The following is a 72,089-nucleotide window of genomic DNA, read 5'->3' as shown; positions in this document are numbered from 1 at the left end:
CCTTCTACTTGTATTCCGGGGGAGCAGCCATGGACTCCTCAATACCTCCCCTGGGACGCTTGGTGGCAGCCTCCCTGGTTAATGATGATGCCTCAGTTTCCCACAGGGTTTCATGTGAGATGGAGTTCTTCCCAACCCTGTGGGGACATGGGATGTCCGCCAGGGGGCGAGGTGGAGATAATTAAGCCCAGCTGGTCTAATCATTGGGCCCACACGGGAGTGCAATTGGGAACAGGTGAGCAAGCAACAGGAGCACTCCCAGGAGGGCCATAAAAGAAGCCAGCAACCACCACTCAGGGCCAGAATCGGGAGGAAGAGGACGAGGTGCCTGAGAGGAGTGGTGGTGCTAACGGAAGGATTGCTGTCATTATAAAGAGGTACGTTGGGACTGTGTTATACTTGTGGGGTTCATGGGGAAGACGTGCCCCACAGGTGAAGAAAAAGATTTATTTGTGTTGATTGTGTTAAGTGCTTGTGGGACTGTATTGGGCCTGTGGGACACGGGGAAGACGTGCCCCATGGCTGAAGAGAAAATAAAAAGATTTGTGTACAATTTATACGTGCCTCAGTGTGAATCTGTGCCGGGTTGGACGCTTATATAGCGCCTTATTCACAATATATTATTCTATTTAATGAACAATAACAAAAACAGTATAGAATATTTCAACTTTTGCAATGTTTAAAAAAAACTAGCATCATAACTTAACGTAAAATAGCAGCATCAACTTACATTCATAAAGTACAGTAAACCAAACATGTCAAACAGTCAATCAAACAACTGTGGAGCACAGAATTATTGCACTATTTAAGGAACATTTATAAAAACAATTTAGAAAATGCGCATTTTTTGCAGCATTTAAAAAATAACATCATAACTTTACTGTCTAGTTTTCAAAGACCAACATCACATTAATTTACCTCAGTTCTTTTGGTGTTCAGTGAGAGAAATCTAGCCTGTTTTGGGCTTGAACAAGTTCACTGAAGTCAGGTTGAATATCTGAGGTGGATATGCGAAGGACAGCACGCAAGTGATCATCACTGAGAGAGGTTCTATATCTGGATTTGTTAAATTTCATCACTGAGAATGTTTGTTCACAAATGTAGGTAGATCTAAAGAGAACCAACATCCTCTGAGCATGCCTCCTCAGGAGACCTGTTCTGCTTTCTTATTATCAGCCATGATCAGACTGGTAATTCTTTAAACAAAAATAGAAACCTTTATTCCCTCTAAGTGAATAAGACATTCAGAGTTACAGACCAACAACAGGCAAATCAATCATGACTCATCTGTCTTGTACATTGTGTAATTCTCTCTCTTCTTGGCTAAATTAAGAACTCAGTCAGAAGGCAAATTACAAAACAGGCAATTGTCACTAACCACCTCAAGGATCTTTCTATGTAATAAAAAATACATAATGAAAGGTGAGAGACATGGTAGAACATTCAGTGAATGTTGTATGCCTTAATTACTTTAGAGAAACTCATGATGAAGTGGGAAAATAACACAAAAATTTCTTTAGTATCACTGGCCAAATAGTTAATCCATAAACATACAGCTGTAATCAGGCTATCATTCTAGTTGACCCAGTTCTGGACTGTGTGTGTATGGAGACTTAGTAACAATCAAGAAATGAAATTGAAATTGCAATGACATATATTTAGTGGACTTGCAATGGACTGATACCTTGTCCAGAGCTATTTAACGCTATGTGCCCAGTGCTGGGTTTATGCCCGCAAGCCCCCCCACTACCATAGACTGGATTAAGAAGGTTTTAGAATGTTATATTTTCTCAATGTAATACATATCAGGTTTTTGGAGTTGTTAGAGCTTGAGCCTATCATGAAAGCACTGGCAACATGACAGGAAACAGCGCTGCATATACTTTCAGCCCTGATAGTATTTATTTTGCAACAAGAGGTATAAATCGTAAACAACACACAGACACCCTGTGCACCTCTTTACATTGCCTAGAGAAAGTTTTGTCCCTCTTGAAATTTTCACATTTTATTGCTGTACAATTATGAGTCAATGTGGACAGTCCTCTGTCTCTCTCTCTCGATGAGCTTTGCACAGTGCAGTTGTGCACTGCAGGACACTGCAGTTTTTCTTTGTTCTTCTTTGAAAAACTGCTGAAGTTTTCTCAGGTTGTATGGGGATCATGAGTGAACAGGCATTTTTAGGTCCAGCCATACATTCTCAATTGCACTGTGATCTGAACTCTGACTCCAGTACATTAGCATTGTTGTTTATAAGCCATTCCTATGTAGCTTAGGCATTATACTTGGGTTCATTGTCTAGCCCCAAAACAAATCTCCCAAGCTGCAGATTTCTGTTTCTTCCAGGATTTCTCTGGATTTTGTTTAATTTATTTTAACCTATGCAATTACAAGCTTTCTAGGACCAGCTGCAGAGAAGCATTTTTACAGCATGATGCTTCCACCACCATGCTGCATGGTGGGGATAGTTTGTTTCTGAAAATTTGCAGTGTTTAGCTTAGGCTAGATGTGGGACATCATGTATAAATGGAATGTATGCACAAAAATGTTGCATATGCCTGTTTCCATGCACACTTCGAGATGCATAAAAACTAAATTTGGCATAAAGCCACACACAATTTCACAGCAGCCTCCTACCTTGTGTAAGCAAGGTTTTGCTTGGTTTTGCAAACCCAATGTTAAAGAAGTGCTGTTTCTTTTGTTTACATTTCTTTTTCATATTTTCAGCCATTACAATGGCTTTATCAGATGCACCAAAATTACTGTATTTGCATGATGCGGCCAAAGTCAAGCAGTCCTTTTCAGGATAGTGAGTCACCTCAAAGAGCCATGTAAAGAGCAGAGAATCGATCCATTGTGGTGCTCGGAACTGACGCTATGCTATAAAGGCACCTTCAGAGAGTGAATCTGGTTATGTAAATAGAAAGCATTTCCACTCTATTAATGTGCTGCCCTATAGTGCACAGAAAGTGTGTTGCAATATGCTAGCATGTAGCGTACTGCATAATGTGGGACACAATTGTAGCTTGCCCATACCTGAAGAGATGCAATATGATGAACCAAATGATCAGCCAAGTTGGACAGCGTTACAACTTCATTTGAATTTAATTAGCAGAATGTAAAAACAGGTAAGCAGATGCAGCAATTATTTTTTTTAACCAATTCATTTAATTTGTGGTCAATATCACATAGTACAGGCCTTATATTCTTTAGTTCATTGGCCACATCTCTTACACTGTCCACTATTGCATTATGTGAGTCCAGAACAGCGACTGTCAGCCAGACTGGTTGCCCAGAGGTTTCCGAGATGTGCAGCCAGGGTCTGAAAATGTGCTGGGCACAGCAGCACCATCACCACCTGGAGTTGGCATGAGGGGCAGCTTTTGAAATATTGTCTGAAACAGTATAAAGAGAGGGTGGGCTGCGACTCACTTTTCACATCGACTTTGATATCTGACCACTTCTTTTTTATTTTGGGCACTGTGTGACTTTCTGAACTTGAACTTTCAAGTGTCTCCACCACGTTGTATTACTCCATCAGCTTCATTTTGCTGCTTATACCACTGCTTAATCCAACAAATAGTACATTTTTCCTTGCCTCCACTTCGCATTCACTGAAATTATTTTTTTCCCATGTGCTTTTACAAAGCATTAAACAGAAGGGAGCTATTTATATTGATTTGCATATTCAAATAGACAAAATTATGAGAGGAGTTGGAGTGGGGCTGCAGGCGTGTGCACGTGCATTACATTTCACACTCATTCAGATTTATAAAGGGAAATTGTATGGATTTTTTTGTGCATGTGCACATTTCCAGTTTTGTCCATGTGCCTTCTGGCAAACTCTAGCTGAGATGCCATTTTTGTTTTAACAGTGGCTTTCCCTTTGCCACTCTTCCACAATGTTGCAACCAGGCAACAGTTGTTGTACAGGTATACACAGCCTCTCCAATCATCTTCAGTAGCTTGTAACTCCTTGTTAGGTCTGTGTATGGCCTCTGTTACTAGTCTTACTGCACAATCACTCAATTTGTATGGATGGCCAACTCTAGAGCAGATTTACAGCTGTGCCATACTCTTTCCATTTCTTACTATTGACTTAACTGGACTTCGAGGGATATTCAGTGACTTGGACATTTTATTGACGCCATCCCCTTTTCAATCACCTTTTCACAGAGTTGCGTGGAGTGTTTTATTGTGTTCCCTGTGTAGATTAGGCCATGATACTTACTCACGACATGTTGAACCCTTTAAATAAGGTGCATTTATACTTCAATCAACTGAAACCCTTTGAACACAGACAAGTGATTTCCATTTAGCTAATTCAATGACTGCAACAAAATGGGTTGCACCTGTGATAATCTGGGTGTATCATATTAATTATGCAATTCATTTATTTGTGTTTTATATTTGTAATTTGTATTAATTTAAACCACATTACAGAGAAATGTTTTTATTTAGACATTAAAGAGTCTTGTTTTGTGGTTCAATTACAACAAAAACATCAAATTAAATTCATTATGATTCAATAGTGAATCAAAACATTTCCAAATCATTTTTACTGTACATCGATGTAGGAATTCACTGACACCTTGGGCACCACTTTACTTGGCTATTCTTTTAAATATATTGGCATGATGTGAAGAGGATGCAAGAGGCCATTTTTTAGTCATGAGGAAGAAATACTTTAATTAACACTGTTTAGAAATTAGATCTACAGTATGTTTTTTGCAGGGCACACTCATACACACACCCAAACTCACTCACAATGGATAATTTAGAGTTGTTTTTGGAAATCTGGTGTACACTAGAGATCTCCATACTGACGCAGGGTGAATAATCATATTTCATAGTGGAATAGGATTTGAACACGAACCTGGAAATCAGGGTCTGCATCACCTTTGAAAAAGTGTCAAACACTGAATAATCTACTAATATGATTGAATGTCTCAATCCAGTCAATCATTTAGAACAGGAGGACCAGAACACTGTGTCAGGGAAAGCACAATGCAATTGATGAACAAATAAAAGATTTGCATAGCTACACAGTAGGGAAACGGCCGCAGGAGACGAAGAATTAGACAGTCTTAAACATAAAGGACAACTCAAACTAAGCTGAGATGAGCCATGGCATAAAGACACAGGAATGGACTGGCTGCTGATTATCGGGATGGTACAAAGAGAAAACATGAACAAAGACTGCAGCCACCAGGAAGGAGGAGTGATCAACATCATAAACATGATGTACTGGATTCAGACACACACGCCCCTAAGAATATGATGTTTCAATTAAAAAAAAAACAAGTCAAACAGATGTAATGTGCAAATGATAAAAGAGTTGTAAATTACAAACTGTAATGTGTAAATATTTTAGATACAAAGTTAAACATCATGCTGTTTGAAATTTCAAGTTGGTTTTTAGAATGTTTTTCTTTATTTTTGTCATTTTCCCCCACTCCTATGATTTTGGCTTATCTTTTCTTTTCTGTCTTGTCTTTTTAGACCCACTCCCTTATCCTTAACTTTGTCAGTTAAGAATGTCAGGTGCTGCATTATTTCAACCTGCAGTACCTCAGAGTGGTATATGAGTCACCTCTCCTGTCTTGGCAGGAAACAGCTAACTAATTTTTTGAGACGAACCAGGAAATGTGCGCAAAAGACAAAACAAAACAAATAAAATATTAAGAAAGTGACCGAAAACCAGACGTGAGGCAACTATCAAAGTCAAAAATCAGGCAAAATTTCAAAACTAGGCAAGACGCACAGATCAATTTTGCAAAGAGAGCATTTTTTATGTTTTAAGGATTTATCCGCAGATTAGACAAAACTTGGTGCAATCACTGATCATTTATCCCGTTGTGCCAATGAACTCGAGGTCACAACCCCTTAGACCACACCCCTAAAACACAGGACGCGAGCCTAACAATAGTTAGGCAAAATGGCATCTAATATGGAAAAAGCAATTGGACCCTAAAATCCAGCCCTGATCTTGACATTGTCTTCTGCCGTGTCTACTTTGGTGTGATATTAGTTTGCCTTTTATAACTGTGTTCTCTTTTGTTCTTCTCCAAATTGTAAAGATTGTTGTCATTTGACCAGGAAGACTTTTTTTATATTTACCGGTTTTTGATATAAAGTTTTGATTGGAGGATTTCAAAACTGTTGCTAAAATGTTAATTTTGCTACAAATTTAATTAACTTATTTAAAATAAATCCTTCTTTCCTTAATGTTGAATTTTGACTTTTCTGATAAGTATTTGAATTCTTTTTTAATTCATAAATCTAAAAATAAATCTAAATGTTTTGTGTTGGATGAAATTTTGGCAGTGTTTGCCCTCCTATTTTGGGAAAAATTATAGCACCGAGTCATGTAACACTTATAGCACTTGCACCGAGTCATGTAACAGCCAACATGCAACATCGAGATGACTAAAATTATAAGGTAGACACTATTTTAGCCTTCATGAGAATATGAGATTTTAATGATTCCATTAAGAAATGAAAACAGGAAAAACATAACACATTCATTTAATGTTGTGAACATATTTAAAGCATTAGGACAGTCCAAGTACAGAGAACTTACACAATCGACAAAAGAGCTCACCATGTTTAAATACCCTGGGTGGTAAACTGGAGAAATGACATTTCTCTCAACACTTCTTATTCTTTAAATGTAAGATTTAAGTTTAAATATTTTAACTCCTGATAATTTTAATCTTTATAAAAACAGCAGGATCATGTTTTTGACAAATGAATTGAACAAATTGTGCAAATAGCTTTTTTTTCTATTTTTGAAAAGCAAATTTCATGTCAGCCAATTCTTTTGGTATTATGTATTTAACCTTGCTGAAAACAGTGTGTCAGATTTACATCTGGGACTGAGAGTCAACTCCCTGTGCCTGTTATGTATGTTGATACAGATGAACAAAATCAACTGGCACAGTTTTTTTGAGTGGCATCTGTTTGGGAGTGAGGATATTGTAGCCCATGACACTTGGTGACCCTCAGTGTTTACTACAAATTGATTAGAGACTCTTGATTGCAGCCAAATACATGCATGACAGCAACTTTGGGGCTTGGCAGATGGAAAAGTATATTTGATAGTCAAATATCTACCTGAGGTATATGACCTTTGTTGAGTGGAGGGATGCATTAATTCTCTAACCTGTTGTCAACAGGAAAAGAAAATGCACTGTAATTATCATATGAGGAATCCAAATGTTACTTTAAAATCCCCACTTAAATAAAACAAATCAAGGAGAACATAATACGTCTAGACATGACATTACATAAGTTCACCTTTAGTAAAGTAATTTTTAATATTTTGTTAAATCATTTTGATACTGTATTATTGCATTTGATATCAATTTGAGATGTGGTCCTTCTGTGTGTTTGAGGGGGTTGTTTGCATATATTGCGTGTGTGTATGTATGTATATATATTATATATATATATATATATATATATATATATATATATATATAGTCACAGACAACTGGGGTTCTGACCCGGCTTGGACGCCTAAAAGGACTGGAAGGTCTCATGAGTAGCTTCCGGGCCACGATGGGGCAACCGCCCTGGAGCAGGAGAGGACCACGGGAAAAGAGAGAAAAGGTTCTAACTCGTTGGGACCTGTGGCCACCGCCAGAGGACGCCTTAAACATCGTGGGAACCTGGAAATAGTTACTTCTGCCACACTCGGCATGATGGCGGAGGAACCTGCCCGAGACGCCCGGAGTGCTTCCAGTGCAAAGGGCAGCACTTCTGCCACACCACGTTGGGACCCGTGGCCACACCAGGAAGTGCTGCCGGATGGACGTCATCAGTCACCTGGAACACATCCGGGCAGGAATAAAAGGGGCCACTTTCCAGCAATCTGGGAGCCAGAGTCGGGAGTGGGAGTAGGACAAAGCTCCCAGGAGAAGATTGGCGGCCAAGGACATTGAGAGAAGCACGAAAGAGGAGTGATTAGTGCTGAGTACACTGTGTGTGCTTAAATAAACGTGTACTTCTATAAAGATGTGGTTTCCGACTGGTGGTGTCCGGGCAATGCTCACTATATATATATATATATATATATATATATATATATATATATAAGGATGAAACACATGTCATGTGCTCTTTGTATTATTTGACAGGGACTTTATAACATGCCTTTGATCTGCTTCTCAACTGACAGGGCGTGGGGATTGTTTGCCAACTGGTTGACCAACCACAAGCGTTACCTGGTAACACCCAAATAATCAGATTGCAATTCAAACTTATGGATATAATACTTCAATCTACACCCTGTCAATTAAGTGAACCAGCCACTGTGGCACAACACCTGAGGATTCTATGAGGTTCGATCCCCTCAAAGGAAAGCATAGGTGCGTACACCTATGTGAATTTCCCATTGGGATTAATAAAGTATCTATCTATCTATCTATCTATCTATCTACACCTGATGAGCTCAAGTTAAGGCAAACACATGTTGTGTGCTCTTTGTATTATTTGACAGGTGCTCTATAACATGCCTATGATCTGCTTCTCAACTGAGAAGGTGTGCAGATGTTTGCCATTTGACCGACCAACCACAAGCATTACCTAGTAGGTGACCACCCAAATAATCAGATTGCGAATCAGACTTATGGATATAATGCATCTACACCCTGCTAAGTAAGCAAACCAAATTACCAGCTCAGGAGCTGACATCCAAGGTTTGACCTCCACACGGAAAAGCAAAGGTGCTTACATCTGATGAGCACCAATTAGTGTGACACACATGTTGTGTAATCTTTGTAGTATTTAACAGGTACTCTATAATATATATATATATATATATATATATATATATATAGTCACAAACTCGACTCAGAGTCATAGAAAGGTTTGGGGCAGCCACCTATATAATTGATTTCCTGGCTGCAAAGTCGTAAAGTGTATACAGCACTGATGTGCACAAAACCGAGCCCAAAACAGAACTGAAGGAATAGGGAAAAGGTGGAGGCTTTTAAAGGGGAAGACAGGAAGTGAGGTCAAAGGAGTCGGGCTCATGAAGGTCTTCAGCCATAGGTTCGAGCCCGGACGTGACATCACTGGGGCCGGAGCCCGCAAAGTCTCCTTCCATAGGCTCGGTCACGGAAGTGACGTCAAGAGGGCCAGGTGGGATCTCTCGTGAATGGTCTACAGGAAAGGGAGAAAAAGAGTCAGTGCACTCTGCCACATCCCGGTATGACTCAGAATTGCCCTTAGTCAATCCCTTTAGCTGCCTCCCATGCACACGTGTGTGACAATATATATATATATATATGTGTGTTTTTGTAAAGTTTTCATTTCCCTTTGAGGACAAATAAAACGTATCTATCTATCTATCTATCTATCTATCTATCTATCTATCTATCTATCTATCTATCTATCTATCTATCTATCTATCTATCTATCTATCTATCTATCTATCTATCTATCTATCTATCTATCTATCGTATATGCTCACATATAAGTCGGGTCTTGAAACCCAAAAAATTGATCAAATCAGACCCTGACTTATATGCCCGTTCAAAAATGCAACACTTAATTTTTTTTTTTTACATCTTCTTGCTTCCTCCAATCTCGCATCAGTTTCTCAGACACATCGAATTTTGTGGCAGCAGCGCAGTTACCAATTTCTTTCGCCACTTCAATGACTTTTAATTTAAAACCAGCTTCATATATTTTTCTGATCGAATGCTCCATCGTAGATAAGGGATGCTCTTATGATAAAGGTGTATGAGGGTGTGAGATACAAAAAACACAAAACAGTGCAAATTTCACTTCAGAGTAGTTTGGGTATTACCGTGTGGTCACGTAGGCACAAAAAAAAAGGCAATGTGCTCCGTGGTTACTCTCTCAGGGGGTGTTAGCATATCATAATCATCATTATTATTATTATTATAATATCTTGGACGAATAGTGTGAGTTTTCCACATTCGACTTGTATGACCGACATTATAAAATACCGGAAATTATACGGTAAAATCAAGTCCGCTGGAGAACTTAAACACGAGTATATACGTTATCTATCTATCTATCTATCTATCTATCTATCTATCTATCTATCTATCTATCTATCTATCTATCTATCTATCTATCTATCTATCTGTCTGAAAAACACACACACACAAACTGCTAGTCTAACAATACACGATATGATTGTAATTTCTGGTTTTGCAATTCATTGATTTATTCATGCTTTTTTAAATTAGAAGCATCAAATAAATACATTGGTGAGTATCTGACATTCACTACTGTTTGAGAAATTTCAAGATATGTCCATAAGTCACTAGCATTCAGTCTTGCACATCCTTTTGACATTCTGTGTTTAGTTTTGTTGCTGCAGCATTAACATATAATTAATAATAATTATAATTTGGCCTTTAGTTTCACACAATAATTGGGTTTTAGTCATTTCAACAAATTAAGTTATTTCATTATCTATTTTTGATTGGGAATAGTTTTGGCTAGGTGCTTGGTGCTAAAGCTTGATGTCATAACTTTTTTTATTTATATTAGTGTAATGAAAATTATTATCAATCAAAGGAGATCACAGTAAAATTACATTGAATTAGGACAATAAAATACCCACTCAATTGCGTCCAACCCTTTCGACCCATGTTCCCACCCACACTTGGCTTTATTTGTGCAGAGATTTCCCTGGAGTGGAAGGCACAGTGATATCAGGGGAAAACAAAAGGATGGAGGAAAAAAAGAAAACAAAAACCATGTGAACATTGGATTACAGCTCCCCTTTATTTGGCTACAGACACGTTACACAGAGGACTGCCAATTTAAAGTACAGATCTGTGCTACAGACTGTTCAAACTATAAAAGAAGGGTTCCCATAAACTGAAGGATAGTGAACTAGGAGACTTCCAGCAGGAGACTAAGGTAAGTTCAGTAAAAAATGTGTTTTTGCTGGAAAGAAGAAAGTAAGAAAACAGTAAAGTCCAAAAGGAGGAAAATTTGAGGTAGGAAAGGGATTTTGTAGCAAAGAATAGATGAGAGAAACTTTGAAACATTACACCAGAAAACCATAACTGTGGGGCATTCCTAGAACATGTGATGGACAGTACATACGGACTTAAAGCAGCAAAGGGAACATTAGGGGTCAGCAAATAAGCCCATAGCAAAATGTCTGCAGGGCATTAAAAATAAGCAATGTTCAAAAACACTTTAAAATCAGTAAGTTGTTAATTGGAGTTCACAGATGCTAAAGTAATCATAAACATCATATTCCAATCAAGAATAATGTTTTATGAGTGGCTTTTCACAGAGTCAAGCATTGTTTCAGGTGATAAAGACTGAATGAAGGAGAGCAAAGGATGAAGGTACACATGAGGAGACAGAGACATACTGTGAGACTTAAGAACAGACTTAAGAATAGAGAACTCAGTCCTCAGCGTTTGGAATGTTTGAGTCCCTGAGCCATCAAAGTGTTGCTAAACATGGTGATGCCGCACTGCCTCCAGGCCAGAAAAGAAATAAGGTTGTCCTACCAGATTATGAAAAATTGGGAGTGAAATATTTCTTCCATTGTGATTTTATTAACCAAAGAGATATTTTTCCAAGCTCATTTTGGATAGATTATTTGTTCTGACCATTTTAACCATATTTCAAAATCACTATTGGCATAATTCTACCCTAAAACTGTTTCTGGTCTTCTTACATGACTTTCTTCTGAAGAGTCCTTGGAGGAGCAAAGGCATGACGGCTATGCCACTATTTTGCCACTATGAAGAGTCTTAACCAGGACTTCTATTTCATCTGACTTGTATTTTTAAACACTATAGTATTGACAATATGACTTTCTATTTAAATGCCATAGGTTTTCAGTTTTGCTTTTTATTTTAATGCTAATTACATTTTCCTATCTCTCACTAGAAATAAATAATTAATTCAATCCTTTTCTAAATCACATTTTTGAGAAGTCTCTTGAGACAATGTTTCATCTAGATGTTGATCTGAATGTACAATTTGTTGTCATGCATTCTGACAATGGTTGACAGACATTAAATTGCCAACTTACATATGATGGATTAGTATTATGTCAGAAAAACTTGAGATATTAATCCTCTAGTATGTAAGACAAAAGTCCTTTTGATAACATGCGGCAAATCTTTACAACAAATTAACAAAAGCACATTGCTCTGGTACCATTATTTGTAATCAGAACCTCACAATTAAGTAAATCTACTGTACCCAAAGTGTGATGTCTGTGGACTTTACATTCATAACTATGGTATTCATGTGAAACCTACAGTGTACAACTCAGTTTACAAAAATATGTTTATTAACACCATGCAATAAAAAATTGCGCTTAGCAATAAAATGACTGCAAGAAAAAGACAGTTAAAACCCATCAAATGATGATTTTGAGCAAGCATACAGACTCAATCATAATCATTTGTGTGTTAAAGAAATGAAATAAAATGTTACATCCTCATACACCACAGCAACTGCTTTATTTTGTAAATGTAACATGTCAAGCAGTTTGCAAGAAGAGATGGATCTAAACAATAACAATTTATTATCACTCATGGATGCTGATTATACAGTATATATATATAGATGCCAAGGTTTTATTTCTGTCTTCCTGTATTTTGTTCAAAACAGAAAAGAAATAGAAACTAATTTTCTTCTTCATTCCTGCTGGAGCACTGACATTATATTTGTAATTGACAGATGTCAAGTAACTAAGCACTAGATGGAATCACAGTTTTCTAAACAAAGCAGGAGTCAAAACACTCGAAAATAATAAACATGAACCAAATCAGCAAGCAACATCTTTAGTAGGAAAACGTCTGGAAAAAAATACTCGTAAATAACCTTCTGTTCACTATAACCCACAAAATTGAAATATAGCCTGAATTTAAATACATCCAATTTTCCTGAAATAAAGTGGGCTAAATGAGGAACAACAACAACATTTATTTCTATAGCACATTTTCATACAAACAATGTAGCTCAAAGTGCTTTACATGATGAAGAAAGAGAAAAAAGACAAAATAAATAATTAAAATTAGGGAACACTAATTAACACAGAATAAAAGTAAGGTCCGATGGCCAGGGAGGACAGAAAAGACAAAAAAAATTTCCATACAGCTGGAGAAAAAAAATAAAATCTGCAGGGGTTCCAGGCCATGAGACAAACCCCTCTAGGCATTCTACCTAACATAAATGACCTCAATCAGTCCTCATTGTATTCAGGGTTCACATGGAAGAATTTGATAATGATAGTCATGTGCACTTCTGTCCTTTAATCCATCAATATAGGGACATCACGGTGCTTTGATTAGGTGGTGGTGCTGCAGATCACCACCACAGAAAACCAGAAAAAGAACAGAAGAGAAAGTAGGGGTTAGTACAGATTTTGGAGCCACCATGAATGATAATGATAATTAATTCAATATATAGAGCATCAGGATTTAACTAAAATGAAGCTATGAGAAAGCCATGTTAAAGTATGTGTTTTCAGCAGTGTTTTAAAGTGCTCCATTGTATTAGCCTGGTGAATTCCTATTGGCAAGGTATTCCAGATTTTAGGTGCATAACAGCAGAAGGCCGCCTCACCACTTCTTTTAAGTTTAGCTCTTGGAAAGACACTCATGAGTAGACACTCATTTGAAGATCTAAGGTTACGATTTGGAGTGTAATAATAATAATAATAGTAATAATAATAATAATACATTTTATTTATATAGCGCCTTTCCCATGCTCAAGGCACTTACAGAATATAATAAAGAATGGCAGAATATACAGTATATAGCATTGTACAAACCAGATAAATAAATAAAGAAGATTAAGACAGTAAATTCTGAAAAAAACAGACAACATAATTGATGGTCTAGCACACACATACAGGTTACATTGGCATCTTGACAGAGAAGTAAACTGAGAGAAAGGTAATAAAGTCAAGTAGAGCTAAAAGCCTTCCTGAACAGATGAGTTTTGAGTTGTTTTTTAAAAGAATTCATGGAGTCAGCTGACCTGATTAATTTTGGTAGGTCATTCCAGAGTCTGGGCGCTATATAGCTGAAGGCCCTGTCACCCATAGAGTGTAGATTAGTGAGGGGCACAACAAGATTACCAGAATCAGTGTAAGGTGTAAGGCATTCCGAAATATAAGATGGAGCGAGATTATTTAAGGCTTTGTAAACCATAAGCACTATTTTAAAGTTAATTCTAAATGGCACAGGTAACTAATGTAGTGGCATCAAAACTGGGGTGATGTGCTCGGTTTTTCTTTTCCAAGTTAAGATTCTAGCAGCTGCATTCTGCACTAGTTCCAACCGTTTGATGTCTTTTTTTGGTAGTCCTGAGAGGAGTGCGTTACAGTAATCTAGCCAACTGAAAACAAAAGTGTGAACTAATTTTTCAGCATCTTGCAAAGTTATAAGAGATCTAACTTTTGCTATATTTCTGATCTGATTGATCTGATTAATATGTGTTTTAAAATTCAGGTCAGAGTCAATAGTTACCCCTAAATTCTTTACCTCCGTCTTGACTTTTAATCCAAATGCATCAAATTTATTTCTAATAACCTCATTATATCCATCATTGCCAATCACTAAAATTTGTTTTCTCTCTATTTAGTTTGAGAAAATTACTACTCATCCATTCTCTAACACAACTGAGACTTTGTATCAGTGAATCAAGAGTTTTGGGGTCGTCAGGCACAATTGATAAATACAGTTGTGTGTCATCAGCATAGCTGTGGTAGCTCACATTATGCCTTGATATAATCTGACCTAACGGAAGCATGTAAATCGAAAAGAGCAGCGGGCCCAGGATAGAGCCTTGTGGAATACCATGTAGAATATCATGTGTCTTTGAAGTATAATTACCACAACTAACAAAGAATTTTCTACCTGCCAGGTAGGATTCAAACCAAATTAAGACACTGCCAGAGAGGCCCACCCATTGACTAAGGCAATTTCTATGAATATTGTGATCAATGGTATCAAATGCGGCACTCAGATCTAAGAGGATGAGAACAGATAAATGGCCTCTGTCTGCATTTACCCGCAAGTCATTGACTACTTTAACAAGTGCAGTTTCTATACTGTGATTTGTTCTGAAACCCGACTGAAACTTATCAAGAAGAGCATGTATACTGAGGTGATCATTAAGCTGCATAATGACTGTCTTCTCTAGAATTTTACTTAAGAAAGGCAGGTTAAAAATTGGTCTAAAATTTTCAAAAGCAAAGGAGTCAAGATTATTTTTCTTCAGCAAGGGTTTAACTACAGCAGTCTTAAGACAGTCTGGGAAGACCCCTGTATCTAATGACGAGTTTACTATGTCAAGAATACTATCAATTAGCACGCCCAATACTTCTTTGAAAAAACTTGTTGGTATTGGGTCAAGGACGCAGGTGGAGGGTCTCAGTTGAGAAATGATTTTATATAAATCAAGTAAATCTATCCTGGTGAAAGAATTTAATTTGTTTATAATGGAGTACCGGGGTTTAAGAGGATCAGTATTGGGGAGATGTACTATATTATTTCTAATATTATTAATTTTTTGATTAAAAAATACAGCAAAAGCCTCATAAGTTTCACAGGAAGTATTTTGGAGGCATTCCATTAAGTGACCTGGATTTAGCAGACAATCAATTGTAGAGAACAGGACTCTGGGATTACTAGCATTGTTATTTATAATTCTAGAGATATAACACCGCCTCTCAAGATGGACTATGTTGTTGTATTCTATTATTTTAACCTTCAATATCTCATAGTGGATAATCAGTTTAGTTTTTCTCCATTTACGCTCAGCTTTCCGGCATGTTCTCGTTAGATCAAACACTCTTTGGGTCTTCCATGGTGTAACGGTGCTAGAAGATTTTTTAACTATCTTTTCAGATTCGACTATGTCAGCAGCAGCTCTCACCTTAATATTAAAATTTTCCACCTTACTATTTACATTATTCTCACTATTGTAGTAAGCACTACAAATGGACTGGTTGCTTAGAATGTTTGTAAATTTTGAAGCTGCTGATGGATCAAAGAAGCGTTTTTTAACAATGTGCTTCTTGTGAATATTTTCTAGCATTATTTCTATATTAAATAGTAAGAGAAAATGGCCTGATAGACCAGTATCAATGATCTGCTTCACATCAACATTTAGTCCTTTAGCAATTACTAAGTCTAACATATGACCTGCTTTGTGTGTAGGCTGACTAATGCGCTGGCTCAAATCAAAAGAGTCCAGGAGGTTCATGAATTCTTTTACTTTCGGGTCACACTGATTACACTGCACAACAAAGGTTTTGCTTCTTGAAAACTGTTGGGTGTTTCTTATAGATTTTTGGGTGCTGATCACAAATATCACATCAAAATTTACCCATCACGTTTAAGAGAAATCTTCAGTTTTGTCATGATTTTTTGTTATATTTGTATCCAAACGTTTTTGCTCCCGTAAGTGACTTATCAACAACAGTTTGTACAGCCTGGGCATGTCCAGGCATGGAATCAGGCCAGGTTGGAAGCTGTTCTGTGGAAGTTGACATCCTGGGCATGCCTGGGCAGGTCTGAACGAGCTTGACGCTGTCTCAAGGTGGCTTGCATACACCGATCCTGCTCATTTGGTTAATATAGATAGTCAGTGTGTATGTATAGTATCAGTATAGTAAAGTATAGTATCAATATAACAGTAAGTAAGCTTGATACTATAGACGTTTTAGTGTCAGGCGATATGTCTCGTCAATGTCGTAACAGCTGTGATACATTGTGCTATATCTGTGGCGAATATACACTTGTGCCTCAGAGGTGTTGGATGACTGCTCTTGTGAAGAAAGCTTATCATCTGTATTTCGGCTGCAAAATTGGTGATCAAGACAAGGAATGGGCGCCTCACATTTGCTATGCGACATGTGCTGTCAGTCTGAGAGCCTGGCTCAGAGGCACTCGAAAGACAATGCCGTTTGCTGTTCTGATGATACTGTTACTTCTGTTTGACTAATGAGTCTGGTTTCTCTGCCAAAAGCAAGAAGTCAATTGAATATCCTAATCTGCCTTCAGCAATGAGACCTGTGCCACATGACGACAGTCTTCCAATTCCGAAACCACCAGAGGACTGGACCTTAGACAAACCAGATAAAGAAACTGCAATGCAGGGTACTAATAGTGACATTGACCTGGATTTTGAACTGTGCTCATCAGGCAATCCACATCTGATAACACAGTCCAAATTGAACGATTTGGTCAGAGATTTGGGTCTGTCAAAAGCAAAAGCCGAGCTGCTGGGTTAGAGACTGCAGGAATGGTGTTTTCTGTCACCAGATACATAAATTTCTGTGTTTCGAGGCCAACATCATGATATAACCAAATTTTTTGCACAAGTCGACAGTCTCTGTTTCTGTTGTAACATTGAAGGATTGTTCTCGGCTTTGGGTTGTGATCACAACCCGGAAGAGTGGCGTCTCTTCATTGATTCGTCAATGTTAAGCCTGAAAGCTGTTCTGCTATGCAATGGCAACATTTATCCTTCAGTACCTGTTGGCTATGCAGCACACATGAAAGAAACGTATGAGAATATGGAACTGTTGCTGAAGCACATCCTGTATAGCAGGTCATTGCTCTGTTACTAGGACTGCAGGTCGGCTATACAAAGTACTGTTGTTTCATCTGTGAATGGGACAGCTGTGCCAAAGAGTCACACTATTCTCAACAGAACTGGCCACTCTGTAAAAAGTTAGTTCCAGGACAGAAAAATGTGGCACATGAATCACTTGTCGACCTGGCAAAGATATTTTTGCATCCTCTTCACATAAAACTGGGACTCATGACGAATTTTGTGAAAGCACTGAACAAGGAAGGCAAAGGTTTTCGTTATTTAAGACAGATGTTCCCAAGAATAACTGACGCCAAGATCAAAGAGGACATTTTTGTTGGCCCCCAGATCAGACATATTATGAGTGACAAGAGGTTTGAAGATCTGTTAGTTGGGCTGGAAAAAATTGCCTGGAAAGCCTTCAAAGATGTTGTTGACAATTTTCTGGGCAATTACAGAGCCCCAAACTACATTCAGCTGGTAGACAAACTTCTCAAAGCATACAAGACAATGAAGTGCAACGTGTCACTTAAGATTCATTTCCTCCACTCACACTTGGACTTCTTCCCCGCAAATCTCGGCGCTGTCAGTGACGAACACGGTGAAAGGTGTGACTAAATATGTTATTGTCAGTAAACATTTAAATGTCTATTTCTCAGAGTTCCTACGTGATGCAGTAAAACCAAAACTATATTTGTGCATACCCAGTAGGTGCCTGTCACAATCAGCAAAAACTTTTCAGGAAGCAAGACTTTTAAAAAAAATTGTTGTGCAGTGTTATCGATATGAAAGTTAAAGTCACCAACTATTACGAACGTAACATATTTCGTAATTACAATTGACACCAAGTCTGAGAATTCCTCAAAGGGAGACGCATTGTATTTAGGAGGTCTATACATGGATAATACTAGAAACTGAGAAACTCCATGAATAACAACAGCAAGATACTCAAAGGACTTGAATTTGCCAAAGCCGACATATTTACACTTTAACCGGCTAGAGTAAATGTTTTCTAAACCGCCACCTTTCTTACCTTGGCGATCCGCATGAGCAAAACTGTAATTTGGAGGGGAAGATTCGATTAAAACAGCCGCACACACACACAAGGTATCAGGAAAATAGGTGAGACTGACCAGCAACATGGACAAGCAGACATGAGGCAGCCATTGAATAGGTGTGTTCAGTGGACTGTGCACGTAAACAGGAGCTTTAAACTGTGGGGCCCAGCATAGTCAAACAATGATATAAACTAGGTTTGTCTCACAGTAGGGAAGTAGAGAAAACTGAAGAACTGGAAGATAATCATGTGGTTGGTTCAAGAGGTTTGACTTCTTTCTTTGAGAGACAAAAATCGCACCAGAAATCTGCGCAGGCATCCCTTAATAACACTCATAGATGTTACCAAACTGAAGCCAGCATTGATGGGGACAGAAAGCAGTAATGGGGCCAAGATTTCATAAAAGGGTTGTCCTAATCATATTTTTACTATTAAATATACATTCAGTTTGAAAAAAACATTTAAAAAGTCCAGTCATACAAACAAAAATGGTGTCATTGTTTATTACCATGAAAAAACTCGAAACAAAACTATGTCTCCTTTTTGTTCCAAATGAAGCCTCAATCAAAATGTTTATTTAATTTCAAATAACAAATAAAATCCTTTTTTTACCCATTGCAAAAAATGGATGTTTTTCTTCTCTTAACCCCAAAATAAAGCCAAAATATGTATCTCTCTCTGATTTTCCCAAACAAAGCTCAATCTGTCATGCTCCTGCTATCATGTGACTTTTATCCTTTATGTCACCCATGCCATTGACCACTGATGTACATTGGCATACCCACCACAAAAATGTAACCAAAGGTCCGACATAAAACACAAAAAGGAAATATAAAACTTTGAAAACAGCATTTAAACCAATCAAGCTCCTGAAACATCCCATCACTCATACCAAGCACACAGAGGTCAGCTATTACACCATCAGCAATGCCATAATGTGTATCTATTTAAAATTATTTTATTAGTACTAATAACACAAATGTATGATTTCTATTTTTGAAATATTTAATGCCTTCAGAATACAATAAGAAAATGTAAATGTACTATATATATTTAGAAAATAATTTGTTTCAGTATATAGTATTTAACTCTCTGGAGCCATATAGCTGGATTACATGGGGTTGACAATTGATGGATGGTTGTGTTTGTCTGTCAGTATAAAAGATTCTCCATTAGTCACAGCATTTAAGTGAAGGCAGAAGACTCATTACTTTAGGACAGGGATATTCTTCTCAGAGCTGTTGTATGTTTTTAATAGCATAGTATTACCTGTCTTTTTTTTTACTTATAGTATAATTGTATCAATTATCATGACTGCACATTTTCTGCCACTTTTTATTCTCTTGGTCTATTTTATGCACTCTAATATAGCTGTAAAAACTGTTACTTTGACCAAGTCCTAAAATCTTCAAACTTGCATTGGCATTCCTTTCTTTGGCATTTGACTAGACATTATTTTGCAGAAATTAGGTGACTACAATTGACAAGCTGTTTGGGCCAAAATGACCTATTCTCATCAAAAGTGTTCCCCATTATTTGACTTCAAATGAAATAGGAGGAAATCATATTATTACTGATAGACTTCACTGTTAGAACATCAACAACTTTTAGAGGCACCATTAGCCACCATAAGACCAAGGAAGATACTGGGGGCACACTTTGCCCAGGGTTTATTTTTCAGCATCAGCTGGAGCCTTTGGTTTGCTTCTGCTCTGTTACGCATTTGCCTAAAATTATTGACTTTAATTTATTTAATTTCAGAATGATTCTAGAATATAGATAAATAATCTCTCTTTTTTTACTACTGTTGTCAGAATAAGTGCATTTGTAGACATTACCACATGTCTATATGCCACACTGTGTTTTCTTATTTTTAATGTGTAAATGTCTTCTTACTTTCAGTCTGACTTACAGTGCCCCTGAAGGAACATGGTGTAATTTTTCTTTTTGGGAAACCATCTCATCCTCTCCACTTAGTGATAGTATGTGGTGGGCACAAGTTAATTAGTTGTGAGCATTAGACAGTCTCCCAAGAAAATTTTACACCCTGACCCCTCAGAGGCTCTGTACTGACTACTAAGAGGGACACTAAATATAAAGGTTAATTACATTTACCTTGCTTGGTATTAATTGAACATATACAGTATATTGAAAATGTACATCAATCAGACTCCACTTTAAAACCACAGTCTAATATTGTATAGGTCCTCCTTGTGCCACTAAAACAGCTCTGACCCATCGAGGCATGGACTCCACAAGACCTCTGAAGGTGCCCTGTAAGTTCCGAGATGGGGCCTCCAGGATATCCCACAGATACTCGATCAGATTTAGATCTGGGGAATTTGTAGGCCAAGTAAACACATTGACCTCTTTGTCATGTTCTTCAAACCATTCCGGAGCAATCGTTGCAGTGTGGTACTGCATTTTATTCTGCTGGAAGAGGCCACTGCCGTCAGGGAATACTATTTCAATGAAGGGGCATACATGGTCTATGACATAGGTGGTATGTGTTAAATTAGCATTCTCCTGAATGCCAGGACCCAAGGTTTCAAGGACTTCAAACCTTGAGGTTGTGGGTTCTAATCCCACTATTGACACTGCCCCGCTCAACTCTTGTTTTCAATGACTGCCAATCTGATAAAGTAACCTACTCTGATCATGCTGCTCCCATATCAACCAACCAGATTTATAGTGTTATTTTAACATCTTTTCATACTCATCTATCAAATATAATTCTGCTGGGGGATTTTAATATACATCTGGATGATATCAATATCCCTCTCAGTAGAGATTTTTTATCTTGCCTGGAGAGTTTTGGATACCAGCAGCACACTGATGTTCCTACCCATTGTAAAGGACATATCCTGGACCTGATCTGCTGCTCTGGTGTTGTTCCTCTTGATCCTACAGCAGATGAACTCACTATATAACTGATCATTTTCTCCTTTCATTCAATCCTAAACTTACTTTTTCTATTACTAAGCTCCGCTGTCTCATATCTTTTCATAATATTAAGAATATTAACTTGAATTTTTTGTCTTCTAGAATTGCTTCCCAAATGGACTTTTATAATTTATCCACTCCCGTAGAATTGGTCTCATATTATAACACTTGTCTCAATGGTATTCTTAATTCTCTTGCTCTGCTAAAAACCAGATTTGTTTCTTTTTCTTTTTCTGCTCCCTGGTTTACGCCTGAACTTCGGCTTCTGAAAGCTAAGGGCAGGCAACTTGAAAGGTTATATAAAAAATCTGGACTCTTTGTCCACAAACAGATGCATAAAAATCATGTACTCTATTACAAGGATTGTATAGCCCAAACCATATCTAACTATTACACTTGTAATACAGGTAACACCAAGTCTTTGTTTTCATTAATGTTACACAACCTCCAGACTCTTTACCATCTCACCTTTACTCAACTGCTTTCTGTAATTCTCTTATGTCCTTTTTTAATGAGAAAATCCAAAGGATACATCAGCACCTCGGTCCAGATTCTCTCTGTATTTCTTCTGAACTACACTTGCCTATTCACTCCTTTTTCTTTCCAGCTCCCCACTTCCTCAGAAATTTCAGATCTCATCTGCAAATCTAAGTCATCTACTTGTCAGCTGGATCCCCTCCTTACAGTTCTGGTTAAAGCCTGCCTCCCCTCTTTGGTCCCTCTCATTTCTGCCATAATTCACTCTTCTCTTACTACTGGTAATATTCCCTCATGTTTTAAAACTGCTGCAATAACTCCAATACTGAAAAAACCCGGTGCTGATAATTTCTAATTTGCCCTTTATCTCCAAAATTCTTGAAAAAATAGTAGCTATCCAACTTCACTCCCACTTATCTCATAATAATCTATATGAAAAGTTTCAGTCTGGTTTTCGCCCCCTTCACAGCACAGAAACAGCACTTGTTAAAATTACCAATGACCTTTTTTTGGCTGCTGACTCCAGTCTAATTACTATTCTTATCCTCCTTGATCTGAGTGCAGCCATTGATACTATTTATCATACCACTCTCCTTACTAGATTATCTTTGATTGGGATTACCTGTACTCCACTTGACTGGTTTAGATCCTACCTTTCAGGCAGCACTCAGTTCATTCAGCTTAAATCCTTCACATCCCAACCCACCGTTGTTACTTCAGGTGTGCCCCAGGGCTCTGTTCTGGGGCCTCTTCTTTTTATTATTTACCTTCTTCCCCTTGGCAATATTTTTCATAAATGTAACATTAATTTTCACTGTTATGCTGATGACACCCAGCTCTACCTTGCTAGTAAACCCACCTCTTCCTTTCCACCATCTTCGCTTATTGGCTGCATTGCTCAAATTAAATCCTGGTTTTCTTCAAATTTTCTTAAATTAAACAGTGACAAAACTGAGGTTCTCCTCATTGGCTCAAAATCATTATTATCCAAAGCTAATAATCTTTCTCTTATTATTGATATAATAATATATTATAATAATATATTATTGATGTTTCCCCATCACCTCAGGTTAATAGTCTGGGTGTCATCCTCGACAGTACTCTATCTTTCCAGTCTCACATTAATAGCATCACCCAGTCTGCTTATTTCCACCTACATAATATTAATCGCATCTGCCCGTCCTTCACTCCCCATACCACTGCCATTCTTGTTCACAGTCTTGTTACTTCTCGTCTGGACTATTGCAAATCACTCCTGTTTGGTCTCTCTAATAAATCTCTCCATAAGCTTCAGCTAGTCCAGAATTCTGCAGTACGCATCATTACTCGAACCAGATCTATTCACCATATTACTCCAGTCTTGCAGCAGCTTCATTGGCTTCCAATTAAGTTTTGAACTGATTTAAAATTCTGCTATTAACATTTAAGGCCATTCATAATCTCGCCCCTCCATATCTGTCCAACCTTCTCCATGTTGCCATTCACTCCCGTAACCTTAGATCCTCCTCCTCCATCCACCTGACCGTCCCTCTCGCCCGTCTAACCACCATGGGGAGTAGAGCATTCAGCCATTCTGCTCCCAAGCTCTGGAATTCATTACCTACCGAGGCTTAGAAATATCAAATCATTTTCATCCTCCACATGTAAACTTAAAACGCATCTGTTTAAAATGGCTTTTTCTTTATGATTACAGTGGCTTTGTTTGATTTCAATTTTTATATTTTCTCATGTTTTAAGTTGTTTATAATGTGTCTTTTATTTATTTAGTTATTGTTTGTTCGGTGTCCTTGAGTTCTCAGAAAGGCGCCTTGTATAAATAGAATGTATTATTATTATTATTATCTGACTAGACAGATTTATACTGTAATTGTGAGAATCAAAGTGGAATAGGGGTGTGTGCTGGATGACAGATTGCTGTAAATACATGTACTGTCATTAAAAACTTGGACTTTTCCAATTGTTAGCCATTTGTTTCTTTCACATATGCAAACAGTTGTGCTATACATGTGATACCTGTAAAGGTCCTATATAAAGTAAAGGATATTTGTAAGATCAAACCTATCTTCTAAACTATAGCACTCTTAATTATATGGAAAATTCACTAAAAGAGTTAAATGTATTATACCAACCATATAAAACTAGATACATAAAATCTGTCTGAATTTTTAACAGAATGCAGGGAAGTCACTTTTTCAGCAAGCACCTGTTTGCAACTTCAAATGCCACCTTGTCAACTCTACTAGTGCTACCACATTCATTACACCTCCTGTCTACTAATATCAAATCCAGAATCCATCTAGGTTCCAAACAGCATTAAAATTTATATGCACCCTTAACAATATGGATTTAGGAACAGAAGGTCACTTGTCCTGTACTGACACAAAGAGTGATGGGACAGAACTAATAAAAGAAGTATCTTTTGCAAGTAATTTAAAGGGTAGCCACTGTGTGCTTCACTCACAATATTGCCACAAATGCATAATATCAGTGAAGCAAAGCTTAACTTCATTTGAAAGGAAATGCAATTTTCTCCAACTTCATAGGAAAAAGGGGTTATTATTTGACAATGAATAGATCAGCAATCAAACTACCCAAATTGAAATAATTTTGTGATAAATGGGCATGCTGTATATGCCCTTGTTTCAATAACCTTAACCTTAAACTAGCAAGGAATTATGAAACGTGAAGGAAATGAAGGATATGAAGGATAAGAAAGAAAGAAAGAAAGAAAGAAAGAAAGAAAGAAAGAAAGAAAGAAAGAAAGAAAGAAAGAAAGAAAGATTATGCAAGTTGATCTGGATAAATCATTGTAATCACAAAATCAGCCATTATACTAGAAGCGTAGTTAGGGTTTTCAGCACCCGGGGACAACTGAAGATTTTGTGCCCCATCCTGTTTGCCAAAATACAATGGGGAAGGGAAATTTGGCACCCCCTGGATGCTGCGCCCGGGGACAGATGTCCCCCCTTGCCCCCCTCTAGCTACGCCACTGGTAAACGTTAACATTATACAAAGATATTGTCTGTTATGCCTGCATTTTTTTAATGTAATATTTTTTTGTTTTTTTGTTTTTTTTATCAGTATGCTGCTGCTGGAGTATGTGAATTTCCCCTTGGGATTAATAAAGTATCTATCTATCTAATGACTAATGTATATTTTGCATAATTTAAGGTGCCTAAGGGGAACATACTGTATATTGTATAAGTAAGCATATATAACTGGCTAAATCGTATAAACATTAATACAATGCAATTGCTTAATTGAAACCCTGTACCCTAGTACATGCAACTAGACATACTAATACTACTACTAATACTTATCCACCTCTCGCTCTGTCTACTTTGCAGTCTCTTTCTATCCAATTGCACCTATTAATCATTTGAAAAATGTATAGAAAACTAGGAAAATAAGCAAATGGTTATTGGTGCTAATAAAAAAAAATGTAAAAGTAAACTGTAAGATTGAAAAAAGTCTTACTTATGGTAGACAGATAAAATTTTCCATATATTTGATGAAGAAATGCAAGTGACGGTGACATTACAGATGTGTCTGAGTTGAGTAGTGGTTCACTCCCAGAGGAAGAGCTGCCAAAAGAATCAGATATCACATCAGTCACAGAGGAGTCAGAGGATGTGCATCTTTGCTCCAAAACAGTACAGGAGGCACATTATAGCTGTCACACTGACAGGGTGTTATTTGTTTTACTTAGTTTAGAAATTTGAAGATAGTTTAAATTGTGATTTCTTCAATATGTCATTATAATTTATTTTTGTGCATTTTTTTAGTTTATCATAAAAAATAAAGATGTAGTTTTTCTTTTAATTTGTGTAGCAACATATATTATTTACACACTTTCTATTTTTTATTCATTTTAAACATTCCCATTGAAATGCTATGCTGTTATACTAGATTAAAAAATTGTCCTGAGTCATTTGTGGTGTTTCCTCCAGGTAAGCGAATGAAGAGACTGTAAGTTAACTTTAAGGAAATTTTATTAAGAATGTGGCTTAGATGAATAATAGAGAATTAATGCCACAGGAAGGATATTACTGTCAAAGGAGATCATAAAAAAGCAACATCTTTACTTGTCTGACTACGAAGGTTTATTTTCTCAGTTTTATACCAGGTTTTTGTGTTTGAACACTTTTTTGCTCAACCTGTGAAGTTACCTAGGTTTGTTATTTATTTCATTATCAGTAACTATCAATCTATCAGAATAGCAATCAAACTAATCTTTACAACTGTACAATTAATAGTAAAAACAATCTAGGGTGATTTACATGTTTCAGTAGAACAACAGTTGCATAAATGACCATCCTGGTCTGAACAGGGGTTAGCTTAAGACATGTCATCACAATACTCCTAAAACAAGGCTCAAATCCTCTTTGCTCAATGATTGAAATTTCATTAATTTTTAACATGAATTTAAGATACTTTATTTATTGAATAAACAAACTGCACTTTACTCTACACTTTCTAAGTGTGAACTGTGAATTCAGCTGTTCTTTCTTTTTCCAACTTAATCCCAAAAATATTCATTGACAGGCTCTGTTTATATTTAACTAATAATGCTTTTTGATTGATGATGTTAACAAGACTCTCGGCGTGTCATATTTGAATATAAAGTTTGCCTTTAAGTTGTTTATCTCAATTGTATATAGAATTGTTGCTCTGGTATTTTGCCAACAGGGCCTAGGCTACATCACTCTGTAAAGCTTGTGCCATTTCACTTTCTGTTTTAATTTTTGATCAACTAAAGTGACCAGATGGCAACTTTCTTCATAAAAAAGCTAAGATTATTTAAATAACCTATCCTTTCACTCTGTAGGTTTGTGTTTTTCAGTATGTTATGGTCCTCAACCTTTTTATAGACTTCTTAAAGAAAGCTGTTTGAGTGTGTTTTTAAATATGTCAAGTTTTTTCCCTTTAACAGAGTTCCTAAAACCGGATTGCCATTTCATCAACATTTTCTTATGCTTCACATGGCACTTTAAGTATTCACTACTCCAACTGGTGGTGTTACAAGGTTGCACAGTGACATTCCTGAAAATTTCTATATGCCTGAATTCTTATGCAGTCTGTTGCAGTCCAGACATCTTTAAATGATGCAACATTCCTTGAGCATTTTGAATAGCTGGCTCTGAACCTTCTGATTTCTGGTTAATTTTTTGCTGTGTATCCATGTTCAATAGTACATTCTGTCTAGGCAGCTGACAACCATCATACTTCATAGCTATATAATGCATAGCCATTTAGTGAAATAATCGGGTCCCTTAGGCCTGGAATGAGAAAAATTTGTCAGTTACAGTACCCGGGAAATACTAATTAATATTATGCAACATAGTTATTTTTTCATTAATTTAAAAAAAGTAAAGAAGTCAATACAAAGAGTTGGTTACCAACGTGCTAAATCCATATAATTATGGTGCCTCAAAAAAGGGAAAAGAAAAATGCACTCATGGGCAAAAGATAATGGTGCTTGCCATGAATAAACAAAAAGGCTCACGGGTTGTGAACATTGCATTTGAGTTGGAGCTTCGTCCACCTCAGCTGCTGGTTCATAAAGAACATCTGTTTCCAGTGGTCTTCAGATCTTCATACTGCTTTCTTCAGCAGAATTGAAGTGAGTATATTTATCCTCTGGTTGATGTCCTCTCAATTGCAGGTGTAAAAGGAAATGTTGTTAACAATAATGCCCCATCTTGGCTCGGGGTGGTGCTGTTTAACTCGCTGAAGACCTAAATATGTCCCATAAGTGCGTATATGCAACAATATGTAATAATCTGCAAAGTCTGTGCATTAGAAAACACACTTGAAAATACATTAAACTGGCACATGCATTTAAACTATTTAAGCAGTTTATTCATTAATTAGTTTATGAAAATGAACAGATATGCTTTATGTTGCCCAAGTTCACAAGTTTGGACGTGAGTTTCAGTAGGCTTTACACCCAAGGAAGCAAGTTACACAAACTATTCTATAACATTTTAGTAATTATTTACTGGACTGGTGCTGATATTTCTGATTATAAAATAAGTCATTACGATAGCAATTGACTGGAAGAATTCATAATTCATTGCAGAATTACGGTATTTGAGGGTACTTCCAGAGTGACTCTTTCTCGTGCACGATTTGGTTCAAAAACTAATCAGCACATTGTCATCTCATAACAAGCTTAAGTTATGAGTTTGGTATTTTTTACGTCCAGCCTTTTAGCTCTAGACCATCTTCAAGAAACTGTGACACACACACACAGAAAGACACACACTGTTTATCAGAATGTCAATATTTTCGCTATCAGGGCACCCTAAAACTTCAAGATCCATTGAAAACCAGAGATCGAAATTTTTGACAAATCTAAATCTTTTGCTCCTCCCCCATAGACAATAGGTTATGATGGTGGAGGGCACAAAGCAAAAAAGTTCAATGGCAACTTAAACACATTCTTTTTCAATAGCAACAAGATAGTTAAACATCATTAGTTAATTTCAAATTTATACAGATTATTTCAGAGGCAGCATGGTGGTGCAGTGATTGCACTGCTCTCTTGCAGTAAGAAGACTAGTAGATCCTCCGTATGTGGAGTTTGCATGTTCTCCCCATGTTTGCATGGGTTGCCTCCAGGTTTTCCGGTTTCCTTGCATAGTCTAAAGACATGCAGGTTAGGGGCATTGGCAATACTAAATTGGCCCTGTTGTATATGTTTATCCTGTGATGGACTGATGCCCTGTCCAGAGATGGCTCTTCTTTGTGCCCTGTGCTTGCTGGGATGGGCTCTGGCACCCCCCTCATCCCTGTTCAGAACTAAGTAGGTCAGAAAATAACTGCTGACTGACTATATCTATGTATTTGCAGCAGAGTTGTGGAGCCTCAACTTGTAAAAATGAGTATCAACCAGCAACGGATCATAATTTTTCAACAGATTATGTTTTCCATTCATTTTTTTTTCTCATGATCAAATCTGCCTATTCCACCAGAGCTTAACACCGCATCTAGTGCTAGGCAGAATTCAAAACCAGGTACGAAAAAGTTAATTTTCAAAAAAATGACAAACATAATATAGGTAATTGAGAAAAAAAAAGAAAAATACTAATTTCAGAAAGTAAGAATAAGAAAATGTTTAGGCTTACCACAAATAGAATTTAATAGGAGGGGATTAAGTATTAAACAAAGAGTTGATCTCCATACCACAACCAGCGAGCTCCACAGTTCATGTTATTTAAGACGCTTTTCGTGCCATTGTGTATTTGTCTGTATCCATTTTACAATAGGAGGCTCTTCCCGCTATACTGTCTTCAGACCAATTACATTTTGTATATAAGTGCAAATAAAACAGTGTGTTTCTTCCGTAAATGTCTAATTGTTACAATTTTTGTCAACTTAACAATGGACCTAATTTGTCCAAGTCAACTGATTCTGGGAAAATGCCTCTCCCATGAATTAATATACAGTAAGCCATTAGAATTTTTTTTTCATATCCAGAATGTTTATGGAAATGCTTGGTCACTGAGCTTTGGCATTGGTGAGTTTCAAAAATCAGCTACTTCAAAATGAATAACCACCAAACTATGCATGAATAATGTTTGCAATATGCAGGCACAAGACAAACTAATTGGATCAATTGAATGTCAATTTTTTTAAACAACTCGCCTATGGGCTTTCCATGTTAAGTTTTAATAACTGATTCTTGGGACGACAGCCATTGTGCCATCCTTCCCTTGTAAACATTTAGTAAGGGATTCCCTGACACACTTCTTTGTGCACTACTGGAAAATGTTGTGTGCTGAAATTTAAAAATTTTATATGCGCTTTCAGTAATAGACTACTTAGAGTTGGTTTATTTTAAAAATTGGAAACAACAGATTTTCCTTTCCTCCCAGTTTAATTTTATTTCAGTGAGTATTCAATTAAATTTTAATTTTAGTGTATTTTTTCACTTTTAGCTCAGCCTTTAGTTTTGTTTTTATTTCAGTTTACTAAATGTGTTTTTAGTCATTTTATTCACAGTTTTTGTTAACAGTTATAACTTTGGTGTTAAGTTTCTATGTTCATCTTGTGTCTGTCTGGGTTTTCCTTCAAGTTTCCCAAATGATGCGATGATTAGGTTCACAGGAAACACTAAACTGAGTAAAAGAGCGAATGTGAGTTTGTACACAAGTGGGCCCTGGGATGGACTGGCCCTCCACCAAGAGCTAATTTCTGCTTTTGCCTAATGCTCCTGTATGGATTAAGCAGGTTATAGTAAATTTTGCAGTATGTGACATCCATTTACTAAACCCACTTAATCTTACTCCAGCATTACTAGGTATCAGGCAAAAGCCAAACCTAGAGATTGTGCTTTAACCTAGAGAGCATAACTTTGAAAATAATTTATTTTTTCATTGGTGGCAATTGCAAATTTTAAAAATCTGTTTTAGTTGTTTGCACTGATTTTCACATTGGAATAGACTGGTATTTTTAAACCTTTAATGTTTATATTTAAAGAAAATGTCAAGCACTTTATTAATTTTACTGTGATTGACTGGTGTCTGTCTATATCTGCTTCTTGTTCTGTACCTGGTATTGCTAGGATAGGCTCAGGTACATAAAACAGATGAACACATTTTTAATGTGTTTGATTCAATAATGTTCATAAATAAGTCTTCCACAAAGAACACCTTTTTTTCTTTAACAGTATAGCAATTTGGAATCTTAGAAAATAGTATATAACTTACAGGTTGTGGTTAGGGAATGAAGAAATCTGTTTTTGTGAATGCACTGATGTTTTCTTTTTTAAATTCTATAGTTTATTATTGTATTTTTATTTGTTTATTTTTAAATACACATGACAATTTGCACAGTATAAAGTGCCATTCATCCATTTTGCGTGAATAGCGTAATAAAGTGTAAAAATCAGTGAGACAGTGGCTAATGAAGGCATTGTGGTAATTTTAGATTTAGGCTAAAGACTTGCTTCTTGGAGCTTTATGGAGAAACATTGCTAAATACTGAGACCATATTACAAAATTTATTTTGTTTTTTTATATATATTTCTGTGTTTACCTACTGTAATGTTTGTATCTTTACACAGTGTAACTATATCTTGCATTCTCTGTTTTCAGATGTATTGCATTTTTATCCTGTTTCATAATCTTTTTAAATATTAATTATTATCTATTTTTCACCATGAGTCATTTGCTCATTTGTTTTAAACAAACAAATCTATAGTGTATGCAGTTGTGATCAATTGTCATTACTGAAGATTTAACAAATATGTTTTAACCACTTTTTTTTAAAAAAAAAAAAGAATTTTCTTAGTGGAACTTCTAAAACAACGTAATATAAAAAGAAGCACAATAACTTTTCATTATTTTTATATACTTCAAAATCCTCCAGGCAGTGTAAAGGGACAATTATGACAAAAGGTATTACAAAAAGCCTCTTACAAGGAAAAGGATTTCAGAATTCAAAGAAGTCAGAATTTCAGAATTCAAATTTCAAAGAGCATCCTCCAGATAGCATCGAGTGTATGTAGAAATATATTCTTTTACTGACTTAAAATACATTTTTAATAAACATGAATTTACATATGTAATGATTTATAACATGAAAGCACATTTCTCACAATAAACAGAAGCATTTGAGATAACAAAAATTACAGATGTTCATTCATCATTTGGCTTTAGAAAATGACATAATTTAATTATTCTATGAGAAAACTAAATTTCTCTCTCTTTATATACTGTATATTGTCACACACGTGCACATGGGAGGCAGCTAAAGAGCTTGAGTAAGGGCAATTTCGATTCAAACCAGGATGTGACAGAGTGCACTGACTCTTTTTCTCCCTTTCCTGCAGACCAGTCACGGGAGATTGCACCTGGTCCTCTTGACGTCACTTTCAGGACCGAGCCTATGGAAGAAGACCTTGCCGGGTCTGGCCCCTGTGATGTCACGTTCGGGCTAGAGCCTATGGTTGAAGACCCTCATGAGCTTGACCCCTTTGACCTCACTTCCTGTCTTCCCCTTTAAAAGCCTCCACCTTTTCCCTATTCCCTCAGTTCTGTTTTGGACTCGGTTTTGTGCACATCAGTGCTGTATTCATTTTTACGACATTGCAGCCATTATACTAATTATAAGGGTGGCTGCCCCAAACCTTGCTATGGCTCTGTGTGGAGTTTGTAACAATATATATATAAATATATTGTGAAAGAAACAGCCGGACACACAACAAAGGTTTGGGGCAGCCGGCTGTATAGTTTCCCTGGCTGCAAAAGGCTTTAAAGTATCGTACACTGTGCACAGTTTAGTGTCCAAAACAGAACTGATTAAGTATGGAGGATGAGGGGTTTTTAAAGGTGGTTCACAGGATTTGACGTCCTTGGGGCCACGACAGGAAGAATTTCTTGTGTTTAGTCTGCGGAGAGAAAAGAGAGAGGTTTAGTGCACCCCGCCGCCTCCAGGCCTGGCATGGAATTGCCGTTTCCTGGTCCCTTTGGTTGACTCCCAAGTGCAAATGTACGACAATATATACATATATATATAGTTACCTCTGTTGATTGTATGTAACGTTAACATTTCCGATGTGCCATCTATTGGAATGAATTGTGCAATGCATTTAGTAATAAAATGCATTGTATTTTTCATTCCATCAGATGTTGTATTGCTGACATTAACAAGGCTGTTGAGAAGTCTATACCAAATTCTGTATAATTAATGCAACAGACAAACTGACACTATAACCTAATAAAGAAACATTTAAGTAGAAATAAACATACAAAATCATGGAAGGAGTACTAATCTTATTTGAGTGTTTTAAACATTCTGGTGATTTACCTGAATTAATGTAGCAAACTAACAGCAGAAATATATTGTGTGAGTCAATAACAAATTCAGCTATAAAGAGGGCATGCTGGCATCCCAGTTTGAGACTCCCCTCCCCCAGTTATTTCATCAGCTACTTCCCTCTGTGTGACAGTCAGTGGGCTCACATTAAATGAGTAAGAAATTCTATGTCAGCAGTCAAGAAAATAATAAAAAAAATCCAATTCTTCCAATTTAGTATAAATACACTTCACATTAAATTCACACATTCCCACATCGAAGGTTCGAATTCATAGCTTAAAAATTAGCCATTGTAATTTTAAATAACCCTATAGGTTGCGTAATGTTATTACAAAATACACATATCTCTCCAGTAGTTATTTTCACTAAAAGTGCCTCAAACAAATAATTAACAATATTGCTTAACTAAAAAATGCTCTGACTAACATCACAGATAACCTTTGCCCATTCAACATATAGTATACTGTATTTGTTAGACTTGTCTGTTCAGTAACATGATCAATATCTTTTGTATTTATGGAAAGCAGGGTTTTTGTACTGGTTTTAATTACATGTGTTTGCATATAATGCATGAAGTGCCTATTGTGTTAGCCATGTCTGTCTGTCTGTCTTTCTATCATGAAACAACTCAGCCCCCATTTTGTTGAAATGTAGCACACTTATTTTTCAAGAAATTTGTCAAGACAGTTTAATTTTATCTAACACCTCTCAAACAAATTTTGCTGTTCAAAGTTTTGAACATTTAAAATTTCCCATCAAAGAGCATTGGCAAATCAGGAAACTTGTGTATCGTAAAACAAGAAACATTCCATGCAACTTCAATTAAAAATTACTTGTTTACTTACTTACTTACTTGTTTCAGTCTTAACTAGATAGCAGTTACACCATGTATATTTTGCACACTTTTCTCTTTTTCACCCCTGATAGCTGCTACTGATGGCAAACAGGTAGGAAGTTACTGTCATGAGCTGCTTGCACAGGTCTGTGGGTGCAGAAACCTCTGAATCAGCAAATTGTTCCTGCTCAGTGAAGTCTTCCCAACTGCTTCAGTGCAAACAGAACAGAACAGAACCAATGAATTAACATTTCACTCGTCCTGATGCTTTAAGTCATAACAGGTAAATTAAACAATCTTCCTAACTGCAAAAGTATAAAATGCAAGCAAGGAAAGCAAAAGGTTATCTGAATATGAATGGAATACCCTATGATGCATAAGCATTTATGCATCAAATAAATAACAATACACTAAACTACCCAAACAGCTGCATTTTTTGCAGATTATTATTTCACGTTTTCACTGTCAGTATAATTTATTAGAGTTACTCAACAGTCCTGATTTCAGACTTTGTGTCCCAATAAGTAAGTGAAGAATATCAAAATATCCCAGTTTTCACAGGCTACACATCTAATAAACTTTTGCAGTGGTGCAAACATTACTTTGCCGAAACAAATATTGTCATAATATATTTAGAACAGTATGCTGGAAACTCAAACAGGAGACCTGCTTGATTAACAAAATCAAGTTAAATTAATAAACTTTAACTAGTGTTAAATTTGAAATAGCATCGCAAAAAGGTACAAGAAACTTGCAAAGCAGAGAGTATCAGCATTTATATGTTTCCACTTCAAGCATTATGTGGAATCATTGGTGTTCATTTGTGAAAGTGTTTTTTTATCCCCTGTTCCCTAAACCCTTGCTGATGGCGATGAGATAAAGCAGGCAGTAAATATATTAGTTTGGGCTTTATGCATGGGCATGCATGTTACACAAGTAAAAATATGGCCACCCTATAATTTACTGTCAGGGTGCCACATTCACCTGAAATCCATAACAATCACTCACTGTATTAAACTATGCTTTTTACATCCATTATTATCTAATATTTGTCATAACTGAATAGCTTTGGATGTCCTATTTTTTGAAAATTACTACAGCCAGACATGTTCAAGTGAAGAAGGAACTAATTCCAAACTTTTTGGTTTATTTTATTCATATTATGTTAGTTGTTACTTACAAATTGTCACTGTGTATAAATGTGTGTGTGTGAATGAGAGTTGTCCTTGCAATGCACTACAGTCCTGTCCAGATCTATTTCCAACTTTTTGAATAATCCTGGTGAGATAGCCTTTGGTGTGGCAACCCTGAAATGGATTTAGAAAGTTCTAGAACCTACCTACTGAACTGAGTCCATTAAGGGCTATAGTGCCTGCACAGTATGCAAACGCACCTGAATGTTACTCCATGCATACATTTCCTAACTTCCATCCATCCATCCATCCATTTTCCAACCCGCTGAATCCGAACACAGGGTCACGGGGGTCTGCTGGAGCCAATCCCAGCCAACACAGGGCACAAGGCAGGGAACCAATCCCGGGCAGGGTGCCAACCCACCGCAGGACACACACAAACACACCCACACACCAAGCACACACTAGGGCCAATTTAGGATTGCCAATCCACCTAACCTGCATGTCTTCGGACTGTGGGAGGAAACCGGAGCGCCCGGAGGAAACCCACGCAGACACGGGGAGAACATGCAAACTCCACGCAGGGTGGACCCGGGAAGCGAACCCGGGTCTCCTAACTGCGAGGCAGCAGCGCTACCACTGCGCCACCGTGCCGCCTTTCCTAACTTGTTTTTTTATATAAACATTATTGCAGCTGTTTAGTGCCAAGTTGTTGTTGAAAATATTCAAGCATTGCATAAATATCATTTATATTTCAATAACTGTCAGAGTATGACTGTTAAAATAGAGTCATATGGGACTTTTCTCATTTCTGGCTGACAATACTTTTGCCTCTATTTTTAAAGTTTCAACTGGATACCTTTTTGATTCACATCCAGTAAATGGAACACTGCATTGATACCTACTGTCTTCCCTATCTGCCCAAAAAAAGTGTAAAGGTAATTTCAACAATAAAAATATGCAAAACAATGCATTATGTGCTGATAACTATGGTGTGCTTGACAAATCAAAATATAAGAAAGCACTTTCTTTTTCTTTAAGCTGTGATGAGTTATTTGTATTTGTATCTTTACCTTTTCTAACATCCTGGGGGGCTTTACAGTGTGTGCCAATAAAGTGTACACTCTAAGTGGTTGTCCATCCCTTTTTTATCCATCTTAGAAAAAAGATCAAGCTAAATATGGGAAAACATTCAACACTATGAAAAATGTAATTTCTAGCATGGAATGAGTCTTGGTATAGATGGATTATTATTAAAATAAACACTGTAATATTTGGTAATAGCTGTGGAATTAAATGTGGAAATAAACTTCATGAGAAAGGATTTAAAACTTTTTTGTTTTTACCAATTTCCTTATCATATTAAAAGTAGGAAATTAATTTTTGAAATCTCTTTCCTGTCTTGTCCTTTATTGTCTGGTGTTTGGTACCTATGAGCCTTTTCTTTATCCTTAGGGCATCTATTGAAGACTGCAAGGGAGTTTTTTAGTGTTGATATAACCATTCAAGTAACTGGTTAGTAAAATATTTTATACTAGCCAACCCGCGGCATAGCATACGCCACATAATTATTTATTGATGGGTGAACACTTCCTGAAAGACACAGTTGTCCAAATGGGGTGGGTTTGAGGATACGACTGTCAGTGAACGAAAAGATGGAACTCTGGAGAGAGCAACATACAATTGTCCGTGACTGAAAACTGGGTTTGGCAGATACAGGCATATCTTTTTGAAAGTTTGGCCCTGTGCCTTATTAATTGTCATTGCAAAGGCCAATCTAACAGGAAATTGCGTGTAAAAGTAAAAGGCAAATTTGAATCTGATGGGGTCAGGGATATCTCGGAAGTGAATGGTGATAGTAGCTGGAAGCATTTGGGACATTGCCACAATTTCTGCCTCGCCACCATAAACTCCAGAAGTATTCATGTAGTCAGCGTATTGTTGAGCAGACTGTATGACTATGCTTCCATGACTAAGAACAACGCTCTGTCATGCGTACCCCATGGTCTTAGATTTGGTAGGTGGGGCTGTGTCGTGCGTACCCCATGCGCACTGCCTGCTCATGCAACTCTAACCCGGAAGTAGTATTCAGCCTCAGCGGTATTTTAAAAACGGAATGTGCAGTTCGTCCACCCGGTAACAATGTTGCAGCTATTCCTGTAGATGCTACGGTTGTAGGAATGTCTCCCCTAGCTCTGATGGTATGAATCAGGGTTTTGTAGACAAAGGTTTTCCCTGGTCCTGCAGGACCATCTAAGAAGAAGCAAGTTTGTCGGAGATGGGAATTGCTGTATGCAGCGTGTAAAACAGTGTCAACAGCATGTTTCTGTTCTGTGTTGAGTTTGTCGTAGTCTTCCGGGAGGAGGGTTAGAGTTGGCAGCCGCAGCTCTGTCGTGCGTATCCCATGACGCGGGAGGTGGGTTAGAGTCGGCGGGCGGGGCTCTGTCTTGCGTGCGTGGATGCAGGAGGAGGGTTAGAGTCGGTGGGCAGGGCTCTGTCGTGCGTATCCCATGACGCGGGAGGAGGGTTAGAGTTGGTGGGCGGGGCTCTGTCTTGCGTGCGTGCGTATCCCATGGTCGGGCGACTTGGTGGATTATATATAGAAAAGCAGCCGGAACCGAAAAGAACAATGAAAAGTCAACGTGGCTCAGAGGTGCATGTGGACTGTAGCAGAGATGAAAGCGACTGAGGCGGTGTTTGGTGAGGTGTTGTGTGCTGGCACATGAGCAGGCAGTGTGCATGCCTCGAGAGCGAGGGTGGACGCGGGAGGAGGGTTAGAGTTGGCGGGCGCGGCTTTGTCTTGCGTATCTCATGGTCTTAGAGTTGGTGGGCGGGGCTCTGTGTGTTGGCGGGCGTGGTTCTGTCGTGCATCTTGCCTGCCATGGTCGGCTGCTTAGTGAATTATATATATAGATAGGGGAATTCTGGCAACAGTCACATTAGGCTGCTATTTCCTTACCATGGGTTCCCAAGGTTTGGCTTGGGAAAAGTAGGGCTCCACAGTCCCTGCAGCACCTCCTGGCGGCACCCATGGAACCCAACAGGGCTGAGTTAAAGAACTCCAATTCCCATGGTGCCCTGTGGGAATCTGTGGTGCTGCCATAACCCAGGGGGGCTGCTATCTGGCAGTCCAGGGCAGATAATGTCCTGTGTATGCTATCTCCTCTGGCTCCCAACCGTCCTTCACAATATCTGGCTTGTCTCCTTCTTCACTTTATCACTATGTCTCTCCATAAGATACTAAAGATTATGTGAGTGCATAGAAGAAATATTTGAGATATTTGTTCCATGTATTCATAAGCATTACTTGTTCTAGCTTCTGTTGCTGATTGTTTGAATACCACACAGCTTTACCTATCTTTGGTTTGATGTCTGTTTCAGCATTTTCATCCTTTGAAATTTAACTCCCAAAATAAAGGAAGTTGTTGACATGCTCAAACTTTTGTCAGCCAGTGTTGCTGTAGGCGAATACTCATTGCTATTGAGGTTGTCTGTCATCCTCTGTATTTTATGAGTTTGACTGAGAAGTATGATATCATCTGAAATATCTTATCAAACCCAATCCCTACTTGATCCCAAAGACTGGGTACCATATTTTCCTCATGGTGAAACTGAGGACAAGAAGGATGAGAAAACAGAAGGGGAGGCAAGATAGTTATACATCCATTACTATTTCAAGTGCTTCAATGGTACCATTATTGGTTTTGATACATCTACAGTTACAGTTTAGTAATGTAAAAATGTTGATTTATTGATCTGGTCTACCGTATAGCTTGTCTATTTTCCAGAGTGATTCATGATGCATGCTGTCAAATGTCTTTTTAAAGTCAATGTATTGACTATAAGTGGCTTTTGATATTTGAGACAGTGTTGATGAATGTTTCATAGAGTGAAGAGCTTTTAACAGCACAATTTGCCTTCTTGGAATCCAACGTGATTCTCTCTGAACATGTGGTAAATACTAACCTTTCGATGAACAAGGAGAATGGCGTACCTTTTCAGGTATAGATAACAAACAGCTTACAGGTTACCCTTCGCAATTATTCCATGTCTCCAGGCCTGCCTGCCAGATCAAGTTGGCTAGGTAGGTAAAGTACATTAAAATTATATCACAGCTGTGTTTCAGCATTTCAGTGCTGACCTCTTTTGGTCCAGGGTTGTGCTGGTTAAGTTTTAGATTGCCCTGGTGACTTTGGCTTTTGTGTATCCTAGAGGTTGACTTATCACTATTTTCTGGCTGAAGTCAAATGGTGTGGGAGGCGTTTGTTGATTGTGAACCAAAGTGAAGTGCTCAGTCTGTCTCAGATTTTCATCTTCTTTAGTAAGTAGTGCTCAACTAACCTTTGTGAGCACCAATGAGTTACTTCCAGTATCCTTTAGTTCATAGACAATCCTGTATAGTGTATTTGTGTCATTCTTTTCCATTGGCTCCGGAGCTTCTCCGCCTTTCTGTTTCATCCATGATCTCTTATTTTTCCTGCCCCTCTTATTCATCTTTAGGTCTAGATGTTCATACTCTTTATTATACCTTATCTATTTCTAGAGTCTTTACCCTGGTCCATCATGATATTGACACTTTTCCCCTCATCTATCAATCTTCATGAATCTTCCATTGTACACCACTCCCAGTTGGATCATCTTCTCCTGCCTGTTGTTGCCTCAGCACTCCCAGTAACAACCTGGGCAAACAATTGCCATTGATCTTCACAGAACTCTGAGTTCTGGAGCACTTTAATTCTGCTCCTTATTTCTATATAGTAACTGTTGGTCAAATCTATATTCTTAAGTCTCTCTGAAAATATTCTCTTTGTTTGTGCCTCTGCTACTTTCATGTACACATCATATAGGACTCGCCTGTAATTGATGCAGATGTAATACAGCTTATTAATCTTGTATGTTCTTTTATGTTTAAAGAAAGTATTAACAATGCAATGGCCATTGATGCTACAAAACATCAGTAGTTGTTTACTGTTGTCATTAATAGGGTCCTATCATGACAAATTGACTTGTTCTGCCTCTATCCAACTTTGATCTGAAGTTCATAATCACAAGTTTGATATTAAAGTTTATTAACTCATTAAGAAAGCCCTGGTGCTTGTTATAGAACTTCATTTCTACACAATTTCATTCAAAGTGTAGACATGCACTACGGTGACTTTGGCATGCCAGACTGAGAAAAATTGCTGCATTGTTTTTTGGTGTCCATCCTATTAGCAACAATGCATTACATTTACAGAAGGTTATAGCAGCTCCTTAGTTGTGATGATCTGCTTTTCCAGAAGAAAAGCTTGCCATGCTTCCACTTACTAAGCTTTCCTGTCGTATCTTCCACATTTCTTTGATGTCTCAAATGTCCAGTTGGTAATTTGTCATTTTGCACAGTACTTGTTCTATCTTTATGCTCTGAAATAGCATTTGTAAATTCCACATGCTGAGTCATATGACGGTTTTATTGCTGAAAATCTGGTTCTTCAAGGTTAAGACTTGCTGATGGCTTATACCTGTTTCTGTAATACATTCTTACAATGTGCCTTTTTTCTTCTGTACAGTGATCCCTCGCTATATCGCGCTTCGCCTTTCGAGGCTTCACTCCATCGCGGATTTTATATGTAAGCATATTTAAATATAAATCGCAGATTTTTTGCTGGTTCGCGGATTTCTGCGGACAATGGGTCTTTTAATTTCTGGTACATGCTTCCTCAGTTGGTTTGCCCAGTTGATTTCATACAAGGGACGCTATTAGCAGATGGCTGAGAAGCTACCCAGCATACTTTTCTCTCTCTCTTGCGCTGACTTTCTGTGATCCTGACGTAGGGGGATTGAGCAGGGGGGCTGTTCGCACACCTAGACGATACGGAGGCTAGTCTAAAAATGCTGAAAGATTATCTTCACGTTGCTATCTTTTGTGCAGCTGCTTCCTGAAACGACATGCTGCACGGTGCTTCGCATACTTAAAAGCTCGAAGGGCACGTATTGATTTTTGACTGCTTGTTTTTCTCTGTCTCTCTATCTCTATCTCTCTCTCTCTCTCTCTCTGCTCCTGACGGAGGGGGTGTGAGCTGCCGCCTTCAACAGCTTTGTGCCACGGTGCTTCGCATACTTAAAAGCTAAACAGCCCTATTGATTTGTTTGCTCTTCTCTGTCTCTCTGACATCTGCTCCTGACAGGCACTCCTTTGAAGAGGAAGATATGTTTGCATTCTTTTAATTGTGAGACGGAACTGTCATCTCTGTCTTGTCATGGAGCACAGTTTAAACTTTTGAAAAAGAGACAAATGTTTGTTTGCAGTGTTTGAATAACGTTCCTGTCTCTCTACAACCTCCTGTGTTTCTGCGCACATCTGTGACCCAAGCATGACAATATAAAAATAACCATATAAACATATGGTTTCTACTTCGCGGATTTTCTTATTTCGCGGGTGGCTCTGGAACGCAACCCCCGCGATGGAGTAGGGATTACTGTATTTGGTATTTAGCTTCTCTTTGTTTCTATAGCAAATAGCATTGCTTTACAGGGGTGTGCCATCCTCATTTTACAGGTGGGTTTGTGTCTGACTTTGGTGGAGTTATATAGATAACCATTTTATAATGATTATGCCTATACAGTAACTCAACCAAAGTCAGTCCCAAGCCAAGCTTAACCTTAACTCCACTTATCCTGATAAGTGACATGGTAAAATCATGTTAAGCAGTAATTTGTTCCAACATCTCTTTTTGGAATTCCCACATTCTGAAAGGAGAGATGAGACATTAATCTCTTTAGTATGTCATGGGTCTGCCCTTTGGTCTTCTTCTAGAGCACCATACCTTGCGTACCTCCTGGGGGAGGCACTCAGGTGCCATCCTGACTACATTTTCAAACCAATTCACTTGACTCCTCTTGATCCAGTGAAGCAGCAGTTCTACTCTTATGTACATTCTATGTACCAATATTAGAGAAGTCCCTTAGGTCTCAGGATTCAATTCAAGAATAAAGACTCATTACTTTCCCATAGCATACTTTCTGGAGCTGCTGATGAGGCTCTTTATAACACATTTTAATAATTGTAACAGTCATTTTGATTGGCAGTTGCTGAATCTTTTCTGTTCTGTTCTCTTCTCGGTGTCCTTTAGTGTCACTGTCAGTTTGATCAAGTTACCCTTTCTGAACTAAAAAGAAAACCATGTATTGCATGTGTTGTAGCCAATGGTGGATCTCTGCTGTTCTGCAAGTAAAGTGCCCCTAAGTGTGGCTCGGTGGCCAGTTGAAACAGCACAGTTGAAATGTGGGACTAGAATTTTTATTTTTCTCATCTCTGTGTTATCTGGTGCTTTAAGAAATGTATTAGTATTAAAATAATGCAAATAAATTATTATATATTTAGTGTTCTTTTGTTTAATATTGCTTTATATGTATTTCATGTTTTTGTTTTGTTCAGTTTTTGTTTTAAGTGTAATTTACTTGAAGTAGCATACAACACAGTGGTCATATCAACAGAATTGCTCTTTATAAGAATAGTCAGTCAGTCAGTCATTTTCCAACCCGCTATATCCTATAGGACACAGGGTCACGGGGGTCTGCTGGAGCCAATCCCAGCCAACACAGGGCTCAAGGCTTTATAAGAATAAACTGAATTTAATTAAATAACTATACATATACACTACAGCTCATACTCAGAAGAATTATGGATCACCAGTTGTCCCATCATTTTGATGTTTCAGGCACAGGTGCAAACCATAGCACCTAAAGAAAAACTCACATAGCTAGGGGAACAATATGAAACTTCACGCATTCAGTGAATAAGTCAGAACTCAAATGGAGTGCCTGAAACTATGAGGCAGTAGCAGTAACTGGTAATCCAATGGGTTATGCTGTGTCCCCAACTATTTTAATGCAGAAGTGAGCAAATGTTTTTAAAAAATTTCTTAATTGAAACAGACATATTTGGAGTATTTATACTTGTAATATTTTAAATGTCAGTAAATGCTCATTAGGTCCATAGTCATTGTTGATTTTCTATAAATAGTAATTGAGTATTATTCAGTATACAATTGGAGATAATTGTAATTGAGTACTTTTTTCTGTAAATAAATTTATAAATAAAGTACTCTTTAACAATACCTTGCACATCACAATTATAAAGGTTGTGGCTTGAATACACCATTTTAAAAATCATTTTCATGAGTTGAAAGTACCTTGTATATTCATGCTTGAATGAAAAAAGTATGTTTAAGCTATCTATTTAGAAATGTAATAATAGCACTCACTATCCTATAGTATTAGTACAACATTTAAAACTTGCAGTTTTCCTTCTGCTTTTTTAAAAATTAAACAAAATAATCACGTAATGCTGAGCAAATGTAGCAAAATACATTTAAATGTGAGCTTAGCTGACTTTAAAATGTCTACGGTTTCATTAGGGTATAAAAAAACACTTAACGGTGTTTGTCAAAGTCCATTAAATGGATATGTGCCACCTCAAGTGCTGCTTTACCTTTAATTAAAAGCTGAAGTGTTCAAAGTCAAAGTGCATTTAGCTATTCAATTAGCTACTTCGGGCACAAAGACATACAAAATAAATAAATAACCCTCTTCTTTGTCATTCATGCTGTATCCTTCAGAAGGTGAATGCTATATGTACTCCTTTGTAAATGAAAAGCAGATCTTGTTCTGATGTTTCCAAGAGTGACTCAAGTAGTTTCATATGTTAGTCACTGTATTATATTTTTATTACCAAGATAAATTTACTGATATATGTGATTCTGATTTTTTTCCATATTATTTAATTGAAGAAATGATAAAAACATTTTTTCTGTACTATGGTGTTGTGAATTTCCCCTTAGGATTAATAAAGTATCTATCTATCTATCTATCTATCTATCTATCTATCTATCTATCTATCTATCTATCTATCTATCTATCTATCTATCTATCTATCTATCTATCTATCTATCTGTTAATAAAGAATGTTGAAATCATTAAAAAATGGTATGCATCCAGATCAAAAAATCCTTTCCCACCCTCTGAAATTCAATAAACTAGAGCATACTTAGAGTTTTTAACTGCATAACTGTTATGCATATTTATTTATTTATCTCACATTTTGACACATTTGATTGTACATTTAGGCTTGAATTTATTCCTCTTCACCTGAAACATACTGGAGATGTCAGTTGATCCTCTGAATCTTATTTTCTTACTTTTGTCTAATTTCTAATCTGACTTACCTGTGCTCAAATTTGACATGTTCCTTTGCCTCAGCTTATTCGGTCTTTTACTAGTAACAACACGGTTCTTGTCCACATAACAGTTTAGATATTGAATTTATTTGATCTCATTTCTACTGTATCTTTGGCAGAGTTATCTACACCACCCATCAAATATCTGAAGAACTACACTGGACTTCCCAATACCTTTTATTCATAAATTGCTCTTCTTTGATGTTTCCTGTAATCTCTTTTAAAGTTAGTTTGAATTCATTAATCTTTATTGCTTATATGGCAGTGAGACTCCCATATAAATGTAGGGAAAATGGAATGCAAGAATATGGGGTTGGGGGCCCTGCCCAGTCCTAATTATACAAGAGAAAAATAAGCCCTGGCACTATGCTGATTGTCATGAAATATTACAACCTGAAGGAGGTAGAAGTCAATACATTAATAATGAAAATGTATAAATGAGTTATTTTGGGGGAACTTCTGAAGGAAGGCAGCAAGCAACAAATAATTTAGAAGTCCCGCTGTGCACTAGAGGGCAGCAAAGGGTACTTCTTAAGTATTTGTGGACCCTCTTCTCTATAGACAGAATACCCACAGTAAGAGCCCCTCTAAATGAGAGCAAGTTTCCAGGAGAGCTGATGGCTAATAAATGTAGGCAAGTAAGTTGATATAGGAGTGCTTAGTGTGATACTGAGGCATCAAGTTTACCAGCCACTCCAAGTTATAAAATAGGGAATTACTTGCTTACATCTTTCCTTACCCAATGCAATATAGTTGCTAATATTTGTGCTAATGATATTATATATCAAATAAATCTGGATAAAGGATGGTCTCAAAAGAGCTGATACAGTTATCTAAATCCTTTCATCATTTTTCCCATGTTTTTGTAAAAGTTACCTCAACCATCTAAATTGTTGATAACTATAGCAACATATATAACATAATACATTTTTGATTGTTTTGGCACATATTTCTATGAAAATAGGCAAATCTCTATCTAAAGTACAATTATTTTTCAAACTTTGCCAAATTCACACAGCTTGTCATCAAATTGAGGTCAATCAATTAAGAAATGCAGACAAATCCTGCATAGCAATTTAATTAATTGTTCACCTTGTCACACATGTGCATCAGGCTCTGTCGAGGTATATAATAACCTGCTGAGATGAAAGGGGACGCATTGACATCTCTTTTTTTCCCCACAGTGCCAAGAAGCTGCCCGGCAAAGGCATTTGACCTTGTCCTTTCTGGTCTAGCTGCCATAAAACCCCACTCATCCCAGATAGAGGTGTCATTACTGGCCCGAGCAACCCACTGGTTGGAGCTTAACTAGCAGCAACTACAACACATCAACTCTTTAATTTACCTGAAATCCCACATATGGGACACATGCTGAGAAGCGTCATTTCTTTTCTGTGTTGGCGCCCCAAAATTACTTCCTGTCTGAACAGCTGACATTCCTATGCCCTGCCACAACCTACTATACATACTTTGATGACTATGAAAGGTATCATATGTGAGGAAATGTCACTATGTGTCACTATCCAAGCACCAGTGTAATGACTCTTGTTCATTTGATTCGCAAATGAATCATTATGAGTTGAACAATTCTCATTCACTTGTGATTCAGTAATGAAAGATCTAATTTTAATTATGCATTTTAAATATGCTATCATGCTTTGTGTATGGAAACAGGACAGTGATCAGTCAGAGCCCCAACACTTCCCATATACCCCTGACTGTAAATAAATAAAACTAATAAAATTAATCAAAAGAATCAATTCACTTGAAAGGGAACTTCAAAAGAATCAAATCATTAAGGTTAATCGAAATGCTCATCACAACTACATCTGAGGGGATGCCTTTGAGATGATCAGCAGATTTAAACTTCTTGGTATCACCAACTGTGCTAACCTAAAGTGGGAGCAATTCAACTTAACTATAGCCAAGGAGTCTCAACAGTGCCTGTGTTCCCTCAGACATTTGCAGAGAGCATGGGTGTTTCTATCTTTGTTCACCAACTTCTGTGGTTGCACAATATACTCTATTCTTCATGGATGCATATAGTTCAACATGTAAAACAAAAATCTGGGAATATCTTATCAGTCTTAGTATCGTTACATTGGTTGCCATTGATTTTAAGATATTCTGAATCACATATGAGTCTAAACAATATTGTTCCTTCTTAAATTTTGCAGTGTCTATCCCCCTACATTCTTAATTATAATGTTAGATCATCTAACACTGGCTCGCTCATTATTCTGAGAATCAAGAATAAAAGATTTGGGGCCTCATGGGGCCACTTCTTGATATGTAGATGGGACTGGATGCTACGTTACACTGAAAAGTTCAAAGCTCACCTACTCTCTTGGCATAAAGAATGGGCACTGTTTGGTAAGTTTTCAGGTTTTGTTTTTCAAGTGTCCAAAGCCCCATAGATTCCATTATAAAATGCCAGGTTTTGCTATGTGTTTTCAAAAATTTATAGAAAATACTTAATTTAGAAGATAATTTAACCTTGGCAAATGCATGTATACCATGTTTGTGAAGAAATAACTTTGATTTGCAAAATACCCTTTAAGTTCAATATGTGTGAGTGGAGCCTGCACCAGACTGCCATTCTGTATGGACATATCCAACATATCCAATGTTGTTAGAACCTGTCATCTGTATAAAATGTTTCAGAATACACAGCACTGGATTTGGAAGATAAATAGTGAAAAATACACTGCTGAAAACCAGTGTAGTTTGTTGCTTCAAGCAGGAAGATGATTAGTCAATCATGTTGGTAAGGCACACAGGAAACAGCAAATGTGATATTAATTAAAATATTTTAAGGAAAGGGAAGCATTACTTAATAATGTCAAACTACTTACTAACTTTATTCTTTTGTGTTGTAAGTAAACATTCACTGAAAAGGCATTCACAACAGTAAAGAAACTGAACTAAATCTTTGTAATTGACATTTAAAATAGACACTCTTGTAAAACAGCTCATCTTACAGCTCTGTGATAAAATGCCTGCTTGATAGCTGAATGATCCATATTTAAATCCCACTTATGCCTTTTTATTAAGTATGGAAAAGGTATTTGCAAAAATCACACAATCTTTTTCTTTGTTTTCTGAATTAATCAGTGTATATTAGCAAAATGTTAAGAAAATGTTTAATTTACAGAGATCTTTTTTTAACATCATCCTTAGCTACTTTACCTATAATATAATAAAATAGTTGGGATGTGTTTTTTAAAATCTGAGCTGAGGCAGGTTGAGTAAGATGCTCAGGGTAACACAATGCCCTGAACTCAAGTTTATATCCAACCTTCTTTTCCATCTTTGTAGAAATTCTGATGCGAAGATTATAATTCCTATCATGCTCTAAGGTGGATAAGTTCATCAACACTTACACAGCTTCAGTACGAACACCAGCTAAACCATGACACCATCATCAGATACTGTAGCAGCTCCCCTGTTTTTTCTCTTTTCAACCACTTTGTGCTAATTTAATTTCCTCTTTAGATAAATAAATAGATAAGTAAATTTGCATTTATGTACAAGTCCAAAATGGGCTAAAACTGTGTTGCCAGTCATTACCTGGTATGGTGTTACATTTGACATCATCTGCAGTGACATTCATCCCAATGACATTCACTTCGTCTAGCATGTACTTCATTTTACTGTGTACACCACACTTGACAATAACTCCGAAAGTACACAGCCTTGCACCTTTGAAAACACCAACACTGTTGCCTGCCTATATATCACCATTAACTTGCCAATATTAATGAACAACCAATGTTAACCACTTTTTGAGGTAAGCAAAATAGCAATGTAATTAAAAAACACACAAATTACACGATGGACCTAAGCCACTACAGTAGAGAGTGGACCCCAATATCCTCTATAGCTCATGCAGATCCTCTTTTTTAGAATGCGATACAAAGAGACCAATGGAAAGTAGTGTTTTTCAATGCATTTAAGTAATTACTAACTTTGTTTTTGTTGGTTGGTAGACATTTATTTCAACCCACTGTATAATACTGTATATAACTCAGTACTAATTTTTGTCTATCATGCCAAACTTTTTGCCAGTGTTTTTGTTTCAATGAATCATCTTTAAATCATTTTTGCCACATTTACAAATTGGTGGTGCAGTGGTAGCGCTGCTGCCTCGCAGTAAGGAGACCTGGGTTTGCTTCGCGGGTCCTCCCTGCGTGGAGTTTGCATGTTCTCCCCGTGTCTGCGTAGGTTTCCTCCGGGTGCTCCGCTTTCCTCCCACTGTCCAAAGACATGCAGGTTAGGTGCATTGCCGATTCTAAATTGTCCCTAGTGTGTGTGTGTGTGTGTGTGTGTGCCCTGCGGTGGGCTAGCGCCCTGCCTGGGGTTTGTTTCCTGCCTTGCAGTCCATTTAGAAGACAGCAGTGAGGAAGATGAAAAGCTGAGTTCCACGAGACAAAGTGGCAATAAATAAAATAATTAATTTGTTTTAGGTTAAACCAATAATCCAAATGTCAATAAGTCACAAAATAATAATAATAATAATAATATTAATAATAATAATAATAGAAATAATAATCTTATATGAGGTTGAAATGATGCCAGAGAATAGCACAATGATTTTAAAATCTAACATGTTACCACACTGTTCCAAAGAGTAAATAGGTCAGCAAAAAATGTTTTATAAACTAGAAAAAAGAATGTAGACTATAAGGCAGAAAAGAAAAAAATACAATAGCCTGAGTATTGCATAACTTTCTTTAAATAATAAATGATGTAAATGTGAACATTTTACATTATGTCTTCACTTAAGCCCACTTTTATACAATATTACATTACATCTGATATAATTCACTGTGAAAAACTTGCAATAATACAGAAAATCAGTTTAAGCAAATACATTATCTGTGAATTTTACAAGGTAAAGAAATATATGATATATCTTAATCCAAAATATCCAAAGATACAATGAGTTTGGCTTAAAAGTAGACATAAGAGCAGCTAACCATCAGCAGGCAGCTCTGGTGGGTCAGTAGAAGACATACAAAAGGGCCATACTCTCACAAAATTTACAATTGGCACAAGGCGCAGCTCCTTTGAGCTGGTGAAATCTGTGGGGCTGCCATTATACAAAGTCGACAGCCTGGCAGGAACAGACAAAATTCTATCTACACAACACATCTTAGCTTTGACATAAGTAATTTTTCTTCATTTTGACAGAATTTGAGTTAAACCTTTAGGATTTGTCCTTTTGTTTCATCAGCACTTTTGCATGTCAGTGTCTTGTCTAGGTTCCTACTTCTGACATTTGAGTTAAAAGCTTCTGGGCTGGTAGGATGAATAATTTCTGGAGATGTTGAGCTGCCAGCTCAACTATTACTGTGTAATGCAATGTATTTGCATAGATTAAATCTGACAATCTGCATAATCCTTTTCAAGAAGTTCCAGATGATTCATGTTTTCTTTAACTCTGTACTTTGTTACACTAACACTGTTCTGCAGCGATAAACAGATATATATTTTCAGAATAGTCCAGCTTGCTTATTTTGTAGTGCAAAGTACATATATTTTATTTCTGTTGTTCAGGTGTTTTATTACATAGAAATTCTGTTCAACCTTTGTTCTGTCAACCCCGACCTGCACATTTAAAAGTGTAAAAAATGCGAATTTCAAATCAGTCACTGATTGCTTTCTGAATATGTAATAATAGCCTTGTGGAAGGTCATTAATTGGGCCCACTACATGGACAGCAGCTCATCTTATCAGCATAGTTATTTTTGTTTTCACCAGTATCAAATGTCAAGTTCATTGCTTTCTACACTGTAAAATTAAATAATAGGTGCTAATTGCTACAAAGTGGTAATTATACAAAGAATAAAAATAGACCGCTTTCCTGTTAAGATCAGTTTCTTACAATAGCAATATTAACAAGTACAAATAATATTTACAAAAATGTCTATTGTAAGTGCCCGCTTTACTTGAATGTGCTGAAGCAGTGAGACTTTTTCCAAGGTAATTTTAACATATCCTCTACGTGTGTAGTTTACCGCATTGCAACACATACCGCTGCAATTAATAAAGGTGTCAGAAATGTTAGGAAAAATAATAGAAGGACAGATGCAATGGAAACCCTAAAAATTGTAATGAAAAACTCCATCACTGGCTGATCTTTATTTATAAGTGTGCTTCAGCTAAGAGATTTATTCCCAGACTTTTACAATACTTGTAAATCAGTTATTTTCTAATAGTGCCTTTAAATCTTTTATTTTATCATTATTCTCAGAGGCAATATTTTACATTGTTTGAGTGCTATTCTAAACAGCTCACAAGAGTGTACAGCACACGGGTCAGACATTTATGAATTGCTTGTCACCCAAAGCCATTCCCTAGATCTCTGTCACATAACAAAATGCCACATAAAGCTGTAATGCTGAAAATGCCATTCACAGCCACAGTGTTCTGGGAGATGCATCATATAATAATTGGTTGCTGCTTGGGTAATGGTCCTTCTCATGATAACTGGTATCAGTGTTACAACCTGTTTGTAATCAGTTGTGTTAACAGCCCTTTTAACTGCTTATTGATCAGTTACTAAATTGCAAATCCAGTATTGGATCCAAAAAGGCTTTTGTCATTTGCCATAATTTTTTCTGGGTCAATTTGGAAACATTTTATTAAACACAAGAATTGGGTTTATTAATGGATGCCATTAATGGATTGTTTCTTAGTTTAGAAATGTACATACTGTATGGGATGTCAGATTGCTGCTACACTGCAGATAGAGAAGTGTGGATGAATGCATGTCAGGAGCAACATTTCCTGTCAAGTCTCACTTTATTTTTCACTAGTTTTCAATGTATTCATTTAACTATATAAAGTGTAAACCTGATAAAAAGATTCATGTAAATTAAACATGCTCTAAGCTGTAATGAGAGAGAATATTAAACTGTGCCAAATGTCATAAATAATGAATAGCGCTGTAACTCTGTAAGTTTGTTTTTCTCATTACACTGATGCAATTATGAATACTCTGTCTGTTATCCTTATCTTGTCTGATTTAGTTTGAACTTTGTAGAAATTCATTTGGCTTTATTTACTCATTTTTATTTTTTCTTTGTGATACAAAGATCTATCTATCTATCTATCTATCTATCTATCTATCTATCTATCTATCTATCTATCTATCTATCTATCTATCTATCTATCTATCTATCTATCTATCTATCTATCTATCTATCTAAATCTTTATTATTATTCATCAAATGTACACATCCATGTTTTACCTCTTTGTAGTCTACACACACATGCGGTGTTATGTGTATAAAGCTTAGTTTTTTAGTATAATCCCTTTTCTACATAAACAGATTAAATCCTGAACCTTGGAGTGATAGACTATGAACTAACATTTGACAGATACGTTGTAGAGTGTTTGCTTATAAAAGAATCTGCTGTACACTGTTAAAAAACATACAACCATAAACAAAATAGCATGACCTTTCCTGTTGGTTGATTTCACTTATAAATGTTTGCATTTAACCTTCATTAAATATTGTAACCTATGCCTTCTGCATACTGCTATGTCAGACAGTGCCTTTAGTACTTTACAAGCCTTAGGGCAATCACTGATGTATTCAGCTGCACATCCATCTCTCCTGTCAGATTCCTACTGAGTTCTGGCAGGCTTACTGTTCTCTACAGTCTCTTTGTAGATTCTCTGTTAACCTCTTTCAGTCAGCTACACCTTTTCTGGCATTACTTATTTAAATGTATGTTATTATTCAAAGCCAGATACAGAAATAGCAATTTGGTGTAGGTTTCTTTGCTGAATTGTGCAAGCAGATGTGGACATTAAGCAAAATGGTGTTGGGTGTGATCTTTGCACTACTAAATAAAAATGTAGGAGAATTTATTTATTTTCATAGAACATTTTATACATTGAGTGCAGCTCAATGTGCAATAATAGCAGTAATACACTTAGATTAAATAACCTTTAAAATATATTGTATTTACTGTAGCAATAAGTATGAGCAGTTAACCCATTTTGAACAGAAGCACTACTATGTGTATAAATCTAGAATATGTTTTCCAAATGTACTTGAGAAACAGCATTGGTGGGCCCTATGCCAAGCGCAAACAGTGAATATTTATGTCATGGCAATTTTCCAAAAATGATTAGCTTAGTACAATTTCTAAAATAACAACAAAAAATTTCATCATTAAGAGAATATTTTGTGATAATTCAATACATAAAATATATAAAACGATGAATGTCTAACTGACTGGATCCTGTTCTTTAGAAATAAAAGGCTTTCTCTACAGAGACAGACACACTTTTCAGAAAGCCCTTTCCGGTAATGTTCTACTATGCTGGTCCCACTATTATATTCATTCATCAATTCATTTTCTGGTCTCAAATTTTACATTTCAAAGTTCTAAGGAGATGAAGCATATCTTGCAGTAAACAAAGAACTTTCTAGCCCTGGCAAAGGAGGATGAGCTACACTGCAGGCACAATCATAGGAAAAACATAAAACATAAGAGTGCATGCAAGCAAGAGGAAGCCATTTGGTCCATCAAGCTTGTCTGGGAAATGCACACAAACATAGGAAGAATAGAAATGCCAGTCAAGAATCAAACTTGTGTCCAAGTACTGCAAGGCAGCGATGGCATCTGCTGCACCGCTAAGCCAACAGCATTGTTCTGTAATAATTAAACATGAAAATGTGGGGAGAGGTTACCTCATTAGCATTTTCAGACTGTCTGGCATAACATTTAATTTTACACTGTAATCAATAATAATAAATGCAACAGAAACAATAATTTGGCATTAAGAATGATCTGAAATGGAAAACCATCCCTTTTGATATATACAGTACATATTTACAGTACAACCAAGGGAGAGTTGAGAGTGACAGAACAAACTGATAATTGTCTGCTTGTACCTCCAGCCAAGTAGACACAGGCCAAACCCAGCAAGCCATAGCAGCCTTAAGACCTACTGTACCTCCATAACCACATCTCAAAGTCTCTCAACTATGTAAACAGCAATGGATGAATGAATATCTGAAACAACAGAATGATAAAAATTAGCGGTTTGCTCCTGAATCACATCTGCTAATAGCAACAAATAAATACGAAAGAATTGGTTTTGGGCCTGAGTTCTGAGAGACATTATAACTAAAGAAGCTAGTTATATACTGGTACAGTATATTTACAGATCATAGTTTACTTACTATTTCTCTAATAATGTCAGTTAAAAAAGTCAGAATTACTGTAAGATACTCTAATTTGTGTTGTTCATAAGAAATGTAATGATTTACTTCAAGAAGTAGATGTACATATTAAACAAAAATAGTGACATCACATCTTTGAAATATTAAAATGTATGTTTTAATGTAAATATTTAGAGTCTAAATATTCTCAATTGTAATAAAATTTGTCATTTTTCACCCTCTTATAGAGGTCCATAGAGGGTTAAATCTAAAAATAACATCATATTCATACTCACTGATCTTGAAATAATCTAAAATAATACTTCACATGTCTGTGTTTGAAATTTGTCATTTTTAACCTTTTAGGAGTGGCTCTTGGAGGCTCTTTTGGATTTGGACCCTCAATGGCGAAAGAGCTCCCACTGAAGTGACATACCCATGGGCTGATTAAAGCCACAATACACTGTAATCCAAGTGCCCTGGGCACTCTCTCCTTAATTTTTTGTTTTTGTTCACTTCTGATTAAATAAGGTTACTTGAATGGCACCCTAACATTCCATTGGCATCCTTGGTCTGTTTTCACCTGGTCATGTTGTATGTATGTATGTATAAATACAGTGCATATTGTGGTGCCCGGATGGGGGTCGTACCCAGCCGGGACGCCCAGGAGGACCGGAGGAGGGCTTGTGCCTCCTCCAGACCATGAGGGGGCGACCGCCCTGGTTGCTTTGGGGGCCACGGCTACAGAGCTTGGAAGTTCTACCTTGTAGGGGCCTGTGGTCACCGCCAGGGGGTGCCCCAATGCCTTGGGGACCCTGGACCCCAGCACTTCCGCCATAGCCGGAAGTGCTGGGAGGAAGAAAAGAGGGGACACCTGGAGTGCTTCCGGGGTGCACAGCCGGCACTTCCGCCACACTGGGGAGTGCCGATGGAAGATTGCCGGGGAGCACCTGGAGCACATCCGGGTGCGTATAAAAGGGGCCGCCTCCCTTCAGACAAAAACAAGAGTCGGGTGGAAGTAGAACAACGTCGGAGGAGGACAAGGAGGCGGTCTGAAGAGAAAGGCATTGTGTTGTGTGGCCAGGACTTTGGGGACTGTGGGGTTTGTGAGCACTGTAAAAATGAAAAATAAACGTGTGTTTATTTATCACGTGTGACATGAACGTGTCTGCCTGTCTGTGTCCGGGCCAACCTCCACAATATATAAATATATATATATAAATATTGTAACAAGGTGCTATATCGGCGCCTGACCTGACACAGACTCACACCAGAGGCACTTGTAAAAACAAAGAACTTTTATTTTTCTTCACCTGTGGGGCACGTCTTCCCCGTGATCCCCACAGGCACAACATAGTCCCAAAACACACAAAATAAAGCACACCACACTCCTCTTTTGCACCACCACTCCTACTCCAAGCTTTGTCCTCCTCCTGACTCTGGCCATTGAGTGGTGGCTGCTGGCCCCTTTTTATAGTCCACCCGGAAGTGATCCAGGTGGTTGACTGCCGAGTTCTGGCTGCACTTCCGGGTGTGACGAATGCACTGCCCATATGGGCTCAGAAGTCTCAGCTGCAGCACCCCCTGGCAGCGCCTGCGGGACCCAACAGGGCTGCACCCAAGTCCAGTTCCCATGCAACCCTGCAGGAAACCGGGGCACCGCTCCAACCCTGGGGGGCGGCTATCTACTGTCCAGGGGGAGGTATTGCACAGTCCAGGGATGCTCCCCTTGAATATACAGCGAAGGGGTGTCCCGGCCAGGGTCATGTCTCTGCTGCTGATTGCTTGTTTTACACCAGAATAGCACATAAACCTACGAACAATCTGTGCACTGTCCTTTTTAAAGGCAAAAACAAGAAATCGGCAGCAAACTTAAGAAGAAGAACATCCTCATAATAAATAAAACTCAAACCCCAACTCATTACCCCCCCCCCCCCTTGCACACACTCACCTACTCCCCCACTAATTTTGCTATATATTGCCTTTGATTCTTGTAAGTCTAAGCATTATCCTGTGATGATGGCTCCTGGCAGGAGCTGAAAGCTCAGGAATAAAAACTACTTTATGATACATGTTTCATTCTCTCCCTTTGTGAGTCTCCAACTACAAATATGCAAACTGTATCACAAACCTTTGCTTCCATATATATACTGTATTTTATATACTATTCTTTTTAGTTCTTCAATACTTTTACTAATAATAGTTAACTTTAATGTTCCCAACTTTCATTTTCACATGTAGCCCACTATTATATCTTTCCATTTCTTTTGAAAGTCACTGTCTTAAGACATTTCTTAGCATTGTTCCTAGTTTAAAATTCTGCAATTCTTGTGCATTCTCAAAAAGCTTTAGGTGATCAGAAAGTATTCATATATTTCATCCAAGAGCAATTTTACTGCAATTGCGAATGTAATCCTGCAATAGGTGTCTTTATCAATGTAGATGATTGAGTGTTTAAAGTTATGGATGAATTGTGTGAAAAAGTAATCCTGCACTGCTTCCAACAGCACACGGCCTCTCTTTCTTTCTTCACCATTTCAGTCAATATCTCAGTAATTGAAATCCCCGTGATCAATGTTCTGGCTTTTACTGGTCTTCCTATTTGCAAGGAAAGCTCTTTTCATTCTGTTCTGTGTACAGCCTTACCAAAGCCACAAGGCTTCTTTTTATTTACATTCTTAATTTAAATTGTCTTTCTTGTGTTATACAAAGCTCTTACAGTTTAGTTTGTTGACATGATGTCTCCACACATTCAAACTGACATTCATTTTCTTCTACTGTGATTCTGAATTCTCTTTGTAAACTCCCAGTCTTAAGCTCTGGAATCCTAGCCAATTTTTCACTTTAATCAGCTTGCTGGGAGTTTACTGCTCACCTCACTCTCTCTCACTCTCAATCTCTCTCTTAAAATCACAAATTTACATTCTACTACTTACTGTAATTGCAAGAATTGTGTACAAATGAATTTTGATTGTATTATCAAGTCGCCAAGCATCAGGAGCATCAGACCCATGCCCACATTTTCTTTTACGTCAGTTTCTTATGTAGTAGCCAAATAGTGCTTCTAATTAAAAACACTCCTTTTCCCATCATTTTAATGGACTGTCTTTTTAAGATTCATACCTCTTAATTGCATCTGTTCTTGCAATAATGAAATGGAAATCAAGTCAACAGATGACCATCTAACCAGATTCCTTTTGTGCATTTGTGTCCATCATATGTTATTTGTTTAAATAAAGTATTTTTAAAAATGAAGGTCTGAAAAATGTTGCTTTTGTACATAAATAAAATTGGTGGTGTTTTTGGAAAATGAAAGTTGACAGTTTTTGGAAATGTTTGGTGTAGCAGAATAAGCATGCTAAGAAGCCATGGAATTACAAATATTTGTTTCATTAACAGCAAGAACTGACTTCTGTTTAGGAAATTGCTTGGAGCAAACTTAGTGACCCTCCAGGCATTCAGTTTAGGACCACCAGTCATCTGTTGGTTCATTCAAACAACTGAGGGATCAGAGTCTTAAAAAAGCAAGTCAGTTAAAATGAAGGGAAAAGAATTATGTTTTATTGCTAGCAGTAATATGGTACTAATTAAGTGAGTGGCTAGAAGGAAAACCTGTAGCCATCCAGGATCTGAGTCTAACACCCTTGCACTAAGTAGTTACCATGATTTGCAAGTTCATTGTTTTCTGGTTGTACTTTTATTACAAATATAAATACTGTTTAATGCAAAATGTGTTTTTCTGGTCACAGAGTATATGAAAGAGAATATATTTACGATATTTAAAGAACATGGTGACAGTAAGCAGAGCAAAGATAATATATTAAAATTGACTTGTATTTTTTTTTTTTTTTGGATTATAAATGTTAAAACATGTAAGAGGTGTCACAATTTATTTCCTGGAACAGCTGTGTAGTGTTGTCAGCTACAAAGTGCAACTGAAACATTGGAGCTGTGGATAGTGGTGTACGATAAGGATGCTATGACAAAGTGAAGTGTTTTTGAGTGGCACAAGAGATTCAAGGCAGGGTGAGAAAATTTGAACAACATCGCCAGAAGTGAAGAATCCATTATGACAATGTCCTAAGACATGATCTGCTCAGTGTTTCCATTTCCATCCATCCATCCATCCATTGTCCAACCCGCTGAATCCGAACAGGGTCACGGGGGTCCGCTGGAGCCAATCCCAGCCAACACAGGGCACAAGGCAGGGAACCAATCCCGGGCAGGGTGCCAACCCACCGCAGGACACACACAAACACACCCACACACCAAGCACACACTAGGGCCAATTTAGAATCGCCAGTCCACCTAACCTGCATGTCTTTGGATTGTGGGAGGAAACCGGAGCGCCCGGAGGAAACCCACACAGACACGGGGAGAACATGCAAACTCCACGCAGGGAGGACCCGGGAATCGAACCCAGGTCCCCAGGTCTCCCAACTACGAGGCAGCAGCGCTACCCACTGCGCCACCGTGCCGCCCTGTTTCCATTTCCTGAATATGAAATTAATTACCAAATTGGATCATCTACCCTATTCACGTGATTTGTGAATTTCCGGCTCTTCCCAAAAGTGAAAACTACCATGAAAGGACAAAGATTTTCAGACATTTCTAACATCCAGCATAACTATGGATCTTAAGAGTATTCCAGAAGCAGAGTTCCAGGCAATGTTGTCTAGCTAAAATGCATACTATGGAAGGAGATTACTTCAAAGGGTGACACTAGCCGCTAGTGCACAGACCTCACAACACACATTATTTTACAGGTGTATCTGTTCTGGTGAAGTGGTAGTACTAGCTCCTGAAGATACAGCAATGCTATGTGCCCAAACTACCAAATCTATTTTTTAAACCTTGGTTGCTTATTTATTTATGAGTCCATGTCCTTCATCTGGGGCAGTCAAATCTGAGATGCTAATGCAGTGTACAAATGTGTTAATTGAGTTGTATATGGTGTTAATGTGCGGTATAATAATGTGGAAAATACAACATGCATTAACATCTAATAGTAAACTAAATATACCATTAGTCAGACTGGTGGGCGTGGGAAGCATTTTATCGGATTTGTAACTAGGTGTATATGGGGAAGGAAGTGTAGTGTGACTTCACCTCCAACCTGTTATTCCATCTGTCTCCTTATAGCGGAGAAGGAGATAACCCAGGAAGACTGAGGAAGTCACTTCCTTTGTCCACAAAAGCCAGTTACTAGCCTCTGTGTAAGTGAAACCTTCATCAGAAGTCAGTAGTTTACTTGCAGACCAGCTTCTGAAAAGAACAGAGCTCTGAACTTCAGAAGTTTTCCTTTATATAGACAACATTACGGCAATTGTTTCACTTAGCACATTTTTGCTTTGGGTTCATCGTCCTTTGACAATCTATTTTAAATGAGGAAATTCTCTGAGAACCCAACCCCCTTATTTTTTTGTTCAATTTTACAATATGTTAACTCACGCTATTGGTCCAAGAGACTATGATGTGCTAACACCCACCTGAGAGAGTAACCACAGAGCACACTGCCTTTTTTTCTATGTATTATGCCTATGTGACCACACAGTAATGCCCAAACTATTCCGATGCGACGTTTGCACTGTTTTGTTTTTTTTGTATCTCACACAATCATACACCTTTATTGTTAGAGCATCCCTTATCTACAATGGATTGTTCAATCAGCAGAAAATATGAAGCTGGTTTTAAATGAAAAGTCGTTGAAGTGGCGAAAGAAATTGGTAACTGCGCTTCTGCGACAAAATTCAATGTGTCTGAGAAAGTGGTGCGGAGGACAGATTTGAGGAAGGAAGAAGGTGTAAAAAAAAATGTAAGTATCCTTTTTTTTAATGGGCATATAAGTCGGGGTCTGATTTTATGATTGATTTTTTGGGTTTCAAGACCCGACTTATACACAACTATATACGGTATCCAATCAGACACAAGCAGGCAGACACAGGAAGTACCTAAACACACACATTTATTAACAATAAAGGTCCACACACAACACAGTGCCTTGCACCAAACACCCTTGTGTCACTCCCTTTCTCCTCCACTCTCTGGGCTGCTTCTGCTACCTTTCCACCTCTCCTCCCGAGCGTTGCCTTCTTCCTCCCGACTCCGGCTCTCTCACTCAAGGGAGGTGGCCTCTTTTATAATCACCTAGACATGCTCCAGGTGCTCTCTGATGAACTTCCAGCAGCACTTCCTGGCGGCACTTCCAGGGCATGGGTCCTGGCCATCCGCCACAATATATATATATATATATATATATATGTATATACATAAAAGCCAAATACCACTAACTCACTCATCACGAAATCTCCCGAACCATGAGGAATTGGGACTTGAAATTTGGAATGTAGGTTACCCTTGGCCCATAGGTGTTCGCTAAGAAACAGTTTTAAAAATTTCATAGTCCAAGCACGTTCTGTCTGTATGTCTGTCCACTTTTCATGAGAGAATTACTTAACAGATTTAGATCTGGTTGTTTTCTATAAAAAGCTTAAAATTTCCGGTTGATTTTGCGACTTCTGTCTTCGCGCTAAGTACCATAGTTCGCTTGCGGTACTGATGTATTTATGCAAATCCAGCAGAGTGGCTGAGAGCAGGGGGGGGTGATGCCTTCCTCATTCACTCGCCAGCCTCTGTTTGAGTTAGTCTACGTCTCGCCACGTGTTGGAGTGCACCTTGCCTCCACTTAGGTAGCGATACCTGTTTGTTCAACAGGCATTATCATTTACAGATTATTAAGGAGTAACATTTGACGTTTTTGAGAGAGAAATCAGAGCTCCATGTGTTTTAGAGGGTAGCTGCTGATTGCCAGAGATATCATGTCCATGTGCTTTTCTCCCCACACAGGGAACGCTTTCCCGTCAGAGCCGAACAGATCAGATATAGTGTCAACGTCTATTGATTTTTAAAGGTTGTCCTGTTTCATTACTATGTGGGCGAAGCCACAGGGTACAGCTGGTATATATATATATATATATATATATATATATATATATATTGTAAGAAATGACCAGGCAGGCAGATGACCCTGAGAATCCAAGAAAGCCTGGTGAAAAATATAAAGCTCCAAACAGCTCAAACAAAAAAAAGCATTAAACAGTTATTTTTTTCTGGCACAAGGTCGCAGTAGGTGCTCTGTCCTTTGGAATGCTCAGTTTGACATATGATACCACCTTCACAGAATGAGCTGGCTTTATATTCTGGGGAATGGAAGGGGTGGGGTTTACCTGGTGGGGGCGAGGTCAGCCGTCCCTCTTGGGCATTTTTTTCTTGCCTGCGGAGGATGAAGTGGAACATAAGATTAGTGTTCTGAGACACTGTAATGAGTGTAATGTAATGAGACTTTAGAGAATTATACTAAAGCATGTTGTCATTGTCAGGCATTTGAAAAGTCATGGTGGTGTTATAAATGAAGACCTTTGCTTTGTTGGATGTTAGTATTTGCTCTTATGCTTTTACCCACAGTAAATGATGTGAATTGTAACATGTTGGTGGTTTCTTCAATGTCATGAAACTACATCAAGCTGCTCAAATTTCACAAATTTCTTAATGATTTCACCTTACTGTATACAGGTGGTGCATTAAAAAGGTAGCCCAGGAGTCAGCCCTGGTTTTAGCAGCAGCAGATGCAGTCAGGTGAAGCTGTCATATTCATTGGATCAGCATTTTTCATTTGTGGAGCTGTAAGTTTGTACAGTTTCTTTCACATTGACATATGAGGGATTTGTGAAACAGCGTCCCATTGCAAATGCTCTAGTGCAGTTTAATTGGTCAAAAAGTAGTGTGACATGCTTCTGTGAGCAATGACTGAAGCCAAGGAACTCTTCCATCTCTAGTCCAGAGGTTGTCGTTGACATTAAAAATCATAAGTTGACGCATCGTTTATCACAGAAGATCAGTGTGTCACAAAGGTCTTGTCGGCATGTACTCCATGATTTGTGAGCTACTTGTTTGTGTGCCACCTGCTAAAATATTTACTATGTTTGGTGGAAAATGAAACTCAATTCTATGTTCATATCAAACACAGTCTATTTAAATGGAATGAAATGAAAAGATTTTATGTTACTTTACAGGATGTCGTTTTAATTTGAAACTTGCAAACCTACTTACTAGGGGCTGTGCTGTTTAAGATAATATTAATCATTAATGAATACAAATTAAGCATTATGTACAAAAATGTTAATATTTGTATCAGTTCAGAAATAAAATGCATGTTAGAGGATAGCAAGTTAACACTGAAATGATTTCTGAAGCAATTGCATTTTGTGATTTCTTGAACTGAGAAAGCTGGTATTTAATATAACATTTAATCAACTGTTTAACTAATTGTGAAGATATTGTGTTTATTACAAGACAAATATTTAGGCAAAAGTATGCCCCAGTACCGTTAAGGTGTTAATAGTGAGATGTCATCACTAGTTGGAGAAAACCCTGGAGAACCTGAAAAGAACTGTAAGATGATTTAATGAATGGACCGATATCTTGCTTATTAATGGAGGCTTGGATAGTTGTCTTGATTCATTGCAGCTACATTTCTGATTAATGTTAATTTTTGCTAATCTTTGCTACAAATCCTTCCTAGTTAGAATTAACAGTAGGTTTCTGTTTTCTTTGAATTTGTGTTACATCTGATTTCAATGGACAATACAATATGCAACATTCTCAAACCTTTTAATCCAATTGAGAGCTGCAGGGTCAGGGTAGCCCGACAGCACTGGGCACAAGACAGAAACCAACATTCAACTGGGTGCCAGCACACTCTTAAAAGCATTGGTTCTTTAATGGCATTTTATGGTTCTTTACTGGGTTGTGGGGTTCCTTGTAGAACCATTTCTTGACAAAGCGGCATGTTATACTGGGAAGGTTCTTTACATCTGAAGTTGGTTCTTTGTGCTTTGAAAAACCTCTTAATGTATAGAAGATACCTGAAATCTTTAATGTACAATAGGCTACCTATCAGAAAACTAACATGTTAATAAACTGGACATAGCCTGTGTTACTGTACGTATGCAGTGAGAGTCCTTTTAAAAGCAGAAGCCACTGGTATTTCACAAATCAGTTACTATCTGTTAATGGTTGTTCACTGTATGGAGCCTGTTACAGATCTAAATAAATTAAGGTTCTTTCTTGAACCTTTATGTGGATGGGTCTGTTTGGAACCAAAAATGGTTCTCCTATGGCATCGCTCTGAAGAACCACTCTGGAACCTTTATTTTTAAGAGTGTACATCACAGCATACAAAATATAAATGGAGAAGTGTTCTTTAGCAGTAATGCATTGTAGTTTACACATTATCATTTTTATAGCCAGTATGTATAGTAAATCCCTATAACTATAATTCAACTATAACAATTTTGGATATTTTTATTATTACATTATTATTATTACATTATTTATTTTACTGTAACAGCATCATATTTTAGAGTGGCATTTATTCTTCTAAAATTTTGTCCATTCAAAGGAGCTACATGACCATATTCTTTTGTTTGGTTCTTGTAAATGATGCAGCATACTGATGTCAATTTTTATTTTTTCAAAGGCTAAGAAATCAAATAATTTCAGCCATTTCTTTGATTTTGTTATTCATTATTTTCCATTATAATTCATTATATATGTGTTTATGGTGATTTAACAGTAGTAAATTGAAATTATATGCTACCACTGACTGCACTTTTAACCACAGAGAGCACTATGGCAGTGTCAAGTACAGTACTGCACTAACAGCCAAACTATATTTCTTTTGGTTGATGGAACCTCTTTGATTTCTCTTCAATTTCCACTGTTCCCAAGCCTTCATACCTACTGTATGTATGTAAGCTGAGTGGATCACTAAAGATCACTCAGTAAGCAGTTGTCTTCTAAGATTTAAAATGATTGACAATCACGACCATCACAGTACTAGAAAAAAAAAAGCGACCCTGTATATAGTTGGCTTTTAAGCCCAAAATGAAGGCATAATAAAATATTCTTTCTCAGGATGTGCTAGGGAAAAGTATACATTGCATGCAAGGATGCTGATACTGTTACTGAACACATTACCATAATACAGAAACCAGTCCTTGATGTGTTGTTTAGATAAATGAAGCCATTTTCCACCCCTCATATGAATACCATGACCTCTCATTCATTTTGGTTCCCTTACATTTATACTTTAAGGCATTAAATATATTGCCTGCTCAAAATATCCCCAAATGCTATCTTCTTGACAAGTTACAGTTATTTCAAATGCAATTCAAGAGGCCTTGTCTTTTTAAACATCATAGATATTTCACCTGCTTACATTTGCAAGTGATCTGTCTCTAAAGCACTCCACCAAATGCTTTAATTAAGTATAAAGAAGTGCCTTTGTGCTCTTTCTTGTCTATCATGGCAGAAAGAGAACCACCTACCTCTTCTTTAACACTACCCCCTCCTTCCACAATTTATTTTAAGAATTGCATTGTGTCAGTGCATTACCTTTGGGCCTTAGCAGTGCCTATTGTTACCTTTCTTCTCACTATTCATTTGTCAATGTCGAAACCTTTTCTGGTTAAAGTACAAACTGTGTTTGAAAAATGTCTGCATTCAGAAGTGAAGAAAGCAACAATGACAAAAAAGAAGTGCAACTTCTCTTTAAGGAAATTCCACTTTTTGATAAATACACATACTTTGAAGTAGAGTTACAACAATTCTGTCAGATTTCCATGGGAAAGTTTGGGCTTGCCAATTGGAATACTTTTATGCTTTGTACTAAATTAATTGTATGCGTTTATTTAATTAATTTTACACAGGCACAAACTGCATGATAAAATCTTTTTGTCTCATTTCAATGTCTGCATTTCCCATAAGTAAAGAAATCATGCTTCAGCCTTGAGGACAACATTAATTTAGTTTATTCTTCCAATTCTTATTTTCAACATTAATTGAGACCATTTTTTAATAATCATTCCACTAAAAACTGACTGTGAAAAAAATGTAACAAAAGGCAAAATCATTACTTCGGGTATTGAAATGCAATCGTATATAATTTCCATTGCTTCCCAGACTTGTCTCACTTATAATTTTTCTTAATTCTACAGTAGACACATTAAAACTATCATTCCCTAGTTGAAGTTTGAAGAAAAATTATATATATACTAAATTGTATACATCACCAATGTAAACACTCTCCAGAATGTAATTCAAGTAAACAGGTAATCAATAAGCATTCTGGGCCCATAATACATCTTTTGTGCATATAATTCATCATGTCATGGTTCTGGAGTGAAACAATTTCTTACATGATCTACAATATTATTCATTTAAAATGTTATTTATTCATTCTTCTTTTTGAATAATGTGCATCAGAAACAACACAGTGGTTTTAAAAGGGTGCACAATATCAACATGCAATAACAATTTTAAAACACAAACATTTAAAAATCTGATGAATTTCTCTCAATAAATGTAATCTGCACACTATCCTTTGTATATATCTTTGCTGGACATGTTTATCGTTATCATTATCATTACTTACATTTTATTGCAACACCTTAACAGATTTTACATTCCAGTCCCCTGTGATTTTTTTCTTCCCCAGTGGCTCCTTATCTCTCGAGACAGAGCGTCCGATTTCCTTGGCCAAGGTTTCTCTTCATTAATTTGTTTATAACTTTTTCTTCATGACTAATGTATCTTCACTTCACTGCAACAGTATCTTATCTTTCTTATTACAGCATGTTTAAACAGTTTCAGTTCATAAAGAAAAAACTACAGCAATTCAATCACTATCTTATTAATAAAAATATTAAACACTCCTGACAGCTTGAGTGTGTGATTATGTTAGGTAAACAGAAAATATGTTGATGTATAAATTCTTTTCCAAAAATAGAAAGGTAGATTATTATTTATTGTATTATTAACACAGAATGTATTTTTGTAGTTAATAACCATTCAAACACCTAAGGGTCTTTTAGTGCATGTTTTATTTTTAGAACAATAATTTCCAAATTTTACTATAATATACACATTAAATTTTAGAGCACAAACTAACATTTATTTCTTATTCTGCTTCCAGTTTATAGACCCTTCTCCACAGACTGGACAATTTGAATAAGGTGATAAAAATACCACTTATGACACCTAGAGGGCACTCTGAACTTTAATTTTACAAGCTAGATCCCTGTAATGAAGTAAGAAACAACATATTAAAATGTAAGTAGTTTTTGTTTTATTATAGATCATTTCTATTAATGCTATTGAACTTTCTGTATCTGTACTAAACAGAAAAAATGGAATATCAGTTTACGAGTATTTTGAAGTTTCTACCTGGCTTATATGATAGGTATTTTTGCAGCACAAATGCCAAGGACATTGCTTGCATCAGCACACACAGGATCATGGAGAAAAATGTATTTTTAAAAATGTAAATACATAAATATATACATTCATAAATGCATCTAAATGCACAGATAGTTAACAGGGGAAATTTGTGGAATACGCATTTCTGTAATTTTTAAATTTTTTTTTTCTTTATTTAAAAACATTGCCTTTTGTAGGCAGTAAATGGAATGATTCCCTGAGACAGTTTTTCTATATATGCTTAGTAATATTGCATGTGCATTATACAAACCCTGGATAATTGTCTTAAGGGCTACAGTAGTTACCTGACAGGCCATGTCTTTCTTGACGACTTCTATTGATTTTTTTTTCTTGTTCATTTCTTATTAGAAAGCAAGAACAAAACACAAAAAAAGCCCAAGTTACTAGAGTATAGATGTGCTTAACTGTTATGAATTGTGCCACTAAGACTGACCTTAATTTGGTAGTGTTTTTTTTTTTTACAATAAAAAATCCACATATATGGGTCAGAATTTAGCCTCTTTCATTTTACATTGGTTATTTCATCTGAATTATACTATTCCACTATTTTCTTACTGCTCATTTCTGCCTTTTTTCCAAGTTTATTTCATATGATTTTCTTCATCTTTCATTGTTCTTATTTTGTATTTGGGATTGTGTGTATTTTGAAAAAAGAAAACCTTGTGATGGCATGTGAAAAGCGCTACATAACATTACAAATGCTTGATTGATTCATTATACAGCACATTCATGGAATGGTTAGACCAGTTGGCTGACAACTCCAGGAATTGGGATTTGAACCTCAATCTGTTGCTTTCTGCATGAAATTGTTCAGAATATTTTACTTTCCTCCTTCATCTTAATGATATGTTTTATTAGGTTAAATGGAGGCTCTATCTATCTATCTATCTATCTATCTATCTATCTATCTATCTATCTATCTATCTATCTATCTATCTATCTATCTATCTATCTATCTATCTATCTATCTATCTATGCCTAAGTATAAATGAGTTTTAACAAGTGCATTACTGTAACATACTGTATGGTGTATAAACACAATGACCAAGGTTGCTTACTGTTCCTTTGGCAATTTTAATTTATGCTGAATTTACACTGCACACTCATTACCATTTCATTTCATTCTTTTCTGCAGATGAACACGTCTTGTTAACTGTTCCAGCATTTTACTGGCTCTCAAGTTACATTGATAACATTATGCGATAGTTAGGGGTCATTTAAAAAATGCTATTTATTAGTACCTTTACATATCTTGAGACACATGATATTGATCAACAGTGCACCCTTAATAAATTCCAAAAGTGCAACTGACTCTGGTTCCTGTGCCTGTGCTTCTTCTACTGTGTGTATTTTCTTTTTACTAATAAATCTGATTGACCTGGATCAATATCACATGTAGACTTAAACAGGAACAAAGCCTGAATTTTACACACAAAAAGCCAAGTATAAAGTACCTCTTGCTGTTGCTTATGTGCACAAATATGTCTTTTTAACTCTTACAACATGAGAAGATTATTGATTTAAAACAAAGCCACTTATACAGTATGTGTGAGAGGAGATTGGGGACATTTTAATATTTAATTTTTTGATGCTGTGTCATTGTAATCTCCAGAAACCAATGACATTGCTGGATGGTGTTTGCTTCGCAAAATAGCTATTTGACTAAAGAAGGTATTTTAAAAGCAGCTTAAGAGAATTCTCAAAGTTCATCTTCAAAATTCTAGATGGTGATCTCCAGACTCTCACCATTGAATTAGTCAATCTAATTAGAAAAACACAATATGCAACTTATTTTCCTGTTATAAAATACTACCACTAAGTATTACAATCCTTACTTTGCAAATTCCTTAAGTAATATCTGTTTGTATATAATAAATGAAATATTAATCCATATATATTTAAATGTTATATGGTTTATTTTTTCTGATAGGCGAAATGAATGCCATTGATTATCTCGTTACAATGGCACCTGTCAAGAGGTGGGATATATTAGGGACCAAATGAAGAGTCCATTCAAGTTCAAGTTTATTGTCATATGCACAGTAAGGAAACACATTTCCCTGTATAATGAAATTCTTAAAGGGGACGTGCTGAATGCAGAAAAATGGGTAGGTGTTAGGATTTATTCAACTATGACAAGAGACAAATTGTGATAGATAAACGACTAGCAGGTCATGTGTGGTGTTCCCAGTATGCAGTGGTTAGTACCTGCCAATAGTGGTCTGAGGAAGTACAAGCAGTGAACAAGTGACATGGTTACGGGCCCCTAAGTCTCATTGATATGTGTGAGGAGTGAAGGTTATCCCATCTGGTCCAGTCCCCCAGAAGAACAAATAGCTGAAAAATTTAATGCTGGCCATGAGAAATAAATGTCACACAATGCATCACAGATTGCTGTTTACAGGACTTCATAGCTGCAGTCTATTCAGAGTGCCCATGATAACCCATGTCCACCACTAAATGTTCCTACAATATGCATGTGAGTGTCAGAATTGGACCAATGAGCAATGGGAGACGGTGATCTTTTAGATCATGTGGATGGCTTGGTGTGTCAATTACCTGGGGAACAGAAATAAGCAGGATGTACCCTGGGAAGAAGGCAAGCCAGCAAAGGCAGTTCTGCAGGGAAACATTGGGTCCTGGCATTCATGTGGTACCACCTACCTAAAGATTGTTGCACACCAAGTACACTGCTTCATGACAACACTATTCCCTGATGGCAATGGCCTCTTTCAGCAGGATAATGCACACTGCAAAAAATGCTCAGGAATGGTTTGAAGAATATTACAAATAATTCAATGTATTGATTTAGCACCCAAATTCCCCAGAACTTAATCAATAATTTCTGGGATGTGCTGGAAACAAGTCTGGTGACTAAGTCAGTATGATCAAGGGGGGGTTGTATAGTTTAATCATTGTTTATATGTCCGTCTTAAGTTGGCATATGCTGGGTATATGTCCATATATATACACACAGTGGAACCTCGGTTTGCAAGTAACTTGGTTTACGAGTGTTTTGCAAGACAAGCTAAAATTTTTAATAAATTTTTACTTGATAAACGAGCGAGGACTTGTAATACGAGTAGTATGTATACACTTTGTCTGCTGAGCGTCATGTGATCACAACTGAGCTGATGGTTCTTCTCTCTCTCTTTTGCTGTGGGATTGTGGGCAATCGTCTCCGATTCTCTGTCTGAGTCGGCGTGCCTCACTCATATAGTAAACATCCATACGAGCGTATACTGTTTACTACAGCATTGTGACTGTGTGTGTGTACTGTGACGTGCGAGTCCCCATCTTGCACCCCAAAACACGAAGCTGAGTCTCAGTACTTTAGCAACACCAGCTTGAAACAGCAACAGCATGGTTATTTATTGTAGCGGGATCTGCCACTCTCCTATACGCAGACACAGCAGTCAGGCAGGGTCGTGGCCAAGTAGTACTGTGCCCTGTGCATTTATAATGTTCCTTGTTCCTTGTATCACTCATCGATGGCAGGCACTTATAGCATGTCCGCGATCTTTTCGGATTCGCTTTTACGGCGAACTGCTACAGCGCTGGGAGACTCCGATTGCTTTGGGACGCTCTTCCGCGTGCCGTCCCGTTGGGTGGAATCCCACAAGAGTTTAGAAACTCACTCACACCAGCCATGATTCTTTTCAAAGGTAAAGTGCAGGTTAATTTGTTTTATGTATTTTTACTTTATATTTTGTATTAATTATTTTTATATGAATAGTTTTGGGTTGTGGAACTAATCATCTGAGTTTCCATTATTTTTTATGGGGAAATTCACTTTGATATACGAGTGCTTTGGACTGCGAGCACATTTCCGGAACGAATTATGCTCGCAAACCGAGGTTCCACTGTATATATATATATATATAATATAGATATGTGTGTATATATATACAGTATATATGTATATACAGTATATATATATATATATACTGTATATGTAAATGTATATATAGAGAAAGAGAGAGAACATCCAGTTGTAGTATCGTCATGTGAACAGAGAAACTTTTAAATTAAATATGTTGCACTTCTCCAGTGCCATATGAAACAAAAATCTATAAAATTTTATTTAATAAACACAAATCAGCTTGCCTAATGTAATCCTAATCCCAGTTACAATATCACTTGTTTAGGTGAAAAGGAGACTCTTTATTGTGTTTAGACATAAGGATGTACATATATAATATTTATTAGTTCAAACAGACAACAGCTGCACAGTACTGCATATCATTCTGACATTTAATTTACAGTGTTTTTATTATATTTTTAATCTTAGGTTCAGATGCCATAAGAAATACTGGTCTAATTATATATGAGAATGGAGTATAACTTAATTTGGATTTTATTATAGTACAAAGTGACCATATAAAAGAAAGGCCAAAAGCTTTGTTTATTTTGTTACTGCCCATTTTATAGTAGGTTACAGTTATAAAACAGAGTACAATTGAAACAGTTGCTTTAGGCTTTTGTGGTTAAAGACCTAACAACCAAGAATCCAGTAATCCACATGCTTTTATTTATGGATTGCTTGTTCGTTTGCAGTATAACTAAGATAAAATATATATTTGTTTCCTAAATAGGTAAAAATTAATACAAATAATATTATACTGAAACAGAAATGTATATTTTTTACATTTATTTATTTTGACAAAGAATAAATGTAACCTATAATTTAAACAGTGTTTTGAATTTTTGACACTTTTACTGGCTTCTAAAATAATGGATATTTATGAAAAACTACATTGTTTTATTGATTTGAAAGCTTATTTAAAATGGAGAGTATTGCAGCCTTTATTCTGCACTGATACAGTCTGCTTGGTAATTTTAAATTCAGTATTATCACTTAATCGTGTTACTGATCAACTCATATCTATATTGATTGCCAGATTTGAAGCATACAAATGGCAAGGCTGTAGGTAATCATCTTTACTCTTGCCATGATAGAAAAGCAATTGATATGCTGAATTCATCTCATACAAAATTGTTCTTTTTGAAATGTAATAAACAAATAAATTTTGCACATTACCAGAGGTTAACTTAACAAGTGACTCGTGTCATACCCAAAAGGAGCACATATCTTTAACAAGCCACCTCCTTAGGGAAACAGCACATGATGAGTCTTGATCAGTTTTCTGATGTTATTCTTGCTTTATGCTACCTTATTTCATCTGAAAGAAGAAAACAGGGTGTTGCAGAAAGGTCATTTCACTATAAACGGTTTTTTTTCCCATGAGTAGCCTTGTTGGACAGCAGTGACAGCTGAAAGTCATTCCCTTGTTTTCTGGCTCCTGAAACACAGTACAATATTACCAAAATGTGTAAACCCTTTAAAAAGTTTTGCCAAATTTTATGACATATAGGACAAAAATTAGTGGGACATTATTAGTTTTCATAATGTTTTATATAATGAGGGAGTAACTAAACAATAAATCCCTTTTATCATGATGACAAAGCATTAAAGATCATTTTTTAATTATCACTATCATATTATTACTTGTTTTTATAAAAAACAACTGTAAATTTTGTTAAAACTTTGCATTCTTAAATGCAGGCAGGATAAGCATTCTTAATTACAATTTCACAATAGCCTTTTTTACTTAATAAACATAGCCCACATGTATAAAATATGTTTATTTATTATAATAGTTTTCCCATTACTCCACACTGTCCATAGATAGTTTTAGCAGAAAAATGTAAAAAGTCATCTGCAAGTTTTATGCTTTGTGAATATTTTCATCTGTGAATTCTCTGTGTTTCCTATGAATAGACTAACAATACCTCCGAAGGCATGATACTCAGCGGTGGGACCTATTAATAAGGCTTAAGCACAGATTCTTTTTTTTTACAGGCACTGTAGTACAAAGAGTATACTATGATTTATGAATTCTATGCATTGACCTTTTTAGTCATATTAATTTTGTTGCAATATGAGTGACTGTGAAACTACAGGGGCATAAAATGAAAAGGCAGTGCTAGTAGTTTAAGTACATTGGGTCAGTGATAACCATAATTGTTTTTGTAATTGAGAAGATGCAATTGCAACATCTAATAAAAATAATGTAACTTCATAAATTTGACAATGAAGTTAGCTTATTATTTTCTTTTTTTCTGTCTGTGACCGATTTCTTAAATAGAAAGCAATAGTTGTTATTAATGAACATGTCATTTATTTACATGGGTTATTGTTGATTTCATTCTGCTGTGTCAGACATTCCAAGGGATCATTTATTTTTCTTATAAAATCAAGAAAATATTCTTGGAACAGATGGTGCTTGGTATTCATTTTTTTCATATACCTTAAATATATTAATATACACATTTTCATTATTTGTTTTACCTTTTTTGTTAAGTCATTATACTTTAGAACATAGGGTTGCCAGTCCAGTCTCCACAATATTTTCATTTTTTTTACAGAGCAAATCACGTCACCTGCTGGTCCTCCAAGTTTAGAATCAGATAAATTCTGCTTAGATACTTCATTTTGTACAGACAATG

The sequence above is a fragment of the Erpetoichthys calabaricus genome, chromosome 1, assembly GCF_900747795.2.
Source record: "Erpetoichthys calabaricus chromosome 1, fErpCal1.3, whole genome shotgun sequence".
In the NCBI taxonomy this organism is placed as follows: Eukaryota; Metazoa; Chordata; class Cladistia; order Polypteriformes; family Polypteridae; genus Erpetoichthys; species Erpetoichthys calabaricus.
Note: the sequence above shows the minus strand (reverse complement) of the source record.